The 72089-nt window shown below is 42.5% G+C and overlaps 1 protein-coding gene across 2 annotated transcripts; it reads left to right on the forward strand.

Annotated features, from left to right (window-relative positions):
• Positions 1-1330: 1330 nt before the first annotated feature.
• On the forward strand, positions 1331-32853 carry BPGM (bisphosphoglycerate mutase). Of its 2 annotated transcripts, XM_052638487.1 has the most exons (4): positions 1334-1426; positions 1604-1747; positions 13074-13735; positions 30635-32853. In XM_052638487.1, the coding sequence occupies exons 3-4, from the start codon at positions 13135-13137 to the stop codon at positions 30811-30813; spliced, it is 780 nt and encodes a 259-aa protein (XP_052494447.1). In that variant the 5' UTR covers positions 1334-1426; positions 1604-1747; positions 13074-13134; the 3' UTR covers positions 30814-32853. The 2 variants fall into 2 exon arrangements, with proteins under 2 accessions (XP_052494448.1, XP_052494447.1); XM_052638488.1 differs by lacking the exon at positions 1604-1747 and having other exon boundaries at positions 1331-1426.
• The last annotated feature ends 39236 nt before the right edge of the window (positions 32854-72089 follow it).

The raw sequence follows: 72089 nt of genomic DNA on the forward strand, positions 1-72089 counted from the left end.
TGTTCTTTGAGATCCTAGGAGAAACTGTTATGCTCTAAGGATAAATGAGATAATAGAACTAACTACAAATGCTTAGGTCTTAATTCAACAGTGGGTCACAGAGTTTAAAATGTGGAAATTACCTTTGCAAATGTATGTTTAATTATTCTGAGGATCTGGTTGCCTGTTAGGTATCTACTGGACTTGTTATGAGGATGAAACAGGAAAAACTCAAAAAGAAGACACTAAACACTAGGAAGGACAGCTTTCAGAAATATAGGAAGGGAAATTTCCCATGTGGTCAGGCAAACACACCAATCCTTACTCTTTCTTGCCCACCAGAGCTTTTAAGCTCTGACAGTTATGCTTCAAAGACTTGTGTGGTGGTTCAAGCCTGCTTAGAAGTGTACAGGGCCCTGTGCTAAGCTTCGGGTATTTTCATAGGTTCCTCTTGTTCGGTAATTGTGGCCTCCAAATTTATAATTCTCATTTCACTCCATGCTCCCTTCATCTGTCCTCTAGGCTCTCAAGTGCCTTCCACGAAACATTTTCTACCTCCAACCAAAACAGTGTAAGAGGACTGCCTAAGTGAAAGTGATAGTCGCTCAGTCGTGTCCGACTCTTTGCGACCCCATGGACTGTCCATGGAATTCTCCAGGCAGAATACTGGAGTGTGTTGCCATTCCCGTCTCCAGGGTATTGTCCCAGCGCAGGGATGGAACCCAGGTCTCCCGCATTGCAGGCGGATTCTTTACCAGCTGAGCCACAAGGGAAGCCCCTGAATGCCTACGGGGAACCTACAAAAGTATTAGCAGAGAGTGAGGGCCAGTTACTGCTCATAAGTCGGGCACTTTAAAGGCTTTTACTTTAATCACCGTTTAAAACACCAGGAAAGAAGGAGCCTTTCTCCGAGGGGAGTGCCCACCTTCATCCCCAAGCTGCAGTTTCCCATGAGTAAAGGGAGGCATCACCTCATCACTTCAGGATTCCGTCGACACTTCTCTACGTTGGCAGATAGTTCCTTTTCGACGCGTAAGCGCTTTCAAGCACCTCAACCTCCTAAGAGCTCCTGAGGTTTAGCTATTGCCCAGGAGACGCTCGGGGTTTTGTTTTTCTACTTCCCCGCCGGAACAAGCCCGCCCACTAGCGTCAGAACTAGCTTCTCACTGGTCCGAAAGTGTGCTCGTCTCCTCAAACAGCCAATCAGAGCCTCACTTTCTACTCAAGGGATTTGAAAAACGGAAAAGACCTTGACCTGTTCCTGGGAATAGGGCGGGGGTGTGAATGATTGACAACTCGACTCTCCAATAGTCAGAGCCCTAGGACCTGCCCCTTCTGGCTGCAGGGCTAGAAAAGAGAGTCGATGCCGGCCGCAGTGATGAGCCCTGGGAGACGCCGGCTGTTCGGGTTTTCCGAGGAGCGGCTGCTACTGGTGGCCTTTTTGCAGGTGAGTGGTGGCTGTTGTTAATAGTGCTGTTGCCAAGGTTTTCTATTTGTCAGTGATGTGGTGGTTCATTTCAGCGCGCTGGAGGGCCAGTTTCTTTCCTCCCCAGGTTCAGTCTGTGGTGGGAGTCTGGCACTCGCACGCCCACCCCTCAAGCTCCGACCCTCACTTATCCCCCAGGTCCCGCTCAGCTGTCCCTTTCTCAGAATAAGCCTGTCTAGTCTGCCAACGGAAAGGAGGACCCCGCGTTGGTAGTGGTGTCTTGACGGCAAGAATAAACAAGGAGTCGATGGGAGTGATACTCTACACCCCTGGACGTCTCAGGTACCGGGTGTGTCAGTCAGAGCCCCGTCCATCGTAGGACTCCCCCTGAAAGAGCGCTTCCGTATGTTTTCAGGGCCTTGGCGCTATATTGAGGGCGATGGCAGACTTGGCCCTTGAAGGCTCAGTAGATAGAAAAAACCTGAACGTCATGAAAGGAGAAAGGTAAATATCTGCAGTGGTTTCATGGAGGGTTCAAATCTGGAACTAAATCACAGGTTCTTTGAACCACTACACATGAAAAAATAAGTGTATTTCTTCTTCTTTCCAAGGGATGAGGGCCATGTTACTGGAGAAAGAGAGTAGAAATGCCAAATGGAAGTGAAATTCACAGTTGAGTTTTGAGGAATAATTGGTTGTTGGCTAACTTACTATAACTCTCATTACCTTACTGCCTCCCAAATTATGGAGGCGTAATGGCTTGTAAGTGGTATCAGAATGTTAACTGCCTACTTTGGGGGGGAAAAATCAGATGCAATCTTTCACCAGTAGTTTCTAGGGTTTTCTATAATGAAAGCAGAACACATGTCATTTTGTCTTTTAAAACTGCCTCCTCTGAGGCCAGGGGACTAGGTTTGTTCCATCCTTGTATTCCTATGCACCTCACATACCACAGATGCTACTCAATTGTGGTGGGGTTTAGAGAAGCATAATTCAATCAAATGGTGTTGTGGAAGGAGCTCTGAGTTGGCAGTCAAGACACCTGGGTTTAGTCTTGAAGTTGTGTGATCTTAGTGAAGTGAAAGTCACTCAGTCATGTCCGACTCTTGCAACCCCATGGACTATACAGTCTGTGGAATTCTCCACACCAGAATACTGGATTGGGAAGCCTTTCCCTTCTCCAGGGAATCTTCCCAACCCAAGGATTGAACCCAGGTCTCCCACATTGCAGGCGGATTCTTTACCGGCTGAGCCACAAGGGAAGCCCAAGAATACTGGAGTGGGTAGCCTATCCCTTCTCCAGGGAATCTTCCTGACCCAGGAATCAAACCAGATTCTCCTGCATTGCAGGCAGATTCTTTACCAACTGAGCTACAAGGTGTAATCTTTCAATTATCTGACTCTTAACTTCTGCCTCTTTAAAAAGTGGGTGTTGCATTAGATTATTTCTGAAGTCCATGCCTGTGTTCAAAGTCTGTTTTAAACTAAAGATTCTTAAACATTTTCCACCACAAGTACATCAGCAAAATCTCATTACAGTAAATTCCTAACCTGTCTGTTAGCAAACTAAAGCTCCCAGCTACAAGGGTTGTACCTGGTTCTTTTGTGTCCATATTTAAACCAAACCAAGTGGGTCATTGTAGAAAGTTTGGTCGTTGTCCAGAATGAACATTGTATAGAAGTAAAACAGAAAATGTCATTGTTTACTCCACTACTCAGAGACAGCTGCTGTTGGTGTCTGGGTAGATCTTTAATCTCTCTTCCTCTTTTGCCTTCTATGGTTGGTTGAAATTAGGTGGCACATTTCATTTTAAATTTATATTAAGTAATGACATCTAAATTCAGCCACACCTTCATCTTTGTCTTGTGCCTAGAGCACAGAGGCCTTGGAATGAAATCTGGTGTGAAGGGATATTTGTATGGGGAAATAGGACTAAAAGTATCACTGAATAACAAAACTCTTTAACTGAAATGTGGCCACAAATATGAAAAAAACATAGTTTATAAAATGTAAAATAAATGTTAGCCACTTTACCAAAGCATGTGAATTATAGAATATCACTTAGTATTTGGTATGCTTCTAGAACTGTATCTTACCATCAACACCCCTGCCCTGAAACACATACAACATTTGATTGCATTCCTCCTTCCCCTATCTAATTTAACCTTTTCTCCTTACCCCCACCCTCATATTATTTTATCCCCAGCTTTTGTTTCTGCTCATACCATCAGCAAGGTAGGATCACTTTCAAGGGCCTGAGGTCTGTATCAGTCTTCATGTGTTAGTCAAAGTCTGTGCCATTCAACCAGAATACCTTGCATTCTTTGGTAGGGCGCTTCACCATCATCTCATTTAGTATTCCTCATAGCCCCTTGAGAAACAGTAATTTCATTACCCTCATCTTTATGGACCAGGAACCTGAGGTGCAGCAGATAACTTAAATAGTCAAGATGACACTGTCATTAAGTAGCAGAACTGGGACTTAAGTCTAGGTTTCTTGACTTCACACTTTTGGGATTTGGTGGAAATAGTTTGTTTTGACACAGATGCTACTATTGTAGGGGAATAAGTAACCAGAGATAGGAAGGAGATGTCTTGAATGGGTATTCCTCACATGAGTGATGCCATGCCAGCTGGAACAGGCCACATGCCCCACGCACACACATCTCATTGCTGGACACTTCCCTGTAAATAAGGGTCAGCCTGCTATGGTTTGTTAACCTCTGTAACATGGGGTCAGTCAGGGCTGTTAGAAGGTATAAAGTTGGAGAATGACAGGGTAATAGTGTCTGGAAAACACCTATAAGTAATAGAGTTTGCTCCTGGTAAAATAGTTGTTCTTATAATGCAAATGCAAATGGAAAAATTACCATTCAAGCTTTTGGAAAAGTGATAGATGAGGAACAGGAGGTACTTTTGGATATAGGCATGTTTGAACTTTTCATATTGAGCTGGGCCCTGAGAATCTTAGGAACTGAGCTCCAGATTTCATTTCCCTTAAGAACTGTTCCGTGTTAATTTATCAGAAACTTGATTAACTGCTCTTTTTTCTGTCCTCAAGTCTAGCCAGTCTGTCTTCTGTAGAGCTAGATCCCTAATGCAGTGGGGGTTGAGAGTCATTCAAAGCTGCATAGTGAGGATTTAGACCTCCAAGTGGTGCAAACATGCAAACACCCAAATGGTCTAGGGTAGCATTTGAATATTTATTATTGAAGAGAAAGCTTTGGATCAAAGCAACTCTGGCTCTGTATCCCTTATTTTATATTGCTTCAACATTCTATCATTAATCACATTTCTTACTCAGTTTTTGGAAACAAAACAAGCTGAGACTGGACTTTATCCTATAATTTTCCCCACCTGTTCATGAGTTGCCAGGTATGTATTCACTTGAAGTGTGAAGCACTGTGACAATTTATAAAGATGTCTAATAAAAGTAAAGCATGTCAAAATGACATTATGTTTTCGAAGTTGGTTAACAAGATGAATTTTTTTTTCCTTATTGTTCTATCTTGAACCCATTATTAAGTAATTTGATGAAGCAAAATAAACTACTCAGACTGATTTAAATGTGCTCAGTATTGTCTTATGTGAAGGATTAAAAACAGTTATGAATGGGATTCCATTATTCAAAGTACTTGCAGTGCTGGCCAAGAATAAAATAAGGTGATTTTAATAATGTTGGGATTATCCTATGACAGGATGCTTAAATGTTCAAAATACTGATGTGATTAGTAGATCTGAGTAATCTCAGCTAGACCAGGGTTTAGGAAGCTAAGACCTTCTGGCCTACTATCTTTCCAGCCCACAAGCTGTGAATGGCTTTTGCATTTTTTTAATGGTTGAAATAAATCAAAGAATAACTATTTCATGTGCATAGAAATTATATGAAATTCTCATTTCCTTATCCATATGTAAAAGACAAAAAGTTCCAATATGTTTATTGGAACATAGCCTTATTTGTTTGTATACGCATTGTTTATGACTGCTTTCAACTACAGTGGCAGAATTGAGTGATTTTAAGAGAGACCATATCGCCCACAAAGCCTAAAAAATTTACTCTTGGACCTTTTACAGAAAAAGTGCCCCCCCCCCAGCTTTTTTTTTTTGCCTCCAGCTAAGCTGGAGTGTCTCTCACATCATTGCCTTCATCCCATTTCAACAGCAATTATGCTGCCCCAGGTCTTCCTTAAATGTTACCTTCAGAATAGTTGCAAAAGATTCATAAGTATTCACATACATTTCCCTTACTTGTAAATGCTGCCTGATCCTCCTAAAATACACATTATTAAAGCTTTAATGACGTCCCAGTACTTGTAGAATAACCTATATTCTTTGGCACAATGTTCTTTCTGGGCCACTATTCAGCCTTATCTTTCTAGACTAGTGTCCTCCTACTTCCTTATTATACCCTATACTTAGTATAGGGTGATCATGTAATTTTCCAGATGGGACCTTCAAGTGTGAAAGGGGCCCTGTAATCATTATGTTGGGGAAACAGGTCTAAAGCAAGACTGTTCTAGGCAAACCAGTTTGAATGGTTCTCCATAAATACCCATTCCCTTACCTCTACTCACTGTTTCCTTAGACCAGAATTCCTTAACATAAATCTTAAACATCTTTTCAAATCCAGCTTAAATAGTGCCATGTCCACGAAGTATTATTCAAACAAAAACAACAATAACTCCTTTTCCGTCTCCCTTATACATCAAGTGCTTTCTCGTGCTCTGGATTACTTTCTGCTGTTGAGATACACACACGTCACTTTTCCCCCATTAGTCCCTTGGAGGCATCATTCATGTTCGATTCTCTGTTCCCCCCAGGCCTAGCTTTATGCCATGTTCAAATGAGATTTGCAGCACATGTTTGAAGAATGAGTTGTTTGACCAGACAGGGCGGACCAATGAATATCTGGGGCTGTCAATGGAGATATATCATCCATTTTTAATGTAATTAAAGTCATGAGAAAAGTTGGGTTTCCAGGGTTGGAAGACAGAGCCTGGGGTGCCCATATGGTAGTAAAGCACAGTGGGTCAGGGCATGTGTACAGGCATTGGGGTCCAGGCTGGCCTGATATTGAACTCCTGCTCTGCCACTTACAGTCTTTGTCCTCTTGGGCAAGTTAGCCTCTCCTGAGTGTCTGCATCTATAAAATAGGAGTAATTGCAGTAACCTGTCCATAGAATGGTGGTTGAGAATTGAAATCGTCCCAAGCACACGATGAGCACTCCAAGAAAGGTAGCGGCCGTGGCGTCATACAGGCTTCCCTGGTGGCTCAGATGGTAAAGAATCTGCCTGCAGTGCAGGAGACCCAGGTTCAATCCCTGGGTAGGGAAGGTATGCTATGATACATGCTTCACCATCCCAGTACTGTTGCCAACAGGTGGGCAGCACCAGGACGTAACAATAGAAGAGGTGGGAGAAATGCAGCCCTGAAGTCTTAGAAGAATTTTTCTTCCCTTGATGGAAGTGCTTAGCTTCAGAGGGGTCAAAGCAGTGGGAGTTCTGAGTGAAGATGGTCTCCACTTACTAAGAAGTGACTAATCAGCAGTCTTTTGAGACACTGTTTCAGTAGAGTGGGCAAGGTACAAGGTAGGTGTCAGACAACTAAAAATAATGGCCAGAAGGAAGGGAATAACAGCCAAGAGGAAGGGGCAGGAAGAGGAGATGCAGAGTCATGTAAAAGATATGTTTGCTTAGTATTTTTTTTCCTTTGAGCCACATCATATTTTGAAAAGGACGGCACCCTGAAGTGTGGTCACTCAGTGACCTGTGTGGCCCCTTGGGAGTATGAAGTAAATCATTGACTAAAATCAGTGCTTAATTCAAGTGCCAATAACCCTTGCTGAGAGGATAAATGAGGACCTTTAAAAAGAATAGTTTTTAGTTCTTAGCATGGCCCCTCTTTCTAAGTTGGGGGTGTCTGTTGCCTGATTCGGCATTGTGCCTTGAGGTTCTCACGAGCAGTCACACGCCGAGCCCTCCTTTATACTCACCTTGTTTGTGAGCATCTCATGAAATGTCTGCCTGGGTTGGAAAGACAAGCTGTGACTGGAGATGCTCCTGTGAAGTGAAGCCAAGTGAGCCTAGATGCTCACACCCAGACTCGCAAGTCTTCCATGATGAGGTAGAAAGAGCATGGGTGTCAGAGGCACAGGGCCTGGATGACAGCTCAGTTTCATCTAGTGCTTCTGTGTTTTTTAACAAATGAATCTGTTTTCTCTGTGCATATTGTTAAGGCCATTTAAGAACATACTAAACTGTAACAGATACAAAAATATGATGGATGAATGTTCTTGGCTCTGCCCTTGCCATCAAATACATTGGAATTCTTGAGTTAAATCTTGCCTGGAAAATCCCATGGACAGAGGAACCTGGTAGGCTACAGTCCATGGGGTTGCAAAGAGTTGGACACGACTGAGCAACTTTACTTACTTAACGTTTTGGACCTGCCCACTGACTGTTGATTTGTTTTTCTGGCCATACCGTGTGACATGTGAGATCTTAGTTCCAACCAGAGATGGAACCCACACTGCCTGCGGTAGAAGGGTGGAGTCTTAACCACTGGATTGCCAGAGATGTCCCCAGCTGTCCTATGCTTTGGCAGTTACCACAAAAACTACTGGACTTCCCAGCTGGCATAGTGATAAAGAATCTGCCTGCCAGTGCAGGAGATGTCAGAGATGTGGGTTCAATCCCTGGGCTGGGAAGATCCCCTGGACTAGGAAATGGCAACCCCCTCCAATATTCTTACCAGGAAAATTACATGGGCAGAGGAGCCTGGCAGCCAACAGTCCATGGGGTCGCAAAGAATTGGACATGACTCTGAATACTCATTGCACCACGCTTAGCCTTATTAGCACAGTCTAATCATTTTTGCTTGTCTTTGATTCAGTCAACACACTAAGTACCTAGTGTGTGTCAAGAGTCATGTTGGGTTCCAGAGATAGGCAGTGAGTCATCAGCTCTAATGCAGGTTACAGGGCACACAGACCGGGAACAAGTGATCTGTCACAGTGACCCATTGCAACTGTGCCCAGTGTCATAAAGCAGGGGGCTGTGGGAAGGCACTTCACCACTTTCAATAGGTGAGAAAGAAGGGCATACACAGAAGTCTGAAGGCATCATCCTCAAACCAGCAGCATCAGCATCACCTGGAATCTTGTTATACCCACCCCAGACCTACTCATTCAGGCTGTGGAAATGGGGCCCAGTAATCTGAAACAGTTCTCTTGGTGATTCCAATGCACATTAAAGTTTGAGAAACCACCAGCCTAGAGGAAATAACATTTAAACTAAGCTCTATAGTCACACCATTCAATATAGTAACCACTGGCTATGGAGCCCTTGAAACTTGGGTAGTTCAAAGTGAGTTGTGCTCTAAGTATAAAATGCAGATCAGGTTTCAAAGACTTACTAGGAAAAAACACCTCTAATTATTTTATATAGATCATATGTTAGAATGATAATCCTTTGAAACTAAAGGGTTAAATAAAATGAATTATTAAAATTTCACCTACTTTTTTCTGCTTAATATGACTTTTAGAAAGTTTAAAATTACCAATTTTAAAAAGCCGATTATATGTGGCTTGAATTACATTTTGATTGGACACAGCTGATGTCTGGTGGGTCCAAAAAGCAGAGTGGGATTGAAGTGGCAGTGGAGGGGAGGTGATGATGGGTGTAGTCTCTGTAGACTACAGAGTATGCAGAGTTCCTAAGGCCAGAAAGAACATGGTATGTTAAGGAAATAAAACCAAAGCCTTACTGGTCACATTAAGGATTTCGAGTTTTGTCCTAAGATCAACAGGAAGTAATCTGAGGGTTTTAAACAGGGTACTCAATTTTCAGGAAGTTTGTAGCTAATACATGAGGGTTAGATAACTACGGCTGAATATTGCACGACTCTCAGAATCAAAGCTCCCTGCTCCTGCCCAGAAGATGTGGGGGTAGAGGCATTTGGTCAGGCGGTACCGTCAGAGGGAGGGAGCAGGACCCTGACCATCAGCTGCCTCCACCCCAGGATACGAGGCACAAAACCCCTGCTAAAGGGAAAAGCAGACACCTGGGAATAGTTTTGTGCTCAGTTCATTTTCAGCTTGGTCAATGTTGAGAGCTGGAGGAAACATTCCAGAAGAGTCCAAAGTTGAGTAGGAGTTTGATTACAGAGCTGGGACTCTGCAAGGCACTGGCAGAGGTTTGGTGAAGGGAGGGTCAGGGACAAGGAAGCCTGGCACATGTGGGGATTAGCAGGTCTGTCCTTTGAAAAAGTGCACTGGACAACCACAAAGAAAGGGCCCGGATTAGAGCCTGGAGGCCTGGGCTCTGACCAGCTCCAGGAGTTGGGGTGGGGGTTCCCATTCACCTGTGATCTGGAGGAGCTTCGCCGTTAAGTCACAGGCCATACACTAGCAGACTCAAGCTACTCTCGGACAGGCCTTATTTAGCTCATGTTTTTTAAATGTATTCTTGTTAGTTGCCAGTATTTGTATTGGATATCACATGAAATTACATTTCCAATTCTTTTGAAAATTGGAAAATTGAGGACCTCAGTTCCTCAGTCTCACAGAGAAATGGGCTGGAGCTAAGTAGTAGCTACTGCTTTCATTTTTCCTATGAACTTTTAAGCTGAAATGATCATGTTACAAAAAAAAAAAATTATATACTCTTCAAAACAGAATCCACAAGTTCTTTCTGGTCTGAGTCTTGCATTCTCTCCAGTCTTCTGTTTCCAGCAGCCCTCAGCTTTTCTTTGTTCTCCAGAAAAGTTCTAGAATGGTACCCTTAGCTCAGTGAGACTAAATTATACAGATGCTAGGGCTTCCCTGGTGGCTCAGAGGTTAAAGCGTCTGCCTGCAGTGCAGGAGACCTGGGTTCAATCCCTGGGTCGGGAAGATCCCCTGGAGAAGGAAATGGCAACCCACTCCAGTATTCTTGCCTGGAGAATCCCATGGACTGAGGAGCCTGGTGGGCTACAGTCCACAGGGTCGCAAAGAGTCGGACACGACTGAGCGACTTCACTTTCACTTTCCATCCATGTGTCAATGTGCATGAGTTGCATCCATCAGGGAAGCGCATATGTTCTCTGCAGTTCAGCAGTGTTCCCACGACCCCTGCAGCCCCACACAGATCTGCAGCCCCTGCCTGAAACTTTAAATGAAACTGACAGCAGTGTTGTATTTGTTGGTAAACACTTGGCATACCAGCTCCCACAGAGACTGAATCATAGAGATTGCAAGCTGGAAACCTCAATAGCTCCTTTGTAAATATTCAGCCATTAATTAAATGGCAAAGGTCAGTTGATAGCAAGGAGGAGAGAGGGAAGGGGTTTTGTTGACCTGAAGTAGATGCCCCAGTTCAGTATCTCTGCCCTCTGTGCACCATAATAAGAGGCTGGTGTATTTGTAGTGACTGTAGCACTATTTCTCTGCTCCAGTGTATGTATTTTGAGAGGGAAGAAACAGAAATTGTCTTATTTCTTAAAGTAAACAAATAGAGCTGATTAAAATATTGTAAAGCTTCGTGATAGGTGCCTGAGTGTTTGATGTTATTGCTACACCTTTTTCCCCCTCAGGATAGTTCATCATCAAAAGATGATGAAGAGGTGCATCTGCCTACAATATTTGTACATCATACCTTCTTCGTTTGAATTGAAAAATAACTTCTTTGCTATAAGGAGCTTCTTGCTTGACAAGACACAGTAAGGGCTGAGGTAGAGAACCGTTGACAGCTTCTCTTTTCTCCATCCCTCTCCACCGCCACCACCAAAAACAGAGCAGTAAATAAAATGTTGCATGGGCATGAATCCAGTTTTTGATGGGTCTGAAGCTTCTAGCACTTAGTGGATTGGGGTGGGCTCTTCAAAAAAACAATACCCAGGTGTCTTTCTTTTGCTGATTAAACACACATACACATTCTCATCCATGTGAATTCGTTAATTGGTCTTTCCCAGAGCCTTAGAAGTAGTTTGTTCAAGTGAGGGGCCCTAAAGCTTGAGCTTCATTCGTTTCATGAATACTCCACTTCCAGGTACCAGTAATCACCTAGCCAAACACTGCCTAGCTGCCTTGCCTCCCATTTTCAGTTTTCTGCCCCTCGATGCCCATCTGGGTTGAGGGGAGAGGCATCGTTCTCCCTCTGGAAAGTCTCAGCTCTGCAAGGTACCTTCACCTGCGTCCTGAGCCCAGGCTCTTCCAGTAACCTGATGCTTCCCTGTTGCACATGCACTGAATAAAGGTCAGACTTCACTGATGTCTGATGAGAAGGGAAGATCGTAAACCTAATTGCTGTCCCCTTTCAACCACTTGCAGATCATCTCCATCTGCTTCTTCCCTCAGGTCTGCTCTTGGCCCTCTGAAATTGGAAGCTTTGTTGTAAAGACTTTCCCCCCACTTCAGAATCTCTCGGAATTAACTAAGGAAAGGAAGAAATGAGATCCAGATTCCAGTTAACTTCGTCACTGATTATTATATAACTGTGGGCGAATCACAGTCTAAGTGGGACAGAGTATCTCCAGTTCATGGAAGTTGTCAAGAATGGCAGAAGACCAGGCCCTGATGTTTGTATAATCTGTACCCCCTGGTGTGGAAGGTGCTGGGCACAAAAACCAAGTCGCATTTGTCAGTGTGGAAGTGTCTGTTGGAAGGCCAGCGAGGCAGGCTGGTGCAGCCAGGCTGGTGCAGATTTTCTCCAGGGGACAGAGTGGGCCCAGATTTCTGGGCTAGCAGCTTCAGTCAGGGGGTTCAGAAACACTCCAGGGTTGCCTGCCCCACCTTACTAGAGTCTTCCTCTGCGATGTGGCTGGCATGTATAGGACAGAGGGTTGAGAGGAGATGTGGCCTTATCTGTGTGCTTCCTCTCACTCCTACAGACCTGCTCCTGGTAATCTGTTTTCTACAGGCAGCATCTCTCAGCTGCTTGATTTGATAGCTTGTTTTATATCCAGATTTATTTTATTTATAAAAACCGTCATCTTGAGTCAGGTGAGAGATTATTTACGTGACTACCATATTGGATGCTAAAGTTGATTGAAATCATCTTAGTATTGTTTCAATGTTGAAACTTAGATTTTCTTGTCTGTGTGTGTGGTGTAGACTATGGCATTAAAGAGCCAGTTTTCTCCACTTGGTGATTTACATACCAGGTGAATGTGGTAGTTTATTGAATTAGCATGTTTAATAACTTCTATAATAAGATGAGACTGTAACTATTTCTTCACCAAAGGGAAAACAGAATGAGAAGGGTGTTCCTTCAATCTTGAGTCAGCTTCTCAAAGCTGGGAGTTCCCAGCTACAAGTCATCATTTTAGACCCGTACAACTCATTCTATTAAACCCTCTCTTCTGTAAGCAGGAGCTGCCTTTCTATCTGGTGGAAATGTAGCGTGCCATTAGAATGAAGTGTTCTGTTGTTTTACGTCATCCAATTAACATATACTATCTAACCATCAGAAAATTTAAGTCAGCTAACTAGGTTCCCTGTAATTATCCGTAGACTCTGCCCGTATGTGCCGTAGTGTGTATGAGTTGCTGGATGCCTGATGTCAAAACGGTTCAAGGAATCATTCCAGTGTATTTTAGAAACTGGCTGTTGGAAAGTTGTGCTTCCACTCCGAGGTAGTCATTTGAATGAAACATATGACTTTTATACTTCTTGTTTCTTCTCCATCTAGATGTATTGTTGTCACTGAACACTGGCCCTTTGGAAAGCCCTAGGGAAGCTCAGCCATCAATATGTCCAAGTACAAACTGATTATGTTAAGACATGGAGAGGGTGCCTGGAATAAAGAGAACCGTTTTTGTAGCTGGGTGGATCAGAAACTCAACAGTGACGGACTGGAGGAAGCGCGGAACTGTGGGAAGCAACTCAAAGCACTAAACTTTGAGTTTGATCTCGTGTTCACATCCATCCTGAACCGGTCCATCCACACAGCCTGGCTGATCCTGGAAGAGCTGGGGCAGGAGTGGGTTCCCGTGGAGAGCTCCTGGCGTCTCAACGAGCGTCACTACGGAGCCTTGATCAGTCTCAACAGGGAGCAGATGGCGTTGAATCACGGCGAGGAGCAAGTGAGGCTGTGGCGAAGGAGCTACAACGTGACCCCTCCTCCCATCGATGAGTCCCATCCTTACTACCACGAAATCTACAATGACCGGAAGTATAAAGTGTGTGATGTGCCTTTGGATCAGCTGCCACGATCCGAGAGCTTAAAGGATGTTCTGGAGAGACTCCTTCCCTATTGGAATGAGAGGATTGCTCCTGAAGTGTTACGTGGTAAAACCATTCTGATATCTGCTCATGGAAATAGCTGCCGGGCACTCCTGAAATATCTGGAAGGTACCATCTTCATGCTATTACTAACCAGGTCTTAGTCCAGAAAGAACATGGTTTCTAAACTAATAATGCACAGTTTCCATTATAGACTTTCCTTCCCTGTCACCTTTTGTCACTTCAGTCATTTAAGGATTGTTTTGTTCTATCAGAAATCCTGGGTTTTTTACGTTTGTATTATTTGCTCTAACTTCAGCAAGCCTCAGAATCACCTGAAGGGAGGGAGCACTGGGACCACCCCTGGTTTCTGGCCCCACTCTTGGAGCCTGTAGGCCCGAGGTGTGGCTCCATAATTTGCTTTTCCAAAGAATTTTCAGGTGATGCTGATACTGCTGCTCAGGCTTCTCCAAGCGCTTGAGAAGCACTGATTTAAAAGATTATGTGTCTTTTGTTGTAACCAGGTAAGAGGAGGCTGGGGAGGGAAGAGGTTTCTGTAGAAATGGTATGCAGGGTACATTTCTTTTGTTGTTGGTTTAGTGTTTCACGATAAGTAAAATTATATAGATTTTATGTTCTTCCAGCTTGAAACAACCATTGCTGTATTTTCAGACGTAGGCTTCCTGGATAATTGTTTTGTTCCAGTCTTCTCTTTCCAGACCAGATTTAGTCATTGACTGGGAGAAAGTTCAGGAGAAGGAAAAGAAAATGATGGCTTATTAGAGATAATCAGTAGCTTTAATTTTAATTCCTTGATGTTGTGTTCCAGAAAGTACTGTTGTTACCTATCTCTTAAGTAACATGAACTCTTCAGAGGACTCAAGCTCACCAGTTTGGGGCACCATGATTACACTGTGACATCTTCAGGGGTTTTCTCTCCTTTCTCCCTTCACTCAATAATCCCGGTTGTTGTTCAGTGGGGTCCGACTCTTTGTGACCCCATGGACTGCAGCACTCCAGGCTTCCCTGTCTTTCACCATCTTTTGGAGCTTGCTCAAACTCATGTCCATCGAGTTGGTGATGCCATCCAGCCATCTTCTTCTTTGTTGTCCCCTTCTCCTCCTGCCTTCAATCTTTCCCAGCATCAGGGTCTTTTCTAATGAGTTAGCTCTTCACATCAGGTGGACAATGAATTGGAGCTTCAGCATCAGTCCTTCCAACGAATATTCAGGATCTCCTTTAGGATTGGCTGGTTGGATCTCCTTGCTGTCCAAGGGACTCTCAAGAGTCTTTTCCAACACCACAGTTCAAAAGCATCAATTCTTTGGTGCTCAGCCTTCTGTATGGTCCAACTCTCACATCCATACATGACTGCTGAACAAACCATAGCTTTGACTGTATGAACCTTTGTCGGCAATGTCTCTGCTTTTTAATACACTGTCTAGGTTTGTCATAGCTTTTCTTCCAAGGAGCAAGCGTCTTTTAATTTCATGACTGTAGTCACCATCTGCAGTGATTTTGGAGCCCAAGAAAATAAAGTCTGTCACTGTTTCCATTGTTTCCCCATGTATTTGCCATGAAGTGATGGGACCAGATGCCATGATCTTAGTTGTTTGGATGTTGAGCTTTAAGCCAGCTTTTTCACTCTCTTCTTTCACCATCGTCAAGAGGCTCTTTAGTTCCTCTTCGCTTTCTGCCATAAGGGTGGTGTCCTCTGCATATCTGAGGTTATTAATATTTCTCCCTGCATTCTTGATTCCAGCTTGTGCTTCATGCAGCCCAGCATTTTTTGCACGATGTGCTCTGCATATAAGGTAAATAAGCAGGGTGACAACATACAGCCTTGATGCGCTCACTTCCCAAATAACCCTGGATGGTTGTGCCTTTTGTGTGATGGGCTCTGTCTGGTGTTCTCCTGTCTCTTGTCACTGTCAGCAGTTAGCTCACTGGCGTTAGAATGCATTTCTCCAACATTCCCTTTTCATTCTGCTTTGCTTTTCTATACGAGGCTGTGAAAATGAAAAGGTTGACATTGCACATGAAATAAATGAAGATAGGTTATTGTTAACAAAATGATCTTTATGAGATTTTAATGTAAACCTTTTAGCATGTGTTTTTTTCCCCCCTCTAATTTTTATAACATGGCCCAGAGCCAAGTCATTACTTGTATACCTGACATCCATTCCTTGTGCAGAGATCTGAAATCTGTAGACTTTATTAGCTGTTAAAACCTTTATTGGCCAGGCATGGTGCTTGATCTGTTTATGTGTGGGTATGTGTGTGTATCTTATTTACTCAACTGTATAAAGAGTTTTACTCTTCCTTGTTCAGAATAGTCAGATATTTGATTAAATCTGTATATATAACTTCATCATTACTGGGTTTATTATAGTACTTTATTGTTTGAAGAAGAGTTGAGGCGCCTTTCAGGAGAATAACAAACCGAAATTCGGAATTTCAAAGTTTCTGCCAGAAGATGTATTCTCTTCTCCCCAGACTGATTCCTTTTTTCCATAGATGGAATTTAGATCTTGCTGTGGCCAGATTCCCTTCCTTTGAGAAACTGCCATCATCTCCTTATGGATCCTCTTCTCTTCCCCATCTCAGAAATCCTCCTCTTAAAGACAATTTCCTGCTGTCTGGTACTATTTACTCTTTGCCTATCTTCACGTTTAGAGTGCTTAGGTTATTCTACAGCCCCGACCGTAGCTTACTCTAATAGCCCCTTCTATTAGTGCATTGGTAATTTAACCATTTGTTATTATTCTTTTTTGAAAAATATAGGAAGGCTTAATAAATTGTGGTTAGGAGGACTGCCATCTTGGTGGGGTTGGAGAGAGACTTACTCGTCAAGGGCAAGGTAATACATAGAAGAGCTGACTGTCTGTATTTGAGGGAGGTTTTGAAATCACTAATAATTTTTTTAAAACAACCAAATGATACAGCTTTTTGAGAAAACAATCTGGCAGTTCCTTTATGGTGAAACAATGATCCAACAGTTCTACCCCTAGATACAGTCCTAGGGTGACTGTAACAAAGGACCCCTAACTGGGTGGCTTAGAAAAACATAACTGTCTCTCAGTCCTGGGAGCTGAAGTCCTAAACGAGAGTATCGGCAGGGCCCTGCTCCCCCTAGTGGCTGCAGGAGCGAATCTCAGCTTGCCTCTTGTGGTTTCTGGTGTTTGCCAGACATCCGTCACATTCCTGGCTCGTGGAAGCATCAGTGCAGCCCTCCGTCTTCACTAGGGGTTCTCCCTGTGTGTCTCTGCATCTTGTCCAAATTTTCCTGTTTATAAGGACACCCAAAATACTGCACTGGAGCCTAATCCAGTGACCTCATTTTGACATGATTACCTCTATAAAAACTCATTTCTAAGTGAGATCACATTCCGAGGTGCTGGAGTTTACCTTCAACATATGTTTTTTGGGGGAAATACAGTTAAGTTCATAACAATACCTAAGAGAAATGAAAACGTATGTCCAAACAAAAACTTGTACACAAGCTTTCAAAGCAGCATTATTCATAAAAGACAAAATGTAGAAGCAACTCAAATGCCCATCAGTGGGTGATTGGACAGATGAAATATGTAGTATGTCCATACAATTAAATATTATTCAGCATTAAAAATAATTAGTGAACATGCTATAATGTGGATGAGCTTCGATATCATTATTACATGAAAGAACTTAATCACAAGGATCACATATTGTAGGACTGTACTGGTATAAAATCTCCAGGATAAGCAAAGCTGTATAGACATAAAATAGGTTGTTTGTCTCCTGGGACTGAGTTGGAGGGGAAGAGGGTGGAGTGAAGAGTGACTGCTGATACATGCAGGGTTTCTTTTTGGAGTGGTGAAAATATTCTAAACCTGTGGTGATGTTTGCACAACTCTGAATATGCTAAAAGCCATTGTATACGTTAAATGGGTCAGTTGTATGTGGTACGGTGTGTGAATTACTAAAGCTACAAAATAATTTAATCAATGAGATTTAAAAATGAGAGGATTTGAAATAGCCCTGGAAAGCAGTAGTTTGGGGCAAATACATGGAAGTGACAGGTAACAAAGGAGATATGCATGGATGTGGAGTATAGAATAAATTAAAAAATTAAAACACAGCTTTGACCACTGGGGCAGAAATGGATTTATAGGCATTGCTGAGGCTTCCCTGGTGTCTCAGATGGTAAAGAATCCGCCTGCAATGCAAGAGACCTGGGTTCGATCCCTGGGTTGGGAAGATCCCCTGGAGAAGGGAATGGCCACCCATTCCAGTATTCTTACCTGGAGAATCCCAATGGATAGAGGAGCCTGCTGGGTGACAGTCCATGGGGTCACAAAGAGACACTATTGAGTGAGAAATTAGTGGGCATTTGTTCTTAGGCTTCATTTAACTTTTCTTGTGAAGGTCTTTCTTCCTTTAATTTGGATTGTATGGAACTAACTTACCTTTCAGAGATTAATGAAGTAGTCCCTTAAATTATAACTCCTGTCTTATCACTGTAAACAGGCTGTATAGAAAATGTTTTCATTGGGGGAATAACTGATTTAAAACAGCAGCATTCATGCTCGAAGAGGTCAGTTATACACAGAATAGAAGGTACGTGTAGAGAAAGGTATAAGGCTGGCAGGTGTCTGCAGGAGAAGAGAAGGGAGGTATATGGGAGGAAGATAGGGAAGGTAGAAATGGTAGGGTTGGTAACCAGGAAGTATGCCAGACATTCAAGGGGGTAAAAATTGGCAGAAAAACCAGAATATACCATTAGGTACAAGCCAATAGCTGGGGAAGCGAATGAGTGAAGATTGCAGTTTGTCCATAGGAAGTCTTTTTTTTTTAATTATTTATTTTAATTGGAGTCTAATTACGTTACATTGTTGTGGTGGTTTTTGCCATACATTGACATGAATCAGGGGAAGTCTTAAGAGTGGTTTGTGATCTTGGCTCCCCCATCCGTGGGAGGAGAACAACTTAGTTCCCTTTTGGTCTGTAGTACCCCCTGGTGGTACTGTTGTTAAGATTCATCAAGGTTCTTAGCTGTTGCTAAGATTCCCTGTAGTAACTTCCATGCCTAACATGGAAGAAAATGACTTAATGTGCTGGAAATAGACTGGACTAGATTTTAGGATCACATCATAAATTATTTGTTATGTCTTGTTTTAGGAATCCTCTAAATGCTAATTCCCTCTACTAAAATTTCTCTTACAGTGTATGTTGAAAAATAAGATCCAAGTATTCTATGCCACAGCTCCAAAAATTAAGCATAAGTCACTTTTTAAAGATCAGAAGAAAGTGTTTATTTCTTCCATGTCATTTCTGATAATTTAGTGAGATCACAGCCCTTTAAAAAATTTATTGTAGATGTATATGCTCACTGGAATAGGAGTACCAACATTAGTTATCTTATATGTCATTAACCTTTGAGAGTTCATGGGTGAAGGCGACATGTGTTAGTCGCTTCAGTCATGTCCAACTCTTTGTGGCCCCATGGACTATAGTTTGCCAGGCTCCTCTGTCCATGGAATTCTCCAGGCAAGAATACTGGAGTGGGTAGACGTTCTTTTCTCCAAGGGTTCTTCCCAACCCAGAGATCTAACCAGGTCTGCTTTGCTGGTGGATCTTCTTGGAAGGTTAGGAGACCTAATTTTCACGTGGTACTTGATAATTCTCAATCTAAAAAAAAAAAAGTTCTATTGAATTTGGGAAATATCTTGATTCTGGGAAAGAGAGAAGGCAGGAGAAGGGGATGACAGAGGACGAGGTGGTTTGATGGCATCACTGACTCAGTGGACATGAGTTTGAGCAAGCTCCAGGAGGTGGTGCAGGACAGGGAGGCCTGGCGTGCTGCAGCCTTTGGGGTCACAGAGGTGGACACAACTGAGCCCCTGAGCAACAACAAATTGAATTCAGATACTGAATTCCAAGATTTCCAAGATTCCAAAAACTAAGTGAATCTCGCTTACTTTAAGGGCTTCCCAAGGGGCACAATGGTAAAGAATTTGCCTGCCAATGCAGGAGATATAGGAGACGAGGGTTCAATCTGTGAGTCAGGAAGATGCCCTAGAGTAGAAAGTGGCAACCCACTCCAGTATTCTTGCCTGGAAAACTCCATAGGCAGAGGAGTCTGGTGGTCTACAGTCCATGGGATTGCAGAGAGTCGGACATGACTGAGCAAGAGGCACACACACCCTTACTTTAAGGGGGAAAATACAAGATTTTCCTAATAGAAAAAGATGACTGGCCAATTTATTTGTGTGTATACGTGCTTATTGTGTTAAAGAAGTGTAAAGGACTTCCCTGGTGGTCCAGTGGTTAAGAATCTGCCTGCCAGTGGAGGGGACATGGGTTCAATCCCTGGCCCAGGAAGATTCCGCGTGTGGTGGAGCCAACTAAGCCCATGCATCACAACTGCTGAGCCCATGTGCCGGGAGGCTGTGCTCTGCGACAAGAGAAGCTGCCACAGTGAGAAGCGTGTGCCCCAGACTAGAGAGTTGGTCCCACTTGCTGCAACCAGAGAAAGCCCTCACGCAACAGTGAAGATATTTTTTTGAAAAGCCATAAAATTTACCATCTTAATTGCTAATTTATTTTTACTGTAAATTTATATTACTGTACATTCCCCTGTTTTTGATTAATGTCTGTTACCCTGGTACAGTTATTCACAGCATCTCCTTTCACTTTCTGAAGTGCTCCAGCTTGGATGATAAATTTTATGGTCATCTTATTATAAAGGTTATTCATCTGTATTAAGAATGAATCTTTGAAATGGGTGTGACCAGATTCCATATTCCCTATAAGTACAAAAGTTGCTAAATTCTTTGCATTGGTCACAAAGGTAAACATGAATGTTGTTGTAGACTGCTCTGAATCCTAGTCCTGTTTTCTAGATATGTTTATGTAAAATTCTACCCTTCAAACACGATCTTTCAAGGAAGTGGGCAATTTCCCCCCATACTGTTCTTAAATTGTGTGACACACTTAAAGCATCTTACCTTCTGTTGGGCAGAGTACGGTAACTGATAGAATCAATGACAGCATACTGTCTTATAGAAATACCTTATTGTAACTTTGGATTGGAAAGAATGATAAGCCAGTCATGGAACAAATTGGGAAACTGGTCTGCCCTGAAGTCTCCAAGGGCCTTAAGATCGTTTGGCTAAGAGTATACACGTGTTACTTATCTACTCTAGATTGTGTATACCCCGATAATGGAGAAAGTTCCTAAGATGTTATTTTGTTTCTCAAATATTTGGTGCTATGATTTTACCCTGCTGCTGCTGCTGCTGCTAAGCCACTTCAGTCGTGTCCGACTCTGTGCAGCCCCGTAGACGGCAGCCCACCAGGCTCCTTGGTCCCTGGGATTCTCCAGGCAAGAACGCTGGAGTAGGTTGCCATCTCCTTCTCCAATGCTTGAAACTGAAAAGTGAAAGGGAAGTCGCTCAGTCGTGTCCGACTCCGTCATGTCCGACTCTATGCGACCCCATGGACAGCAGCCCACTAGGCTCCTCTGTCCACAGGATTCTGTAGGCAAGAACACTAGAGTGGGTTGCCGTTTCCTTCTCCTGATTCTTTCCTACAGTCAGTCAAATCTGCCTGTGGGAAAGAAGGCAGGTGCTGTTGAATTAAAGTAAAACCCAGACAGATCTCACGGCTTAGCCATGACCATGGTAAGTAGGTGGGGTTGTGAACGAAGCCCAAACCCAGTTCACTAAGTCTCCCCTTACCACATGCTGCTGCTGCTGCTCCTGCTAAGTCGCTTCAGTCGTGTCCGACTCTGCGCAACCCCCGTAGATGGCAGCCCACCAGGCTCCTCTGTCCACAGGATACTTACCACCTGAGCTGTTTTGGTTTTTTTCCTGAAAAGTAGCCCTTCCCTTGATCTATTCTGTTTGGAATACTGTTATGAGAAGCTGACTCGAGTATCTTTGGCAAGTAAAGTATAAAAAGGTAATTTCATGCAACTAATTGAGTCTTATATTACTATGGTTTTACATTGTGGGTTGTGAATGACACTCCCTGGTACAGCTATACAGGACGGCCCTTTTTTGAGTGCATGCTGTGCGCTAAACACAGTTCTAGGCATTCTGCATACATGTTTCTGGTAGGAATTAGAACAAGTGTTTGAACTTACTGGAACTTACTTGCTTTGTTTCTGTGTCTTACTCTGCTATTTAGTGTAGCCAAGTCATGTTTTTTCATTTTTAAAATTCATTTCTGGCTGTGCTGGGTCTTTGCTGCTATGTGGGCTCTTCTTAAGCTGTGGTGAGAGGGGGCTGCTCCCTGGTTGCAACGTGTGGGTTTCTCATTGCTGGCTTCTCTTGTTGCAGAACACAGGCTTGAGGGTGCATGGCCTCCAGTAGTTGCAGCGCGTGGGCTCAGTTGTTGTTGATGCGTGGGGTTAGTTTTTCCACTACATGTGGGATCTTCCCGGACCAGGGATTGAACCCATGTCTCCTGTATTGGCAGGTGGACTCTTTACCACTGAGCCACCAGGGAAGCCTGTAAGTCATGTTTTTAAATTTTCATTGGAACAGTCATTAATTGTTTTCATTTTGTTTTGTCTGGTTGGATTTTTAGATTTCTCATGTGAAATCACATGGTATTTGTCTTTCTCTGCCTGATTTCACTTAGCGTAATACCCTCTAGATCCATCCATATTGTCACAAATGGCAAGCTATCTTTTTTATTACTGAGTAATGTTTCATTGTGTATATGCACCACGTCTTGTTTATCCATTGTGTTATCAATGAATAGTTAGGTGGCTTCCATTTCTTGACTATTATAAATAATGTTCCAGTGAACATTGGTTTGCCTGTTTTTTTTTTTTGAATTAGTGTTTTTGTTTTCTTTGGATAAATACCCAGAAGTGAAATTGCTAGATCATATAGTGGCTCTATTTTTAATGTTTTGAAAAACCTGTGTATTGCTTTCCATAATGGCTGCACCAATTTACAATCCTGCCAGCAGTGCACAGGGTCCCCTTTTCTCCACATCTTTGCCAGCAGTGGTTATTTGTTGTCTTTCTGAAGATAGCCACTCAGGTATGAGGTGGTATCTCACTGTGGTTCTAATTTGCATTTCCCTGATGTTTAATACAGCTGAGCGTCTATTTATGTGTCTGTTGGCCATCTGCATTTCTCCTTTCGGAAACATCTATTCAGGTCCTCTGCCCATTTTTTAATCGGGTTGCTTGTGTGTGTGTGTGTGTGTGTGTGTGTGATGTTGAATTGTTTGAATTCCTTGTCTACTTTGGCTGTGAACCCCTTATCGGATGTATCACTTTGCAGAAATCTTTCCCCATTCAGAATGCTGCCCTTTGGTTTGTTGATAGTTTCCTTCTTTCTGCAAAGGCTTTCAGTTTGGTATAGTGACATGGACGGCTTTACTTTTAACTTTATAGTAGTTCTTAATTCCTTCAGAAGAAAGAAGACTTAAATATGTGAAATACTATATAGTAAGAAAACCTCTACGTGAAGGACTGCTTTATTGATTTTTAACAGCATAAACAACTACCCATGCTGTACTAAGAAGTCAAGATTACAGCAGGGCCCACCTCTCACCAGCTGCTACCACGATGACTCCTAGCCCAGGCTTAGTATCTAATAGCTCCCTGTTCCTTCGCATTCCAGACGGGTGTGTGTTTCTTTCTCTGTGGTTGGCAGAGCCACTTCCTGTTTGTTTCCTGCCGGCCCACATTGGAGGAGAAGCGAGGTACTGAACTGAAGCATTGGATATAGTCTGCATGTTGCCAGCGGAAGTGGATTGTTTAGTCTGGGTTCAAGAAAGGACTAGGCAGTTTCAAGTTCGGAGTAAAAGTGGCATGCAAGATAGGCTCGCCCCACTGAAGAACTGTGTGCAGCTGCACACGTAACAAGGCAAAGAAGTGATGAAGTGAAATTAGAGACTGAAGGAAGGAAGGTCAGCTGGGACTTGCTGTGGGGACGGGGACTGACTGACCAGTCACCTTTGGCATTTTGTGGGATATTTTCAGAAGTAGCAAAGTCAGGCCTCTCTTCTGTGAAGCAAATGCTTATCTCGTGGTATGGTTAAGCTTTCTCGTATTATAATTGATTTATAGAAACCTAAACCATTTAACTATAAAATTAGATGTAGGATGGATTCTACTCTCTGCCTTATTCTAAATCAGAGGCTGTTATGTTATCTTCATGTTACACTACTCAAATAACCAATTTCTAATTGTCCCCTGGCCAGTCTTTTAAGTTGTACATGGATAGCATTCAAACCTAAAAGAAATAAAAGTAGGTGGACCATATATGAAATTCAGAATCTTGTGTCAGCTCTTATTTTGGCAATAGAAGAATACAGAACTCTCATCACAAGTCACCATCAGTGGGGTTTTAATTGTGACTGATGTGACTGGGAAAAGGAAGGGGGTCACGGGTGGCACCTCACATTTGTATAATTTGATCAGAGTTTTGCCCTCTTTCTCTAATTCCCAAAAATATGCATCATGGAATTGGGGTTTCCCAGGGCTTCCCAGGAAGCACTAATGGTAAAGAACCCACTTGCCAATGCAGGAGACACAAGAGACATGGGTTCGCTCTCTGGGTCAGGAAGATCTCCTAGAGGGGGACATGGCAACTCACTTCAGTACTCTTGCCTGGAAAATCTCATGGACAGAGGAGCCTGGCAGGCTACAGTCCATGGGGTCACGAAGAGTCGGACACGACTGAAGCAACTGAGCACACACGGGCATGTTGTCCTGTATAGATCTGTCTCCCCAAACATCTTTTCTCTTGTTTCCTGATATTCAAAGATTTGGGGCAAACACTTTGGAGAAAACCAAAGAAAATGTATAGAAGACAAATTTCATTTTGGTTGTTTGCTGTTTGTGCACTAAATACAAATGACTTTTTCTTCAACCTTTTTGACCGTCTCTCTTTTTTTTCCTTAAAAAGGTAATAAAGGAATCACAATCTTTAGTCAGAGCTTCTGCAGTAAGGGACTAGATTTAATTTGAAAGCTTAGAGAGTTCAGGTCCATTCATTTCAGCCATGTGTCAAGGGTCCGTTAAGTCTGGTGCCGTATATCCTTGGTACCAGGATGCAGCGCCTGGACTTGGACATGCAAAGTCTGTACTTGCGAGGCACACCGTGAGTCTACGTTTCGATCTCCTGAAATTTGGCCAGTACTGTACCTCCTGAAATTAAAAGACGCTTACTCCTTGGAAGAAAAGTTATGACCAACTTAGATAGCATATTCAAAAGCAGAGACATTACTTTGCCAACAAAGGTCCGTCTAGTCAAGGCTATGGTTTTTCCAATGGTCATGTATGGATGTGAGAGTTGGACTGTGAAGAAAGCTGAGCACCGAAGAATTGATGATGCTTTTGAACTGTGGTGTTGGAGAAGACTCTTGAGAGTCCCTTGGACTGCAAGGAGATCCAACCAGTCCATTCTGAAGGAGATCAGCCCTGGGAATTCTTTGGAAGGAATGATGCTAAAGCTGAAACTCCAGTACTTTGGCCAGCTCATGCGAAGAGTTGAGTCATTGGAAAAGACTCTGATGCTTGGAGGGATTGGGGGCAGGAGGAGAAGGGGACGACAGAGGATGAGATGGCTGGATGGCATCACTGACTCGATGGACGTGAGTCTGAGTGAACTCCGGGAGTTGGTGATGGACAGGGAGGCCTGGCGTGCTGTGATTCATGGGGTCGCAAAGAGTCGGACACAACTGAGCGACTGAGCAACTGAACTGTACCTCCGACATAGTCCTCTGAGTGCTTTCATGTACACACTATATGTCTTAGAGTTTTTGTTAACATTCTATTCCTAACAGCCTTTACTTAATTCATATAGTTGTAATATCAGATCATTAAGCTAAAAAAATTCCAGATTCTAGCAGCCCACACATGATAAAATTCCTTACAGTTGAACAAACATTACTAAATTCTTGCATAAGGCCCCGTTCAAAAGCATGAACATCACAAGAGTGGCTAAAACATTGTCTTACAATCCTGGTGGGAGAAGTGGGTATTTGCTCATCCACCGCTGATAGAAGGCAGAGGGGTAGTGCTGTATATCTGTGTGGGGATCTTCATGACTGTCCATGGTTCCTGTTCCAGCTCAGTGGTCAGGGGAATCATTGTAGATACAGTCTTGATTTTTTGAAGTCAGTCCTGTGTGCAGAGAATTAAGTTGTTTAGATTTCTTCCCATATTGGCTTTGAGTTACTCCTTTGACTTACCATCAAACTTTCATTATTTCTTAGTTGAAATATCCCAGTCACTACAATGGATTGCAGTTAACTTTCAGATGCTCCTACATGGAAGATTCAAGAATTAAAGACAACAGTCGGGAGTTGGTGAAGGGGTTGATGCGGGATTAGATATTTCCCTTCAGAACATTCTTAGATGCCTTTTAAAACAATCTAAACCCATTATCAGATGGAGCATGTGATATCTGGTCACTCATTATAACTTTCATATGATGTTCTGGTTAATACATTTGTAATATGATATTGCATAATATAGTATTGATTCAGTTTGATTTAATCCAACGCAGATGCATTTTTTAGCCTTAGGAGTTCTGCTTGCTTAACTCTCTTAGGACAAAGAATGTGGCTTATGCCAAAATTGAGCAATGAGTAATGGCTTCATTGTGGTTTTTCCTAATTTGCTTTTTTAAAGTGTCAGTCACTAAGTCTGTTGACTGATTATTAAGCGGTCTAAGTATTTTAAATATTTGTAAGTAATTAGTCTGCTCTGTGAATGGCTTGAGTAGCCATTAAAGTGGAATGTCAGCTTTATTTATTGGAAATATTTCTGTTTTTGTTGAACTCTCCTTTCTTTATAGGTGAAATATTGTCGTTCTTGTGGCCTTTTGTTTAGTTTGCTCTTTCATTTGGTCCCACGCAAAGCCGGGTTGTTATCTAAGCCGTAAGCATGAGCTTGAGAGTAACGCTCTTGAAAATAACACTTGTTACACCTGGTTAGATCTGAGGCCATAGTCAGATGAGTTCCACATGTGCCCCTTGACCCTTGCCAAAGACCTAGCACTTTTCTCTGAGGTCACATCATAACCCCTAACCCTGGCCCATGATAATCCCTGTGTGTTAGCTGTTTCAAGGGGATCAGACAAGTCAGTTCATCCCTGTTACTGTTGTTTAGTCACCAAGTTATGTCCTACTCTTTTGCGACCCCATGGACTGTAGTGTGCCAGGCTCCTCTGTCCATGGGATTTCCCAGGCAAGAATACTAGAGTGATTGCCATTTCCTTCTCCAGGGGATCTTCCCAACCCAGGGATCGAGCCCTGGTCTACTGCACTGCAGGTGGATGCTTTACTGCTGAGCCACAGGCGAAGCCCATTCATCCCTGTACTAGTCTTGAAAACGTGAGACCACTAGGTTCTGGCGTCCAGTTATCACCCAGCCCTTCACAAGGGCAGAACATGGACATAAACATTCTCCTCTCTCCTAGTACTGAGGTGGAAATAGCCATCGACGAGTCAGATGACCAGAGCTGAAGTCCTGGAATTTGGAAACTTTTTAAAAAGTCCAGTTTTACTATCTTGTGATTTGAACCGTAAACTTCTGTGGATCTGTTCAGTAGTTTTTCAGACATCTTTCTAGAGATATAATTCACATGCCATACAGTTCACCCATTTAAAGTATATAATTCAGTGGCTTTTCACAGAGTTGTTTATTCGCAGAGCTGTCCATCTATCAGCACAGTCAGTTTCAGAACATTTTCATTACCCTCAAAAAAAGACAAACACCCCATACCTGGCTGTCACTGCGCAGTCCTCCCATCCCCTCTGGCCCTAAGCAACCACACATCTGTTTATGTCACCGTTAGATTTGCCAGTTCTGGCCCTCCTGTGTGCTTCGTTGCTCAGCCATGTCTGACTCTTTGTGATCGTTTGGATTGTAGCCTACCAGGCTTCTCTGCCTATGGGATTCTCCAGGCAAGGATACTGGAGTGGGTTGCCATGGCCTCTTCCAGAGGATCTTCTTGGCCCAGGAATCAAACCCATGTCTTCTGTGTCTCCTGCATTGGAAGGCGGATTCTTTACCTGCTGAACCATCTTGGGAAGGCACCATTTGGTATAAATGGAATCATGCAGTATATACTCCTTTGTGACTGGCTTCTTTTACTTAGCATACTGTTTCCAGGGGTCATCAATGCTTAGCATGTATCAGCACTTCATTCCGGAGAAGGCAATGGCACCCAACTCCAGTACTCTTGCCTGGAAAATCCCATGGATGGAGGAGCCTGGTGGGCTACAGTCCATGGGGTTGCTACGAGTCGGACATGACTGAGTGACTTCACTTTCACTTTTCAGTTTCATGCACTGGAGAAGCAAATGGCAACCCACTCCAGTGTTCTTGCCTGGAGAATCCCAGGGATGGGGGAGCCTGGTGTGCTGCCATCTGTGAGTTCGCACAGAGTCGGACACGACTGGAGCGGCTTAGCAGCAGCAGCAGCACTTCATTCCTTTTTATTGCCAAATAATAATCCATTGTTTGGATCTACCCCATTTAATTCATCCGTTCCTCAGTTGGTGGGCTTTTAGGCTGTTTCCATCTTTTATCTCTTATGAATGGTGCTGCTCTGAGGGTTCGGGTATGGGTTTTTGTGTGGACATACGTTTGCATTTCTCTTGGGTGTGTACCTAGGAGTAAAATTGCTGGGTCCCATGGTAATTCTGTGTTTACCTGTTTGAAGAATTGCCAGACTGTTTTCCAAAGATTCCACAGGATCTTATACTCTTAATTTACAATGTATTAGGATTTCAGTTTCTCTATATCCTTAGCGGTCACCTGGCTCTAAACCACGTGCTGTTGCATTCTGCTCTGACTGTCTCCAGGGGTTGCGTGTGGCAGCTGCTGTGCGTCCAGCTGACAGATCTGACCTGACGGAGCCCGAGGGCTCCTAAAATCCAAGGCAGTCATCTCCCAGCTACACAGCTGGCTGTCTGGTCTGAATTTGTTCGTTCTTGCCAGCTTTGGTTTGGAGTGGTAATCTTAGGTAGGGTTGCAGTGTGAGGGTGGGGGCTCCGCAGGGCAAAGTAGTGTGTTAGCAGCCTACTCTTTACATCTTCAGCCTAGAAGAGAACTCCTAGTGGAGAAAGAAGAAATACTTTTTGTGCTGTCCTTCATGTATGTTCTCTTTTTAAGTCCGTTCCTTCTACCTCACAGCCTTTGTCATGGTGGTAGAGAAGAGTGTGTGTTTCTTTTTTTAGTTAGACAGGGGCAGTGGAGGCCCAGAGAGGGCCTCCAAGTTGTGACCATTGGTTAATAAAAACGCCAGAGTGCATTGATAACTAACTGCCACTAACTTATTCTGCCATTCTCACCTTCCAAGTAAAGGAGGACCCTTGAACTTGCCTCAGAACTTGCTCTACCTAGATCCTTTCTGTTAATATAGCACAGAAGCATATGGTTAGAGTTTAGAAGTCTATATAATAAATGTCTATTTTTAAAGCAGATAATTTGAACACTTTCGTTACCTTTTAATTAGCTTAACTCCATCTGTTCAGGTCTTCTCTCTTCTCTTTGTCCATTTGGAATCAGAGAAACTTGAAAAACATTGTGTACTACTTACAGACACCTAGGCTCAGTTCAGTTCAGTCGCTCAGTTATGTCCAACTCTTTGCGACCCAATGAACCGCAGGACGCCAGGCCTCCCTGTCCATCACCAACTCCCGGAGTTCACCCAAACCCATGTCCATCGAGTCAGTGATGCCATCCAACCATCTCATCCTCTGTCGTCCCCTTCTCCTCCTGCCCCCAATCCCTCCTAGCATCCAGGTCTTTTCAAATGAGTCAGCTCTTCACATCAGGTGGCCAAAGGATTGGAGTTTCAGCTTCAACATCGGTCCTTCCAATGAACACCCAGGACTGATCTCCTTTAGGATGGACTGGTTGGATCTCCTTGCAGTCCAAGGGACTCTCAAGAGTCTTATCCAGCACCACAGTTCAAAAGTATCAATTTTTTTGGTGCTCAGCATTCTTCACAGTCCAACTCTCACATCCATACATGACCACTGGAAAAACCATAGCCTTGACTAGATGGACCTTTTTTGACAAAGTAATGTCTCTGCTCTTCAATATGCTGTCTGGGTTGGTTATAACTTTCCTTCCAAGGAGTAAGTGTCTTTTAATTTCATGGCTGCAGTCACCATCTGCAGTGATTTTGGAGCTCAGAAAAATGAAGTCAGCCACTGTTTCCACTGTTTTCCCCTCTGTTTGCCATGAAGTGATGGGACCGGATGTCATGATCTTATTTTTCTGAATGTTGAGCTTTAAGCCAACTTTTTCACTCTCCTCACCTAGGTTTAAATGCAGGCTTTGCTGTTTACAGCCTGTGTGATCTTGAATTGTTTGTTGAACCTCTCTGTGTCAAAATTGTTACATGGAAAAATAATAGTGCATATCTGATTAAACAAGTTAACACACATAAAGTACTTCGAAAAGCACCTGGCATGTGGAATGTACATTAGCTATTTATCGTTTAAAGCACTCATAAAAAAAACCCAAGCAAACCTATAACCACCACGGCTGCTACTACCCTTCCTACAACTCCAGCTCTCCTGGTCAAAGTTGAACAACCTATGATTCAGGTTACTTAAAAAAGATCTGATGGAATTCCCTGGTGGTCCAGTGGCTAAGGACTCCACGCTTTCATTGCCAAGGCTGTGGGTTTAATCCCTGGTCTGGGAACTCAGATCCCAACCTTGCTCTCCCAGCAGTTGGAATGTTAAAGGGCAAGAGGACGAGAACTGTCAATCATTTAGTTAGGAAACGACCAGGAACAGGTTGCCCCAAAACATATTTTCCTAAGATTTGATGTAATGTAAATTTCTGTCTCATCTTTCTTTCTTTCTTTCTTTCTTAATCTTCTGGGATGTCCTTGGCTTCCAGTGACCATAGCTGGAATCCTTCAGTATCTGGCATGGTTCCAAACACACAGTTAATGTGGGACTAAGTAAATGTGCACTTAAACACGTAACCAGAGCTTCCTCCTGGGTTGTCTTTAACGCCTTGTTTCTCCCCTTCTTGATCTCCAGGTATCTCGGATGAAGAAATTATCAACATTACTCTTCCTACTGGGGTCCCCATTCTCCTGGAACTGGACGAGAACCTGCATACTGTTGGGCCTCACCAGTTCCTGGGCGACCAAGAGGCTATCCAAGCAGCCATTAAGAAAGTTGACGATCAAGGAAAAGTGAAACGAGCTGACAAATAAAGTCTTTCCCACGTGCTGGCTAGGAATAGCTGCAGGAGTGGCATGCGGTGTGTTACGGGTGCTCATCTCGCTTTCTTTTTTTTTTTTTTTGCCTCCCCACCTGATTTTTCCAGATCTAGGCTGTGGGGTAGAGTTTGTAGAGGTAATTAGGTAACTTAACGTTGGCCCAGTTAAAGGCTTTAGGATGCCCAAGTGCTTATGGCATAGCCTTATGCGCTAACCCCTGCTGGCCTCCTTTTAATTAATCACTAAGTTAGTCACCAGTGGGGCTTAATCAATGTCCTAAGTTTCTGAGATGGGAAAGCAACAAGTGAAGGTTAAGTTCAAGGTCATCCTCATTCGTAAATCAATATTGAGTCACTATCGACAAACCTTCACTTCAATAAGACGATTGTATTTATAGAAAATTTCTGGGATGATAATAAAAGATATTAGATAATATACTCTACTTAAGTATTTATTACTAGTCTTTTCCTCAAGGAAAAGGGGTACTCTGATAGGTAAGACCAGAGGCCCATTAAATGGGAGAGTCACATATGGATTCTTACAAACCAGCCAGCTACAAACAGCAAGGCCCTTTGCCTCTTCTCTAGTCCAGAGACATTCTGTTTGACGTCTGGTGGAATTCCTCTCTAGCTGCTGGAATTAGCAGCATATAGACAGCCATAGTTGTTCATGTTCTCTTTTGTTTTTAAACATTAATCTTGGGCTCCTTAAAATTGATTTAAAAATAAGTTCCATGTCTGAAAATGGTACCCCCAAAGTATTTCCATATGATTCATAAGTATTAAGTACAGGCTTCTGAATTAGTCTCTGCTTTCATCTTCCTGTAACACAAAGAGCTGTACTTGTTTCAACACAGACATGCTTAATTCTCTACAAATTGAAGTTTGGGTCAGGGTGAAGTTAGAATATAGTGGGTGTAATTTCCTTTGTTTGAATATGGGAAATGGTATACTGGCGCTCGTCAACGTACATTTGTTCTTTATCTGCTGAGGGCAAAACATTATGGTGCATAGTCTACAGTACTCAGGGTGGGCCACAGACCGATTGATTGATCGACTGCTCATCAATCTTAACGATACAGGATGTCTTTAGATGCCGCAGACAGGTACGTCATCATTTCTTTAAGCTAATGACATATCAAAGCAAGTGACATACGTTTCCACGACAGAGTCATCTTAACAGTTTACAACTGTAATAGCTATTACAGGTATCACCAGTTTTTCACGGTTTTCCATTGGTGGATTATTTTATTTGTATCCATTTTATAATAAAATTGGCATTAGAAGGAAACTAATTATAAAACCCTTGCCACTGCTTGGTCTCCACTGATCCTTAAATCAAGATTTAGAGGGACTTTCCTGGCAGTCCACTGGTTATGACTCTGAACTTCCAATGTAGGGGACACACGTTTCATCCCTGGTCAGGGAACTAAGACCCCACGTGCTGTGCAGTGTAGCCAAAAGATAAAAAATAAAGAAGACTTGGAGCATCAGCTGATGAAGATGGCTGAAAAGAACATGGTTTGCTCACAGCTGTCCGCATCTGCCATGCGTAAGGACGTGAAATGTGGCTACTTGACATTCCTGACCAATTACTATATTTTCTGCTGCCATCCTTCTTTTCACAGTCCTGTTGCCCAACCAAATAGCACACTTTATGATAATTCAGAGATCAGGGTTGCAAACACAACTACCGTCTCTTCCTAGAATTCCAAACCTATGGCTAAACTTCAACTCAGACCATTTTTGAACAGCTTTATCTCTGGAACTGGCATCTGAATTTTCCAGCCCAAGTGGTGACCATGTCTTAAAGCAGCTCAAGATCCCAGATTTGGATTCTTCCCTCATCCCACCTCTAGACATCCACCTCCAGAGGACCCCCAGCAGCATGATTGCTCCCGTACACAAAGCTGTGCTCACACTCAGTCACTTTGGAATCTCACAGACTTCCTCAGAGAGGGATAATTGTTGCTGACACATTCTGGTACAATTTTGGTTTTATTGTTTTTGAGATCTTGGCTGAAATAAAGAGATATTTATGAAAACTTGATGTACAATTATCTTTAACAACTTTAGCACGTCAACCTTGAGACCACCTAGCGAACTTGTTTACTTTGCATGGTTTACAAAGTATTCAGGATTTTTAATGTAGGTACCTTGAAGTATGCCTAACCTGAATCCTTGGTATCCTCTGTACTATGTCAAGCTGGGACCATAAAAAGGGGGAATTTTTTAAATGTAAAAAATGATAGCTCATCTAGAAATTTGGTCCTTGGCAGGCCAGGTTTGGCTTGCCTTGGAATCACCTAGACAAGTTTCTTCTACCCAGGCTGTAATGCTTGTTATATGCAGGTCCAGTGTGGTAAGATAATAGCCATAGCAAGATGCTATGAATTTTCATTTTTAAATATCTCAAATGAATCCTGTATCCCAGTACATTGAGACTTTGTTTTTCTGGAAGAAAAAAAAAATTCTGCCTCAGGAAAAATGTTCTTAAAAATCATCCAGTTCAAATTTGAGCACTGAATTAACAAGGCATCCTCAGTTAGGATACGTTACATCATGTATATTTCCTTGATAAAGATGTGCAAGGAAAATTTCTTAACACAATCTGGCTATTTCCATGCTTAACCAGATTCTTTTGCCCCAAATTTGCAGACTATTTCTCATCTTGGGTCATGACCACTTTTATTAAAATGCAGCCCTTTGTGTGCACACTAATGGCAGTGGTTATTTGTCTTCTAGCCTGGGAAGCCTCCCCAGAGGCTCTGCAGCTTTGTTGCCAAAATGCTTTTTTTGGTTAAAGCCAATCCCTATTGGGCTGCATTTGGCCAACTTGGTGGCCAGAAGCAGAAATCCTTCCAGGAAAGAGAAGTCAGAGATCACATATGTTTCCCCCCTTCCTAGCATGTAGTTATAATTTTTTATTTTCCAAGCCCTCTCTGTTTATGACAGAATGAAGTAGGGGAACCGGCTTTACTGGACAGAAAGTTCATCATCCCCAGCATCGTTTTTAATTTATTTTTTATGCTCTTACAAGTGGCAAGTCTCTTCAAAGTTCAGGTTCCCTCTCACCTGGAAAGTCTTTCATATGTTTCTCTTCCCTCAGAAAAACGAAATTGCCTCAACATTTCAGACTCTGATCACTTTTCCTGCTTTTGTCTTCTGCGTGGTTGGATTTTGCAAGTTTGGGGCTCACTTCTATAGCACTACTCATCTTATAAATCATGGCTTGCCTCTCAGCAGATCTGACTGTGGCAGATGCTATATTATGCTGTATCCTGAGGGTTTCCACATTGGACTGTGAGGGAAATTTTGTCCCAAGGGAAATATGAAATGGCCATACTATAAGAACATTTTAATCATGTAATCTCCCTGTAGTGCCAAAGCTATTTAGCAAAATGATAGGCAGAATTAAAGTCACTCTTGCCCACAATAGGCGAAATTTTATTCATTGGAGGATAATCTCACTGTACAGACTAGCTTTTAGGACGTGGAATTTAAGTCCAAAAAATGTAAGTTCCTTAGACAAAATCGTAAGCATGAGCCAGATTGTCATCATCACGTTTGACTTTCACATAATAAAGCCACATTTTATTTGCCTTTTATTTAGTTAGGGCTAGCCATTTAAACATGCTTACTCTGATTTAGCAGGAATATATTTTTAATACCTTTTTATTATAAAACATTTTAAACATCCACAAAAGCTGAGACTAGCACCAGCAATACTCACTTACCAATCACCCACTAGCACTTCATTAACTTTGTTGTTTAGTTACTAAGTCACGTCTGACTCTCTGCAGCTCCATGAACCGTAGCCCACCAGGCTCCTCTTCTTCCCAGGCAAGAATGCTGGAGTGTGTTGCCCTTTTCTTCAGGGGATCTTCCCAACCCAGAGATCGAACCGGTGTCTCCTACTTGGCAGGCAGATGCTATGCCGCTGAGCCACCCGGGAAACCTTCATTGACTTGTGACCACCGTTATGTGTGTCTTCTCACTCTGCCCACTGGATTGCTTTGAAACAAATGCTGAATGTCAAATAGGATAGATTTTGAGAAGGAAAACTCCTTTAATAGTCTTCAACCAGTTAAAATGGAAGCCCCAGTAATTTCTTCTGATATTTGTCCATTTTGGTACTCTCAAGAAACAGCCATTGCTAAGTTGTCCAATTCGGGTCCTAAATACAGTTGCATTATCTGTCCTTGCCCTTTAGAGAGCTGTTAGTCTGTTCTGTGTGACTTCTGTGGGATAATTTGGGATGATTTGGTAACACTGATGTTAAATTCCAAGTATTTAAAGATGAAAATGTTCCTGAGACTTTTAAAGAAGTAATTCTGAATTTCATAGGTTTAAAAATTGAGCATATTTGTTGATATTATTGTAAATTAGGTTACTCACAAAGGGAGAAGAGAGAGAGAAGGTGGAGGAAGATAAAGAAGACCACCATGTTACTAGTTTGAACTGCAGATAATTGTGTGAATGTGTATGTAATTTCCTCTCCCTTTCCCCGACCCCAAGCTCTGGCTGTGTGCTCTGAAAGGGCCTGGAAGCCATAACCTAGTAAAAATGAACACACCTAGTTACCTTGATCTTGTTTTCTAAATACTGTTTCACAGATCCAGCGATGTTTGGGAAAACACCGTTGATTCCAGGTTGGAAGCAGATAAAGTGAGCTTAGAACACCTTGAGTCAGAAAAGAAGAAAATGCCCAGACTGGTGGGACATAAACATTGGCTTCAGGTGCCAAATTTGGGGCAGTTTGAGATTAAAGAATAACAAGGGATGGATTATAAAACATTTGTCTTAGTCTGTTCAGGCTGTTGTAACAAAGCACCACAGATGACTTAAATAAACACCTCTCACGGTTCAGAAGGCTGGGAAGTCCAAGATCAAGGCACTGGCAGATTCAGTGGCTGATGAGAACTGTCTCCTGGTTTTCAGACTGACGTCTTCTTGCTTGTCCTCACACGGTAGAGAGGGAGGGGGCTCTGGTCTCTTCCTTTTAGAACACTATTCTTACCATGGGGGATCCACCCTCATAACCTCATCTAAACCTGCTCACCTCCCAAAGGCCCCACCTCCGAACACCATCACCCCGGGGAGTAGGGTTTTACCAATTAGGTTTGAACCTTAATTGGATATTTTGATTAAAAGTTACAAAAGACATTTTAGGGGCTGAAAAATTTAAGGGTGGGGTGTCATGATGCCTGCAATTCACCTTCAAATGGTTCAGCCAACACAGTGTTCATTAAAGAGACACAGAAAGCAAATTAATAAATGATAAATTGAGGAAAATTTATAATGCTGTACTATTCTTCCAGCTTTCCTGTAGGTTTGATATTTTTCAAAATAGAACCAAATAAAAAGTAATGGGAAACATTGATAAGCAACTGAAACAGCCTCATATTTAAAATGAAAACATGTTTTTGCTACATGCAATGACTGGATAAATGTGCCTGGTTTCTGTACTTTTTATTTCTTTTCAAAATTTCAGCCTTTGTTAGTAAAGGAACACCTTCTTAAGTCTATATTGCAAGAAACAAATAGTTGTATGCTTATTTTACTTCTGCTAGGTTTAGTGCTACAGTTACATACCAGACCAACAATTATTAATACCTTCTCTGCTAATACCAGTCAGAAACAGGATTATGATTGCCATCACCTTGTAGCTGAACAAACAGAATTTCTTTCTCCTGATGCAAAACCTTAGGCTTTAATCTCTTCCTGCCTGAGCCTGACATCCCTTCTTAATGACACCTGTTTGACTCCTAAATTCCACTTAATCTCTGGGCCTCCATTTCCTTGGAATTTAGCTCCCCAAAGCAATCATCTCCCATGTCCCTTGTTTCACTCAGCTGAGTGTCGTACCTCAGCTTGAATACGTGTGACCTCGAAGCAGCTATGGTTTCTACTGCTGCTCCACGCTTCCTTCTACTAAGACTGCTGGGGGTCAATAGCCTGTAATGAATGCTTCTCATTGGCACTAAAAACCAGCCTTTTATTTATATTGTGGTTGGCCACTTAAGCCTTAAGTCTATTCTTACTTTAAATACAAGGTTCATGAAAATAATCCCTGTTTTCATGAAGGAAGCTCTACCTTTCCAAGACGGCTTCATTTAATTCTCTGCAATGCCAGGTTCTGAAAAACTTCAGCCTAGACCAGAATGCAACATAAGCTTGTGTCCAAAGAGCCAGTGCATCACTTCTAGTCTGTAGAAAACAGATGCCATCTGATAGCAGCTGCAGCAACCATAGACTGAGATGTTAGGCGGTGCCTTTCTTTCCCTGAAGCACTTGCACCTGAAGGAACTCTCTTGCTTCAGAGCTTTTACTCAAGAATTTCTCATGAATTCACTCTAGCCACACAGATACTGAAAAGGGCACATTAGCCAACCACATTGCCTTGCATCCACTTGATAGGAAACTTCATTTGATGTAATGTTGACCTAATGTTAGTCGCTCAGTTGTGTCTGACTCTTTGTGACCCTATGGGCTGTAATTCACCAGGCTCCCCTCCAGTCAAGAATACTGGAGTGGGTTGCCATTCCCTTCTCCAGGGGATCTTCCCAACCCGGGGCTGGAACCCAGATCTCCTGCATTGCAGGCAGATTCTTCACCATCTGAGCCATGAGGAAAGGTCAATGTTGACCTAGGTGGAGAATAAAACACAGCTGGAATTTGTATCAGTCAAATTAATTGTGTAAAAATCTCCTCTCTTACAGAGAAGACTTTAGAGTATTTAAACCTGAACCTTGGAGCAGAGAGGGTCAAGACCATTATATAGTTGTACACTCATGATTGAGGTCATTTAATCCATTCTGACACTTTTTTCTATAGAACATTCACTGGAGTTCTCCAGGCAGCTACTAGCCGTCGGTATAGTAAAATACTAGTCAGTATTTTTATTTCTGAAGCACCCCAGGATTCTGAATTGGATTGTCAGAAACATTATTTGTAGCTGGAATTCTAGGTACTCTCCCGAGAGTATTGATATTTTAGAATCTTTATTTAATCTTTATTTCTGCACCTAGACACTGGGGGTCAGTATTTATTCATAAGTGCCTCTCAATTTGACTGTAAGCCTAGCTCTGGCTACTTACAAAAGGTGATATCTAGAGTCCTGGAGTTGATTGTGGGATTTCTTTCTCTGATTATGTAACTACAGAGCCCAGCCTAGGTAAACATAAAATGTAAATATAAATATTGTGGATCCCTGTAGGACTGTAACGTGAGAAGGAGGCAGACAGTATTCAATCTGAAATATAAACTAACACCAGATCCTTTTCATTGCTGGAGACTTGTCTGGCAACATTGGTCCTATGGGTGCACTCAAATGCTCAGGCAGAATTTGGCCATCACCCTTGACTTTCCTTCTGATTAACTTATTTTTTTGTTGATTATCTCTCCTCCTAGCTGTCAAATTCATCTCTAACCCCACCACTCACACCTTGAGTCACATCCCCACCTTTTCTGCCGTTATGAGCCCCAGATGCTGCCTGCTGCACTAAGGCGCTTTTCTCTCTCTAGACGTTTAAGCAGTCTTCTAGATGATTTGCTTTTGTTCTTCTTCAGTCCTCTCCTGGGTGACCTTTCAAAAGGTCTACCACACAGTACTTCACACAAACTTGCAGGGACACCAACATTTTTTAAGCCTCTGCCTTAGTACTCATTTCTCCTCCATCACCACCCCATCTTTTTATCTCCTGCCTAATATCTGCTTAACTCTCAGGGCTCTTAGGCTCTCAAGGATCCCTGTGATTTACCGGTGCTGAATCTCATCTGTTCCTTTGTCTTTTCCCTCGTAGGAGAGTGGAATGAATTTCAGTTCAGTTCAGTTCAACTTAGTCATTCAGTCGTGTCCGACTCTTTGTGACCCCATGAGTCACAGCATGCCAGGCCTCCCTGTCCATCACCAACACCCAGAGTTCACTCAAACTCATGTCCATCGACTCGGTGATGCCATCCAGCCATCTCATCCTCTGTTATCTCCTTCTCCTCCTGCCCCCAATCCCTCCCAGCATCAGGGTCTTTTCCAATGAGTCAACTCTTTACATGAGGTGGCCAAAGTACTGGAGTTTCAGCTTCAGGATCAGTCCTTCCAATGAACAGCCAGGACTGATCTCCTTTAGGATGGACTGGTTGGATCTCCTTGCAGTCCAAGGGACTCTCTCAAGAGTCTTCTCCAGCACCAAAAGCATCAATTCTTTGGCGCTCAGCTTTCTTCACAGTCCAACTCTCACATCCATACATGACCACTGGAAAAACCGTAGCCTTGATTAGATGGACCTTAGTCAGCAAAGTAATGTCTCTGCTTTTGAATATACTATCTAGGTTGGTCGTAACTTTCCTTCCAGGAAGTAAGCGTCTTTTAATTTCATGGCAATCACCATCTGCAGTGATTTTGGAGCCCTCAAAAATAAAGTCTGACACTGTTTCCACTGTTTCCCCGTCTATTTCCCATGAAGTGATGGGACCAGATGCTATGATCTTCGTTTTCTGATTGTTGAGCTTTAAGCCAACTTTTTCGCTCTCCTCTTTCACTTTCATCAAGAGGCTTTTTAGTTCCTCTTCACTTTCTGCCATAAGGGTGGTGTCATCTGCATATCTGAGGTTATTGATATTTCTCCCGGCAATCTTGATTCCAGCTTGTGTTTCTTCCAGCCCAGCGTTTCTCATGATGTACTCTGCATAGAAGTTAAACAAGCCGAGTGACAATATACAGCCTTGCCGTACTCTTTCCTATTTGGAACCAGTCTGTTGTTCCATGTCCAGTTCTAACTGTTGCTTCCTGACCTGCATATAGGTTTCTCAAGAGGCAGGTCAGGTGGTCTGGTATTCCCATCACTTTCAGAGTTTTCCACAGTTTATTGTGATCCACACAATCAAAGGCTTTGGCATAGTCAAGAAAGCAGAAATAGATGTTTTTCTGGAACTCTCTTGCTTTTTCCATGATCCAGCGGATGTTGGCAATTTGATCTCTGGTTCCTCTGCCTTTTCTAAATCCAGCTTGAACATCTGGAAGTTCTCGGTTCACGTATTGCTGAAGCCTGGCTTGGAGAATTTTGAGCATTACTTTACTACCGTGTGAGATGAGTGCAATTGTGCAGTAGTTTGAGCATTCTTTGGCATTGCCTTTCTTTGGGATTGGAATGAAAACTGACCTTTTCTAGTCCTGTGCCACTGCTGAGTTTTCCAAATTTGCTGGCATATTGAGTGCAGCACTTTCACAGCATCATCTTTCAGGATTTGAAACAGCTCCACTGGAATTCATCACCTCCACTAGCTTTGTTCATAGTGATGCTTTCTAAGGCCCACTTGACTTCACATTCCAGGATGTCTGGCTCTAGGTGAGTGATCACACCATCGTGATTATCTGGGTCGTGAAGCTCTTTTTTGTACAGTTCTTCTGTGTATCCTTGCCACCTCTTCTTAATATCTCTGCTTCTGTTAGGTCTACATACCATTTCTGTCCTTTATCGAGCCCATCTTTGCATGAAATGTTCTCTTGGTATCTCTAATTTTTTTGAAGAGATCTCTAGTCTTTCCCCATTCTATTGTTTTCCTCTATTTCTTTGCATTGATCTCTGAGGAAGGCTTTTTTATCTCTCCTTGCTATTCTTTGGAACTCTGCATTCAGATGCTTATATCTCTTTTTTTCTCCTTTGCTTTTCGCCTCTCTTCTTTTCACAGCTATTTGTAAGGCCTCCTCAGACAGCCATTTTGCTTTTTTGCATTTCTTTTCCATGGGGATGGTCTTGATCCCTGTCTCCTGTACAATGTCACGAACCTCCGTCCATAGCTCATCAGGCACTCTGTCTATCAGATCTAATCCCTTAAATCTATTTCTCACTTCCAGTGTATAATCATAAGGGATTTGATTTAGGTCATACCTGAATGGTCTAGCGGTTTTCCCTACTTTCTTCAATTTGAGTCTGAATTTGGCAATAAGGAGTTCATCATCTGAGCCACAGTCAGCTCCCAGTCTTGTTTTTGTTGACTGTATAGAGCTTCTCCATCTTTGGCTGCAAAGAATATAATTAATCTGATTTCGTTGTTGACCATCTGGTGATGTCCATGTGTAGAGTCTTCTCTTGGGTTGTTGGAAGGGAGTGTTTGCTATGACCAGTGTGTTCTCTTGGCAAAACTCTATTTGCCCTGCTTCATTCTGCATTCCAAGGTCAAATGTGCCTGTTACTCCAGGTGTTTCTTGACTTCCTACTTTTGCATTCCAGTCCCCTATAATGAAAAGGACATCTTTTTGGGGTGTTAGTTCTAAAAGGTCTTGTAGGTCTTCATAGACCGGTTCAACTTCAGCTTCTTCAGTGTTACTGGTTGGGGCATAGGCTTGGATTACTGTGATATTGGATGGTTTGCCTTGGAGACGAACAGAGATCATTCTGTTGTCTTTGAGACTGCATCCAAGTACTACATTTCGGACTCTTTTATTGACCATGGTGGCTACTCCATTTCTTCAAAGTGATTCCTGCCCACAGTAGTAGATATAATGGCCATCTGAGTTATATCCACCCATTCCAGTCCATTTTAGCTCGCTGATTCCTAGAATGTCGACGTTCACTCTTGCCATCTCCTGTTTGACCACCTCCAATTTGCCTTGATTCGTGGACCTGACATTCCAGGTTCCTATGCAATATTGCTCTTTACAGCATCGGACCTTGGTTCTATCACCAGTCCCATCCACAACTGTTCTCTGCCTCACAAAGCTGGGTGCCAGGCAAGGTCATGCAAACTTACTCTCCAGAATCCCCCAAATTTATCTCCCATGAGCATTAAACTGTCCAGTTTTTGTAGATATATTCTTTAAGATAGTTCTTGTCTAGAGAGATTTGATCTTAAGCTGTACTATGCTTTGTGGCTGTCTTCCCACTGTGTGAATTCATGGAAGCAGAAGTGGAAACCCTGCTGCTGGTGGAGTGGAAGGCAAGTGAGGCTGAGTAGCCCTTCAACTCCGAGCATTTCTCCATAGGCAGCTGCTATAATGGTGAAAAAACAGGTTAATGAGTTGTGTTCTTGCTTTTTATTCAAATTATAGAGTTAAATAGATCAGTCTAAATATGTTAAAAATAAGTAAACTCCTTAATCCTACAATCCAGAGAGCTATTTTTTTTCTTGTATGAATTTTCACATAGATATATTCTTAATTTGTATTCAATTTTGTATTCTTTTCTTCATCATAAGCATTTCTCTATGCATCATAGACTGCAAACAATTGTGTTATATGGATAAATACCATTCCGTTATTTGGATAAAATTTAAATGTCCCAAAAAGGAGGCCATTAGATGCTTTCAACATTCTGCTATAATAACCAATTCTGTCCCTATAACTTCTCTCCCAGACTCTTTTTGAATGTTTATGAGGTCCAATACAAGAGCACAGTGGAGGCCCATAAGCTTTTTGTCCAAATATTTTAAAATATCAATCAAGCTAACAGACATTTTATGTACCTTGACAAATATACCTTCATAACAAAAATATTTTAAAATATGTAAAGGTATTTTTTTTAAATAACTGAAAGCCACCACCCATCAGGAATGGTTATGGAAGTCTTCTCTGAAAAGAAGAGTGGTCCAATGGCCCAAGACCTTATTGCCACTGAAGAGCTTCAGCTACATGACACACAGTCTCCCCAAAGCAACATTTACATTCTACTACCAAGAAATACAATCCCTGTAAGAATCATAAATCCTATATTATTTTAAGAGAGATTAAGGCTCCCAAATATATGAATCATTGACGGAACCAAAGGGAGAAATGAACAGCAACACTGTAATAGTGGGAGACTTTAATTCCTCCTTTCAGCTATGGATAGAAGAACTAGACAGAAGATCAATAAGGAAACAGAGGACTTTAACAGCACAGTTAGACCAGTTAGACTTAATGGACATATACAGAACATTTCCCTCCAAGCAGCAGAATACATTCTTCTCAAGTACACATAAAATATTCTTCCCACAGACCACATGTAATCTACAAGACAAGTCTTCACACATTTGAGAAGCTGAAATCATATAAAATATCTTCTTCAACCATATAGAATGGAACTAGAAACCAACAGCAGAAAGAAAACAGGAAAATCCACCAAAATGTGAAAATAATCAACTCTTCTACAACCAACAGGTAGAAAAAGAAATCACAAGGGAATTTAGGAGATATCTGAAGATAAAATGAAAATACAACACTCCAAAATATATGGCATACAGTGAAAGCAGTAATAAGAAGAACATTTATGGTGGCAAATGCTTACATTAAGAAGAAGAAAGCTCTCAGATCAACAACCTAATTTTACATCTCAAGGAATTAGGAAAAGAACAAACTAAAGGAAAAGTTAGGGAGAAGAAGGAAATAACAAAGATTAGAGCAGAGATAGAGAATAGAAATAGAAAAAATTAAAATCAAGAGCTGATTTTTCTAAAATTTTTATTGGAGTATAGTTGGTTTAAAATGTGCTAATTTATTCTGTACAGCAAAGTAAATCAGTTATATATATATACACATGTACCACTGTATTTTAGATTCTCTATTTTCCTGTTACAGTGTATTGAGAAGAGTACCCTGTGTTATACAGTAAGTCCTTACTATCTATTTTATATATAGTAGTGTGTGTATGTCAATCCCAATCTCCCAATTTATCCCTCCCCCACTGCCCCCTGGTAATAAGTTTGTTTTCTCTATCTGTGACTTTATTTCTGTTTTTGAAATGTTTATTTGTACCATTTTTTAAGATTTCACATATTAGCAATATCATATATTTGTCTTTCTCTATCTGACTTACTTCACTCGGTGTGACAAACTCTAGGTCAATCTATGTTGCTGCAAATGACATTATTTTATTCTTTTCTATGGCTGAGTAATATTCCATAGTATAGGTGTACTGTGTCTTCTTTATCTATTCCTCTGTCAGTGAATATTTCAGCTGTTCCATGCCCGGGCTATTATAAATAGTTCGGCAATGACTATTGTGGTGCATGTGTCTTTTTGAATTATGGTCTTCTCTGGATATATAAGCTAAAGACAAAGGAGAAAAGGAAAGATATACCCATCTGAATGCAGAGTTCCAAAGAATAGCAAGGAGAGATAAGAAAGCCTTCCTTAGTGACCAATGCAAAGAAATAGAGGGAAACAATAGAATGAGAAAGACTAGAGATCTCTTCAAGAAAATTAGAGATACCAAAGATAGGCACAATAAAGGACAGAAATGGTAGGGACCTAACAGAAGCAGAACATATTAAGAGGTGGCAACAAAACACAGAAAAATTATACAAAAAAATCTTCATGACCCAGATAACCATTATGGTGTGATCACTCTCCTAGAGCCAGACATCCTGGAATGCGAAGTCAAGTGGGACTTAAGAAGTATCACTACAAACAAAGCTAGTGGTAATGATAGAATTCCAGTTGAGCTATTTCAAATCTTAAAAGATGATGCTGTGAAAATGCTGCACTCAATACGTCAGCAAATTTGGAAAACTCAGCAGTGGCCACAGGACTGGAAAAGGTCAGTTTTCATTCCAATCTCAAAGAAAGGCAATGCCCAAAATGTTCAAACTACTGCACAACTGCACTCATCTCACACACTAGGAAAGTAATACTCAAATTCTCCTACAAAGGCTTGAACAGTACGTGAACTGAGAACTTTCATATGTTCAAGCTGGATTTAGAAAAGGCAGAGGAACAAGAGATCAAATTGCCAACATCCACTGGATCATCGAAAAAGCAAGAGTGTTCCAGAAAAACATCTCCTTCTGCTTCATTGACTATGCTAAAGCCTTTGACTGTGTGGATCACAGCAAACTGTGGAAAATTCTGAGAGAGATGGGAATACCAGACCACCTGACCTGCCTCCTAAGAAATCTGTATGCAGGTCAGGTAGCAACAGTTAGAACCAGACATGGAACAACATTTTCCCAAATTAGGAAAGGAGTACATCAAGGCTGTATATTGTCACCCTGCTTATTTAACTTATATGCAGAGTACATCATGTGAAATGCTGGGCTGGATGAAGCACAAGCTGGAATCAAGATTACTGGGAAAAATATCAATAACCTCAGTTATGCAAATGACACCACCCTTATGGCAGAAAGTGAAGAAGAACTAAAGAGCCTCTTGATCAAAGTGAAAGAGGAAAGTGAAAAAGCTGGCTTAAAACTCAACATTCAGACAACTAAGATCATGGCATCTGGTCCTATCACTTCATGGCAAATAGATGGGGAAACAATGGAAACAGTGACAGATTTTATTTTGTGGGGTTCCAAAATCACAGCAGATGGTGTCTGCAGCCATGAAATTAAAAAATGCTTGCTCCTTGGAAGAAAAGCTATGACCAAATTAGATAGCATATTAAAAAGCAGAGATATTACCAACAAAGGTTTGTCTAGTCAAAGCCATGGTTTTTCCAGTAGTTATGTATGGATTTGGGAGTTGGACCATAAAGAAAGCTGAGAGCCAAAGAATTGATGCTTTTGAACTGGTTGGAGAAGACACTTGAGAGTCCCTTGGACTGCAAGGAGATCAAACCAGTCAATCATAAAGGAAATCAGTTCTGAATATTCATTGGAAAAACTGATGCTGAAGCTGAATCTCCAATACTTTGGCCACCTGATGGAAAGAACTGACTGATTGGAAAAGACCCTGACGCTGGGGAAGAGGCAGGAGGAGAGGGGACGACCGAGGATGAGTCAGTTGGCTCAATGGACCTGAGTTTGAGCAAGCTCTGGGAGTTGGTGATGGACACGGAAGCCTGGCACGCTGTGGTCCGTGGGTCACAACGAGCTGGACATGACTGAGTGTCTGAACTATATAAGAGCTGTTTTGTTTTTTTAAAAGACCAGCAAAATTGGAAAACCCTTACATAGAATAACTAAGAAAAAATGAGACTCAGTTAACTTAACTTGGAAATAAAATAGGGGACATTGCAACTGATGTCTCAGAAATAAAAACGATTAAACAGACTACTCTGAACAATTATATACCAACAAATTGAATAACCTGGAAGAAAATTATATATTTCTACCAACTGACCAACATAAGAATCATAAGAAATTAAACAATCTGAAGAGACCTATAACTAGTAAGGAGATTAAAGCAATGATCAAAAGCCTCCCAACAAAGAAAAGTCCAGGGCCAGATGACTTCACAGCAGAATTCTACCAATCATTTAAAGAAGAATGAATATTAATCCTTCTTAAACTCTTCTAAAGAATTTAAAATAAGGGAATGCTCCAAACTCATTCTATGAGGTTAACATGACTCTGATATCAAAAGAAGATATAAAAGGCAGAAGTAAAATTGAAAAGGAAGAAGTAAAATTATCTCTGTTCACAGATAACGTAATCTTAAAGAAAACCCTAAAGATTTCACACAAAAAAAAAATGGTTAAAAGTAAGAAATTATTTTAACAAAGTTGCAGGGTAAAAAATCAACATATAAAAATCAATTGTGTTTCTATACACTAATACTGACCAAACTGAAAAGGAAATTAATGAAATAATCTCCATTTACTATAACATCGAAAAGAATAAGATACTTGGGAATAAATGTACCCAGGGAGATGAAAGACTTATATACTGAACACTACAAACTATTACTAAAAGAAACCGAAGATGATACAATTAAATGGAAAGGCATCTGGTGCTCATAGACTGGAAGATTTAATGTTATTAAAATGTTCAGACTACCAAACGTGGTCTGTAAATTCAGTGCAATCTCCCTCAAAATCCCAGTGGCATTCTTTGCAGAAGCAGACAAAAAAATCTTAAAACTGAATCTCATAGGACCTTTGGTAGCTAAAACAATCTTGAAAAAGAGGAGCAAATTCAGAGGTCTCACACTTCCTAATTTCAAACATACTACAAAGCAACAGAAATCAAGACCTTTGGGACTGGCAAAAAGACAGATGTAGAGACCAGTGGAACAGAATAGAGTCCAGAGTCCACCTGATCACATACGGCCAAATGATTTTTGACAATGGTGTCAAGACTGCACAATGAGGAAAGGACAGTCCCTCCTGAAACGGCATTGGGAAAACATTGTCCATCAGGACACTGAGTGGAGCTCGTGAGCTTTTTCAAACAAAATTGAAGTGTTTGCTTTCCAAGTTGGAGGAAATAGTTTTCTTTCCTTCTTTTCTTAAGCCATCTTTGATATTCAGGGAGTCCAGAGCTTGTATATGAAACTAATTGGATTATATGAATGCATACCGAGGAGTAGGTGAGCTAAACATTTTATTTGCAAAAAAATAAAAATGAAACATTGTGCCTTCTTCAGCACAGGGTATTTAAAGCCACAGACCCCCAGCCTTAGAAAATATCAGTGTCAGGACCCTTAGTCAGGAACAGTAGAAACCACTCTAGTCTAAACAGAAAAGGAATTTCTTAAAGGATATCAGATGCCTCACAGACTCTTTGGGAAGGCCAAAGAGTTAAGTTTGGAAGGCCAGTGAGTTGAGAATAACATCCAAAGTACTGTGTGAGAATAACTCCAGCAAGGAAATGGCAACCCACTCCAGTGTTCTTGCCTGGAGAATCCCAGGGATGCGGGAGCCTGGTGGGCTGCCATCTATGGGGTCGCACAGAGTCAGACACGACTGAAGCAACTTAGCAGCAGCAGCAGCAGCAGCAAGGACTCCCCACTACTGGGCTCAGTTACTGCAGCACCGATGCTGTTGAAAAGCAATATAGAGGTTCCTTTAAAACCTAAAAATAAAATTACCATGTCACAGTGCGAGAGCAGCCATATACTATATGAAAATGAATGGGTGTGGTAGTGTTCCAGTAAACTTGACTTACAAAAACAAAGGCAGTGGGCCTGATTTAATTCAGAGACTAGAGTTTGCCAATCTCCACTCTAGAGCAATGTCATTGGTGGTCTGATTAGACATTAACACCATTTTTTAAAGGTGAGAAACTTGGACGTCTTCACTGGGTGCTAGAAATACTAATGTTGCTGTTCTAATTGGCAGTGTTCTGGTAGATGGCAAAAATGGCCACACTCTCCTTTCATCCATGCTTCTTTACCTGGAACTTTGTATCCCCTCCCACCTGATTCTGGCCTCAGCCAATCGATTATCAGAAAAATGTGACACAAGCAGAGATTTGGAAACGTGCACAATGGGGCTTGTCTTTTCTTACAACCCCTCCTGGATGATGTAATACACGTGGCCCAGTCACTCCTGTTACCCAGACCTACAGCTTGACAAACACCAGCCCTGTGACGGAACTCATGCTAGACTGCCCATCCACTAGCCAGTTTGCCAATTCATCGTGAACGCATGAGTGAGCCTAGCAATGATCAACTAAGCTGGCCCAGATCACACAGTCCAGCCAGTTCACAAAGTCACAAGCTAAATAAATAGTTATTATTATAAGCCACTATGTTTTAAGGTATCAGCAGCAAAAGCTCCGAGCTATTAGTCTGCTAAAATTTTTTCACTTACCTTACCTCACCTTACTCCCACAATGCAGGAGGAGCAGATATGTAATCCCATGTTGCAAAGGGGAAGAAATTGAGCCCCATAAAAACTTAGTGACCTACCAAATATCAGTGAAAGTGAAAATCGCTCAGTTGAGTCCAACTCTTGGCGACCCCATGGACTATACAGTCCATGGGATTCTCCAGGCCAGAATACTGGAGTGGGTGGCCATTACCTTCTCCAGGGGATCTTTCCAACCCAGGTCTCCTGCATCTCAGGCAGATTCTTTATCAGCTAAGCCACAAGGGAAGCCTGCCAAATATCAAACTGGTAATAAATAAAAATCTGGGTCTAGAATGGAGTTTGCCTTGACCCCCTAGTCAAAATGTACACATTGACTGCATTGCTTTGTTTCTGGCAAAGTAATACAACAAATATTGCTTCAGCTCAGTCAATAGTTCTGCTAATATATTCTTATCTCCTCCAATTATCTTCTAAATTCTAACAATTCAAAGGATGGTCCCTTGTCAAAATTTATCCTATCGTTTACAAGAAATTATCAAGTATCCAGACTTGGCTAGAGAGACTTTCAGTTGATTGTAGGGAATAAGCAGCCAAACATCTCCTGTGAAAAACAATTTGGAGGAAATCAACATCTGTTAATCTCTGCAGATCTCTGCTATGGTTTCACACTTGCTGATAACTTACAGGTAAACGAGCTCAGCACATTATAGGCAAAGGTCTTGGGAACAGTTTCCTGGGAAGGGCTGGCTAATAAATATTGTCATCCTAACTCTCAAAACAAACTCTCAAACTACTCAATTCTGGGTCATACAAACTCTCAAAACTACTCAATTCTGCGGTCATCCATCATTTAAGAGCAGTCACGGACTATTTAAAAATGAAAAGGTGTGGCTATGTTCCAATAACTTTATTTACAAAAACAGGCAGGGGTCTGATTTGGTTCACTGGTCAGAGCTGACCAATCCCCACCTTAAAGCAATGTCTTGGGTGGCCTTATTAGGACGTGAATGTCCATAGATATTAACGCCGTTTTTAGAAGATGAAAGACTTGCATATTTAGTGCACTTTCGTTTAAGGGGACCAACTCATGCTCAGGTCCTGTGATTCAATCATTGCCCTGGCAAAGGACACCTTATTAGACCAGCCTGTTGAGCGCATGGGCTGCCTTGCTGTAGAGCATCATCTCCTCCCAGCACTGTGCCTGGCACATGACACAAGTGGCAGAGGCTGCTGGGTGCCCACTAAGACGCATTCTCTCCTTGGATAATAGACACTGCAAGTAGGGTCATAGCCAGCCGGCCAGGAACTGCTTTTCCCAGCCTCCCTTGCAGCTTGAGTGGCCCTATTTCTAAGTTCTCACTAATGGAATGTGAGCTCAAATGAAGTGCTCAGCTTCCCATCCCCACATCCTTAAAAGGAAATTGCTGCCGTGGATTTACTTTCTCTCTTCCCTTCCTTCAAGCTGGCACAAAAACATGCCAGAGTCCTGGCTCTGACTGTGTGAAGGAGGACAATGCTAGAGACGAGGGCTTCTCACACCTAAAGGCATTAGCATCATCTGGAAAGCTGCTGCTGCTGCTGCTAAGTCGCATCAGTCGTGTCCGACTCTGTGTGACCCCAGAGACGGCAGCCCACTGGGCTCCCCTGTCCATGGGATTCTCCTGGCAAGAACATTGGAGTGGGTTGCCATTTCCTTCTCCAATGCATGAAAGTGAAAAGTGAAAGTGAAGTCACCCAGTTGTGTCCAACTCTTAGCGACCCCATGGACTGCAGCCTACCAGGCTCCTCCACCCATGGGACTTTCCAGGCAAGAGTACTGGAGTGGGGTGCCATTGCCTTCTCCTACTTATTTGCAAAAAAACACGGTTAGACCTCTACCTAATACTATATATAAAAACTGGGGCTTCCCAGGTGGTGCTAGTGGTAAAGAACCCGCCTGCCCGTGCAGGAGACCTAAGAGACTTGGGTTCAACCCTGGGTTGGCAAGATCCCCTGGAGAAGGAAATGGCAACCCACTCCAATATTCTTGCCTGGAGAATCTGTGGACAGAGGAGCCTGGTGGGCTATGGTCCATAGGGTCTCAAAAGAGTCAGCGACTTAGCCCAACATAGCGTATATAAAAATTAATTCAAAATGGCTCAAAGACCTAAGCATAAGGCCTAAAACTGTAAAACTCTTAGAAGAAAGCTTCATGACATTGAATTTGGAAATTATTTCTTCATATTACACCAAAGGCACAGGCAACAACAACAAAAATAGACAAATTAGATCTCATGAGAATTAAAAATCTTGTGTATCAGAACACAGTATCAGCAGAGTAAAAAGACAACCCATAGAGTGTGAAATACTATTTGCATATCATATATCTGTTAAAGGATTCATATCCAGAATACATAGAGAACTCCTAAAACTTAACACAATAAACAACTAAATTCAAAAAAGGACAAAGGACTCGAATGGACATTTCTCCAAAGAAGATATACTAATGGCCATAAACACATGAAAAGATTCTCAGCATCGCTAATCGTTAAGGAAATGCAAACCAAATCTATAAGCATATGCCACCTCACCCTCTTTAGGATGGCTACTACCAAAAACAAAACAGAAACCTACAAGTGTTAGTGAGCATGTAAGAAAACTGGAACTTGTGCACTGTCGATGGGAATTTTACATTTAGCAGCTGCAGGAAAACGTTCAGTGATACAGCAGCTGTGGAGAACGGTACAGTGGTTTCTAAAAAATTAAAACTAGGGTCACCATATGATTCAGCACTTCTGCTTTTAAGAACATACCCTTAATAACTGAAAGTGAAGTCTCGAAAAGATATTTGTATACTCATGTTCACAGCAGAATTATTTAAAATAGCTAAAACAAGGAAGCAACCCAAGTGTCCAGAAGAATGGATAAACAAAATATGGTATGTACATACTCGGCAGTATTCAGCCTTAAAGAGGAAGGAAATCCTGATATATGCTACAATGTAGGTAAATTTTGACAATATTATGCTAAGTGACATAAGCTAGTCACAAAAAGACATGTGCTATATGATTCTACTTATATAAGATATTTAGAGTAGTCAGGATCATAGAGACAGAAAGTACAATGGTGCTTGCCAGGGGCTGGGAAAATGGAAAGTTACTGTTTAATAGGTTTCAATTTTGCAAGATAAAAAGAATTCTGGACATGGCTAGTGGTGATGGTAGTACAACATTGTGATTGTGTTTAAAAGCACTGAACTGTATGCTTAAAAATAGCTAGAATGATAAATTTATGTGTATTTTACCACAATTAAAAAAAAAAAAGAATTACCTGGAGAGTCTGGTAAAACACAGATTCCTGGGCCCCACCACCCAAAGTACTGGTTCAACAGCTCTGAACTGGGGCCTACGAATTCAACTTTCTTATAAGCTCTCAGGTGACGCTGATGTTGCCCATCCCTGGACCATACTTTGAACAGCACTGCCCTAGCGGAAAACAGGTTAACAATAGTTAAGGAATTTGGGTCATGGAATGATCTTATGTAACTGGGAAGAGAAAGAGAGAAACTTCCTTAAGCCAGTGTCAGCGTAGCGCATCCTCATTGTCACAGCCGCTTGGCTTCTGTCCTCCTTCAGCTGGTACTCAGTAGCCGTTTGCTGGATGATTAAGTAGGCGAACCATTGCATATATGGTGGTAAAAATTACTAACTGGTCTGGATGCTTGGCTCTTCTGGTCTGCTTTATGACAGAGGATGATTGGGTAACAGAGATGGTTGGATGGCATCACCGACTCAATGGACAATGAGTTTGAGCGAACTCCGGGAGATGGTGAAGGACAGGGAAGCCTGGTGTGCTGCAGTCCATGGGGCTGCGAAGAGTTGGACACAACTGAGTGACTGGACAACAACAGAAGAGTCCAATAACTGGGACGTGGGCAAGAGCAGCAGTGTTGCTCTGCAGGGAGACCTGCTGCTCCCCAGAGCCAGGCCCTCAGCTCGGAGAGCTGCTGCGACTTCACATGCAGGTCCTCTGTGCAGGCCCGGACGCCTCCAGCTCCCCTATGCCTCCAGCCCCAACTCAGTGTTTACCAGTCATTCTCATACAGAGTTAAAGAATGGACTATCTCGCAGGGAATGCTGGGCACACAGGCTTGCTGAGAGAGCTGGATTCCAAGTTCAGGAGATGAAGAGCCAGATGGGCAGGGTTAGACAAGGGAGGTGCTCTCATGGTGGGAAGGAATGCCGGTGGTGACCGCTTCCTTCTCTTTATCCTGCATTGGAGTTAAGTGCTGGCCTTGCGTGAATCTCATGCTGAGACCTGGACCTCAGTAACTTCGAAACACACACCCTTTTCAGAAATTTGTCATTTCATCATTTCTTAACCAAATGACTCCAACCGCAGAAAGCCACAAATTTTCCATTGGGACTTGTTCCACTGCTCCCTTTTGGTGGGTATATTCTTTCCTGCTTCCTTAAAAAACCCCATTAATTATATGAAGTATAGGTTTTTTGAAATGTTTTTAAAGTGAACTGGTTATTAAATATCCATATCTTGTCTTCCAGTCTTTCTCACTCCACGTTATAGATTTGAGAACTGAAACACAGAACAGTCTATGGCTTAGAAAAGCTAAGTTCCCTTTTTATTTGGCCCATGGACCATAATCTGAGCTTTGAAGTCTAAAGATCTAGGATTATCCACCCTCTTCCCTACCCTCAGTATAGCCAGACCCTGATGTAAAAAGCCAGGAACCTCACTCCACAAGTACGGGCAATCCAAGTCTTCCAGTTTCTGGTTGCAATTGAAGGCCAGGAAATTTGGAGAACAGGATGGAATTGTTTCTTGTACAGGCAAACAATTTGTAATCATTAAGAAGTACGAAGCTAATGAAAAGCAATTCATCCAATGGCAAGCATTGCCATAAATTTCATTCCTAAAGTGAACACATGATGCAGGCATGATTCTTGATTTCAGATAAAGAGAAGAATGTGGAGCTATTATTAAATACAAAGTAAAACAACATAAAAAAATATGCCAGAAGATAGAAGGAATGCAAGCAGGAGCCCCGGGGCCGAGGGAGGGGAGAGCTCAGTGAAGGTGGGATATGTGAAGGGAGAGAGGGCCCTGAGGTGGAGCTGTGCCAAGTGGAATCCATCTCCAGGCTGGCAAGGCCAAGGGGCAAGGACAGAGTCCATCCTCCCCCAGGAAGCCTGAGCGGGGCTTCTGCGGGCTCCAGCTGAGCCACTCACCCTCCCCACCCCGCCACCCTCTGCCACAGGGAGTCACGTGGGGCCCTCCCCGTATGAAGCAAGAAATAAAGAATGACTCCTCATTTCCTGGAACACTTGAGACCACAGGGGAGTTGGCAGAAGCAGGCAAAGTTTCAGATTTTTGGTAGCATAGGAGCAGAGGTGGGGGAAGAAGGCACCCAAGCTACTTAAGTCTCTCTCCCCAGGCAGACATCTGGCAAATATACCTGTGAGGGCTTTTGAGGCAGCCTACAGTTGAAAAAAAAATCAGCCAGGGATACTGCAAGTTCTACTCAGATCCAGAGGACCAGGTAGAGATTTCTGCCTTTGAAATATCAATACATCCTTTGCTCTTCGAAGTCCACTTAACGGTACCTTGAATGAATACCTAGTATGATGAGAAGATCTTCCCAACCACTAAGAAAAAGTATCTTTCCTTTTTGCCACCACAGATGCCTGAAATTCCTGTCATAAGGGACTAACAGCTCTATGAAATCATTAGAGATAAAAAAATTTAAAGCAAATACCACTAAGAAACAGAGCATACTGAAGACATTCATTCATAAGGAAAAGGTAAGCAGCAAATGGAACCACAGGCTTCCCAGATGACGCTAGTGGTGAAGAACCCAGCTGCCAGTGCAGGAGACATAGAGATGTAGGTTTGATCCCTGAGTTAGGGAGATCCCCTGGAGGACAGCAGCCCACTCCAGTATTTTTGCCTGGAGAATCCCATGGACAGAGGACCCTGGCAGGCTACAGTCCATGGGGGTCGCAAAGCGTCAAACACAACTGAAGCAATAGCACGCATGTATGGAACCACTGCTTTGACAGAGGAAAAGGGGTGCTAAAGCAAAGGAGGGCTTCCCTGGTAGCTCAGATGGTAAAGAATCCTCCTGCAATGCGGGAGACCTGGGTTCAATCCCTAGGTTGGGAAGATCCCCTGGAGGAGAGCATGGCAACCCACTCCAGTATTCTTACCTGGAGAATCCCTATGGACAGAGGAGCCTGGTGGGCTATGGTCCATGGGGTCACAAAGAGTCAGACACGACTGAGTGACTAAGCGCACACAAAGCAGAGGAGGGACTGAGGACTTCACTGGTGGTCCAGCGGTTAAGACTTCACCTTTAAGTGCAGGGGGTGTGACTTTGATATCTAGTCAGGGAGCTACATGTCCAGATGAAAGTGAAAGTTAGTCATGTCACTCTCGACCTCATGAATTATACAGTCCATGGCATTCTCCAGGCCAGAATACTGGAGTGGGTAGCCTTTCCCTTCTCCAGGGGATCTTCCCAACCCAGGGATCAAACCCAGGTCTCCCACATTGCAGGTGGATTCCTTACCAGCTGAGTGACCAGGGAAGCCCAAGAATACTAGAGTGGGTAGCCTATCTCTTCTCCAGGGGATCTTCCTGACCCAGGGATCGAACCTAGGTCTCTCGCGTTGCTGGTGGATTCTTTACCAGCTGAGCAACCAGGTAAGCCCTACAATCCCAAATGCCTCTCAGCCAAAAAACCCAGAACATAAACGATAGATGCAATATTGTAACAAATTCAATAATGACCTGAAAAATGGTCCACATCAAAAAAAAAAAAAACAAAAACAAACAGAGGAAGGACTTATTTTGAAGAAAGACCTGGAAAACAGTTACTGACTAGCTGATTACACTCAGCGCTGACTTTGTTTATCTTCAGCTCGTGGGGAGAGAACTGGGTGTGACGATATCTTTGTCTCATGGGTCTGTTGGCAATAGATAGTCTTGTGCGTGCTTTATGGAGATTTCGGTGCTTTCTTTCTTTCTTTTTTTTTTTTAATAATTTTTGGCTGTACTGGATCTTTGGTGCTCTGCGGACTTTTCTCTAGCTGTGGACAGTGGGGACTACTGTCTTGTTTCGGCGCTCAGGTTTCTCATTGTGGTGGCTTCTCTTGTTGCAGAGCACAGGCTCTAGGGCACGTGGACTTCAGTAGCTGTGACTTGTAGGCTCAGTAGTTGCGGCTCCCCGGCCTTAGAGCACAGGCTCAGCAGTTGCGGCACACGGGTGATCCGAGGCACGTGGGATCTTCCTGGATCAGGGATCGAGCCCAAGTCTCCTACACTGGCAGGTGGATTCTTCACCATCAAGCCACCAGGGAAGTTCTGGTACTTTCTTTCTTAGTGCTTCATTATTTGAGCATTCTATAGAATCATGGTTGGGGCTATCTGTATATGAGACAGTTGTTCATACAACCTAGTGAGATGCAAAGGACCTGGGCACTGGGACCCCAAGATTTGGGTTCTATCCCAGGCTCTGCCACCCACTAGCTGAGAGACCTGTGGCCACTTGCATCATCTTTGGTGCTTAATTGCCTTGGGCAGCACTTTCGATCGTGGTTCCCTTCTTTCTCAGTTGGGACACTTTGAAAGCAGAGCTGCCCCATTGGAAGTGCAGGAAGGGCCTCAGAACTCTGCCCACTCTCCCCCCTTCCTCCCATGGCTTGTGTGGCACCTCATCCAAACCTTGGGACAGTTTCAACTGCACTGACCCAAATGATGGCTAAACTCTCTTTGAGTTCATCCAAAGGTAGCTTCCACTAGAAGAACATCACAGACAGGCTTTGAGACTCAGCAGTCTGGATTTAGAGCAAGGCACATGCTTCATGAGCCTTGTTCTGCTAAGGAATTGTGCATGGGGGCCAGAGGATATATCTCTCTGTCATTGTCTCCGTATATAGATCTCAGGGCCCCAATGTCCCATTTGTTGGCAGTAAGCATTTCTTGAACACTTTAAGTTATTAACCAGTAGAGAGAATAAGAAGTCACATAAAAAATGAGAAACAATGAAACTGGTTCTTTACCTCTTCATGAAAATCAATGCCACATCACATACGGGAGAGAAGCTCTGCAGATCCTTAGACACTGGAGCACAGTGAGAAAAAATTGTATTTGAGCAAAACTATTCCTGCAAAGAGATGTAAAGGAGATCAGATCAGGGAAAACTCAAACAGGGAGACTCAGTACTTGAGGGCTGGGTATGATGAGGACCTGGGTGGGGAATGACTGCTCTCCCCTCTGAGAGCAGCTCCAGGCAATAGGAAGAACTTGCTCTGGGACCTGGAGACCTAGGGGCTGGCACTAGATTTGTTCTCAGCTTGTCAGTAAGAATCTCTAGAATGAGAGGTTAGGGCTTGAGCATCTGTGAGGCCCACGTTGATCCATAAAGTCTAGGATGCTCTCCTTCAGCAGCCTTTGTGACCGAGAGGGGCTGAAAATCACTAGGCATGTTTCCCTGTGTTCTCTGCATATATTTTAATGGGTCCCCAGGTTCTTCGAGACATTTCCATGTTGATGGTTGAGACATTAGAGCAATCTGCAATGGCCAAAAGCACTACCTTGTGTAATAGCAACTAGCACTTGTGTGGAACTTATTCTGCTCAGGCCCTTCTTAACTGCTTTATATATATTAGTGAATGAAGCAGGTGCTATCATCATTCTCATTTTATAAATAAGGAAACGCAGGCACAGAGTGGTTAAGCAAGTGGCTCAAGGTCACACAGCTACAAGTGGTAGAGCTGGGCTTCAAACCTAGGCAGTTTGGCTCTGGAGCCCACGTGTTAAACCACTATATCTTGGTTTTAAAACAAATAATAATAGCAGTGGCATATAATACCATATATGGGAACTTCTGGCCATTCTGAACATGGAGAGCTTTGAGGCCATATGTCAAGGAGGCAAGTGGGAGTGGGGTGTCAGGGTACCTCAGAGGGTGCTAAGGGCCTGTGGAGGATCACAGCTACTGTATACATGTATTGCTACCACTGTATCTGTTTCTCTCTAAAATTTAACAGCAACAACGAGACATGGTCTTTTGCAACTTTGGAAAGAAACTAGCAGCTGTAGGAATCTGGAAATAATATCTCCTTAATTCAAAGAACTGAAGCATTGGTTTAAAAGGGGTTGACTTTAAAGCTGGTATGTGAGTTAACTGGGGCCACTGGCAGGGATGTTAACAATTTATGGAATGCATTTTTGGAAAGGATTAGGGGATAAAACATGTTGTGTCTTACAAACCCAGAGTTAGGAATACAGCTCTAAGGGGTGAGCATTAAATATCAGGCTCTCAGTATGCATAGTTTTTAAGGGACTTGGTTTGCCTTCCCTCTTCTTTCTTCTCTTTTTCAGATCTTACCCAAAGGATCAAATTCAGGCCATACCGGATGTGTCCAAATCATTTCCATCTGACGCCCAGGACAGCCCAGGAGGCCTGGCCTTGAGAAGCAACCCCCAGTGAGTGCTATTTGTGTAGCGACCGAGATAGAACCCTATCAGTTGTTTCAGCTCAGCCTGGTCCCAGGCCCGCCAGCATTGGCTTGCTGGTATTCCTGTCAGCTGAGTTTTAGAAATAGGCTGCTGTTTACATTCTGGCCATGAATTGAAATAAGAAAAAGAAGCCCTTCTTTTTATTCTAATTCCCTCTCCCCTTCCCCCTCCCCACTGTGCAAATGACGTGCTTCCCACAGAGGAGAGTGGATGTATGACAGACGGGTAAACTGAGGCATGAAGAAGTTGACTGATGTGACCTGACTCTGCTTGGCTGCCGTAGAACAAAGAAAGGCACACAGATCTCTCAGCCCAGAGGAAAACCTCTGGCTGCAAAGAGAGTGTTCAGTCAAAAGGAAAACACTAGGCTTTTAAAAGAATCCCTTTGTTGCTATTTCTGGGAATGCTGCTTGGAGCCCACCTGCCGGCCCCAGATTTTCACAACTCCCCAAAACACAGAGAGCCTTTTAGTTCTGTTTTCACCTCCTCAATGACTAAAATGATCGGACAAAATACACCTGGCAGAAAGGATTTCCAGCTGCTCCTGAAGGCAGCAGTGATTGCGTCAAGGGTGGAGGTTGGACACACTAGTATTTACCAGGGAGGCGGTGTCTGAACTGAATGAGACAAGCAGACGGGGCAGGCAGACCCCAGCAAGGCCAGACGTGCACACGACCACTGCTTCTGCTGGGAGAGAATCTGATGGGGAAGCTTGTTCTATTGCAGACAGTGGTCCTAGCCCAGGAAGGGCCTGTAGATCCATGCTTCCAACCCCTACATCCAGCCTTCTAGGTTGCTTTTCTTCTTAAAGATTGTATTAAAAAAAAAAAAACCACTGTATTTATTTCTTTATTTTGGCTGCCCTGTGTCTCACTGCTGCATGCAGGCTTTCTCTAGTTGCGGTGAGCAGTGACTACTCTTCGATGTGGTGCACAGGCTTCTCACTGCAGAGGCTTCTCTCGTTGCAGAGCACAGGCTCTAGGCAAGAGCTTCAGTGGTTGCAGTGAGCAGGCTCAGCAGCTGTGGCACATGGGCTTGGTTTCTCTGTAGCATGGGAATCTCCCTGGACCAGGGATTGAACCCATGTCCCCTGCATTGGCAGGTGGATTCTTATCCACTACGTCACCAGGGAAGTCCTACTGTATTATTTAAGAGCAGTTTCAGGGTCACAGAAAAAATTGAAAGGAAGGTACAGAGCTTTTCCATCTATATACCCCTCCCCCTACACATGTATATCCTTCCCCAGGATCAATATTACTCACCGAAGTGATACATTTGTTATCAAGGATGACCCCACATGGACACATCATAATCACCAAAGTCCATAGTTTACCTTAGGGTTCACTCTTAGAGTTGTACACGTTCTATGGATTTGGTCAAATGTATAATGATATACATCCATCAGTAGTATATCCTATGGAGAAGGCAATGGCACCCCACTCCAGTACTCTTGCCTGGAAAATCCCATGGACGGAGGAGCCTGGTAGGCTGCAGTCCATGGGGTCGCTGAGGGTTGGACATGACTGAGTGACTTCACTTTCACTTTTCCCTTTCATGCAATGGAGAAGGAAATGGCAACCCACTCCAGTGTTCTTGCCTGGAGAATCCCAGGGATGGGGGAGCCTGGTGGGGTGCCGTCTATGGGGTCGCATAGAGTTGGACACGATTGAAGTGACTTAGTAGTAGTAGTAGTAGTAGTAGTAGTATATCCTAAGGAGTATTTTCATTGCCCTAAAAAGCCTCTGTGTTCTGTCTATTCGTCCTTCCTTACCCTCTGAGACCCCTGGCAACCACTGATCTTTTTACTATCTCCATAGTTTTGTCTTCTCCAGAATTTCATGGAGTATGTAGACTTTTGGAATCATAAAGACTTTGGAAAAATATGTGGCCTTTTCAGACTGGCTTCTTTCACAGTAATATGCATTTAACTTATCCACAGGCCCTTTCATGGCTTGACAGCTCATTTCTTTTCAGTGTTAAACAAATATTAAGGTGCCTAGATGTACCACAGTTCATTTATCCATTCACATGCTAAAGGATATCTTGGTTGTTTCTAAGCTTTGGCAATTATAAACAAAGCTGCTATAAATATCCCTGTGCAGGTTTTCGTGTGGACGTAAGTTTTCAGCTATTTTAAGTAAGCATCAAGGAGTGCAATTGCTGGATCATAAGGTAGGAGTATATTTAGTTTAGTAAAAAGCTGCTAAAACTGTTTTACATAGTTGCTGTACCCCACTGGTACGTTCCCACCAATAATACGTGAGAATTCTTATACAGGATGTGGAGCATGTTTTCACGTGTTTATTTTCCATCTATGTATCTTGGAGAAGGAAATAGCAACCCACTCCAGCATTCTTGCCTGGAAAATTCCATGGACTGAGGAGCCTGGTGGGCTATAGCCCATGGGGTCTCAAAGAGTCAGGCATGACTGAGCTCACACACACACACACACACACACATGTATCTTTGGTTAGGTGTCTGTGAAGATCTTTGGCCCATTTTTTAATCAGATTGGTTGCTTATTGTTGATTTTGAAGATTTCTTTGTATTTTTGTAGAAGAGTCATTTATCAGATATGTCTTTTTTAAATGTATTTATTTTCATTGGAGGCTAATTACTTCACAATATTGTATTGGTTTTGCCATACATCAACATGAATCCACCACAAGTATACATGTGTTCCCCATCCTGAACCCCCCCTCCCACCTCCCTCCCTGTACCATCCCTCTGGGTCATCCCAGTGTACCAGCCCCAAGCATCCTGTATTCTGCATTGAACCTGGACTGACAATTCATTTCTTATATGATATTATACATGTTTCAATGCCATTCTCTCAAATCATCCCACCCTCTCCCTCTCCCACAGAGTCCAAAAGCCTGTTCTATACATCTGTGTCTCTTTTGCTGTCTCACATACAGGGTTATCATTACCATCTTTCTAAATTCCATATATATGCGTTAGTATACTGTATTAGTGTTTTTCTTTCTGGCTTACTTCACTCTGTATAATAGGCTCCAGTTTCATCTACATCATTATCTTTTGAGAATATTTTCTCCCAATCTGTGGCTTGCCTTTTGTTTCTCTTGACATTGGATTTCACAGACCAGAACTTTTTAAATAAAGTCCAGCTTTATCAATTATTTTTTCATGAATTGTGTCTTTGATGTTGTGCCTATAAATGTATTACCATGCCCGGTTTTCTCCCATGTTATTTTCCAATAGTTTTACAGTTTTGTATTTTAAATCAGGTCTGTGATCCATTTTGAATTAATTTTGTAAAGGGATATAATGTATGTGTCTAGATGCTTTTTTTTTTTTTTTTGCATATAGATGTCTGATTTTTCCAGGACCACTTGTTGAAGAGACTGTCTTTGCTCCATTGTATTGCCTTTACTTCTTTGTCAGTGATCAGTTAACTATATTTAAAGGGATATATTTCTGGGCTTTCTATTCTATGCCATTGAGCTAAGTGTATATTCTTCCATCAATGCCATACTGTCTTGATTATTGTAACTTTAAAGTGTCTTAAAGTCAGGTAGCATCAGTCTTCCCGCTTCTTTCTTCTATCTCATATTGTGTTGGCTATTCTGGGTCATTTACTGCTCCATGTAAACTTTAAAATTTTGGTTGATATCCATAAAATAATTGCTGGAATTTTGATTGGCATTGCAGTGAGTCTATAGATTTAGTTGGAAGGAGCTGACATCTTGAGGATATTAAGTTTTCCTATCCATGAACATGGAGTTCATTTCCTTCATTTTTTAAGGATGTTTGAAAAGGACTGATGAGAGAAGACATCTTTGCCTTGTACCTGATTTTAGTGGGAAAGCTCCAATTTTCTCACCATTAAGTATTAATATAGTATAATGTTAGCTGTAAGAGTTTTGCAGATAGTTTCTAGCAAGTTGAGAAAGTTCCCTTCTATTCCCATTTTACTGAGAGGTCTTTTTGAATTGTGTTCAAAAATATTCAATGACTATATAAGAACATGGAAATATAAATGGTTAGCTGGGAAAATATTTACAATACATAAAACAGTCCAAGAATTAAAATACTAACAAGATAACCCAAAGAAGATTTTTAAAGTTTTTTTCACTAAAGTATAGTTGATTTACAATATTATATAAGTTTCAGGTGTACAATATAGTGATTCAAAATTTTTAAAGATTATACTCCATTTATAGTTATTATTAAATATTGACTATATTCTGTGTGTTGTACATTACTGAGAGTTTTTGTCATGGGTGAGTGTTAGGTTCTGCCAATTTCTTTTTCTGCATCTATTGATTTGATTGCATGGTTTTTTTTCTTTTTTAGTTTGTTGATGTGATGGATTTTTTAATATAAAATTTTAGTTACATGAAAAATGTTATCTTAAAGAATGATATGTTTCAACATCTAAATTACTGTTCTTGTTCCATAAATCAAGACTTTACAGAGAGACCTCTATATTTTGTATCACACACAGCATTCTGCTCCATGCTGGTTACATTCCGCTCTCTAGAAATCAAATCAATCACATCAGTATTTATGAGCACCATCTGTGTGCAAAACACAGTGCCTGACATCAAGAAAAATGCCAAGTTGCTTATCAGTAACGTGTAAACTTTCTACTTTGAAATCATTTTAGAAGTTCCAGAGGAGTTTCAAAATTCGTACTTAAGAAAAAAAAAATTAGGAGTGTTCAAAAAAAAAATTAGTACTTAAGGTTGCTGTGTATGCTTCATCCTGTTTTCCCCAGTGAGAACAGTATCAGTTCAGTTCAGTCACTCAGTTGTGTCCGACTCTTTGTGACCCCATGAGTCGCAGCACGCCAGGCCTCCCTGTCCATCACCAACTCCCGGAGTTCACTCAGACTCACGTCCATCGAGTCAGTGATGCCATCCAGCCATCTCATCCTCTGTTGTCCCCTTCTCCTCCTGCCCCCAATCCTTCCCAGCATCAGAATCTTTTTCATATACATAGCCATAATACATTGTCAAAACTGGGAAACAACCCTCTAGTTTTATGGATGAAAATATGGAAGCTTGGGAAGGCTGGACTTGCCGCAGAGGCACATGGTGAGGGAGGTAATCTGGTGTCCCCCACAGGCACACCTTACACCCCACTGGGGCAGGTATACAGTAGTCAGGAATATCAAGGTTTGCTTGAGTCCAGCTTCTGGCACTGATGAGCTGGGTGACTTTGGACAAGTTTAACAAGCTCTCTACGCATCAGTTTTCTCTAATAGTGCCTACCTTGAGAGATTATTCTGGAGACTAAGAGGAAGTATATACCAAATGTGACATACAACGTCTGACCTATAACAGGGATTTACTCTTTTGGGAGGCTTCCTCTGTTTCTGGCACTGTTGCAGGAGCTCTGTATGTTCAAGTGTGTGATTCTTAGAACACCTCTAGAACACTTCAGCATCATTTTACACCTGAGCAAAGTGAGGCACAAAGATGTCACAGACCTAGTGAGGGACAGCGCTGGGACTCAGAGTTAGGCATTCTGGGTTGAGGGCTGTTGCTTCAACATCCCGTGGCCAAGACTTAAGGAGCAGAACTGCCACAGTTGCTGTTCTAGCGCCTTGCCTCTCGTCTAGACCCACTGGCTAGCTGGGATGGGTTCTCTAGGCCATCTCACTGGTGCCACCTGTGTGTGAACTGGAGGACAGGCACTTAGCATTTGGCCACCATAAGCTAGTGGTTAATAAGCTACTGGGCTGACTTCACGAAGCTCTGGGGCCTTGAAGGAGCTCAGCAGCCATCCAGTCTGAGGATTCCTGCCTTTCCATCACCATTTTCTCCACCTCTTACATCCCCTATGTCTCAAAAGATTTTGCTATCGAAATCTTACATTTGTTAATTAGTTGAGCTATCTTTCCATTAAAAAAAAAATTAAACACAGATAATTACAATGAACAAATAGAGATATTGAGCAACAAAGGATAATCCATGTCATCACATTGGTTTAAGAGAATTCTGGGTAAAAGCAAACAAACTTTGATATTTTAATGGGCCTATGCAGGCTTAGCAGGCAGTGTGACTTCTAAAAATACTGAAAAATAACTTAAAGATTCCTAAGGGTTTAGGAATCCCAAAGACTTAATCCAGTCCCAAAAGACTCTAAAGATTCCAGAAAATCCCTTACAAAATATAAATATGCTTTGTTATATGTGCTTTATGTTGGCCTAAATCCCCATTTCCATATCTTAATCTCATTCTACCTTACAGTTTGATGTTTACATGGGAATCTCTGAAATTTAAAGATATCCAATTGCATTAAAATATTTCTATGCACATATGGTACCCAGGTGCATAATAAATGTAGAAATCATTATTTCAGAAATAGTGACATGTAGTTTCTTTTCTGGTCATGCAATCTGCCTACCTTTCCACACATTTTCAGCCATTTTCCCTTTCCTATTCAGCTTTTTGCCCACTTGCCATATTCCTTTTTTTGCAATGAAGTCTGAGGTCTAAACAAGGACTGTGTTACTAGGGTTCCCCAGAGAAACAGAACCAATATTTTATATATGTGTGTGTGTGTCGAAAAAGAGAGACACAGACAGAAGACAGGAGGAAAGATAGAGAGACAGAGAGCAAGAGAAACAGAGAGACAGATAGAGACAGAGACACAGAGGGAAATGGAGACAGAGAGAGGCATAGAGTTTTATTTTAAGAAATGAACTTACATGATTGTTGGGGCTGGCAAGTCCAAAATTTGCAGAACAGGCTGGCAGCCTGGAAATTCCAAGAGTTTGATGTAGCGACTCGAGTCTACAGGGAGTTTGGAGACTGAATTCCTTCCTCTTCCAGGGACTTAAGTCTTTTCTCTTAAGGCCTTCAGCTGATGGGATGAAGCCCACCCATACATGGAGAGTAGTCTGCTCTACTCTAACTTTACTGATTTAAAAGTAAACCACAAATTTAACATATCTTTACAGCAATATCTAGATAGGTTTTGACCAACAACTGTGCCCTGTAGCTAGCCACAACCTATTGTGCTTATTTGTACCCTACTCTCTGCAGCCCCATGGACTACAGCCCACCAGGCTCCTCTGTCCATGGAATTCTCCAGGCAAGAATACTGGAGTGGGTTGCCATTTCCTACCCCAGGGGATCTTCCCAACCCAGGAATTAAACCCATGTCTCCTGCATCTCCTGCACTGGCAGGCAGGTTCTTTACCACTAGCACCACCTGGGAAGCCATGCTGGCATAAATGTAACCATCATGTGTAAAAGTACTGTATTTAGCACTGGGGCTGAAAGATATATATACAACCTTGTCCCTGACCTTAAGGAGTTGATAATCGAGTAGAGAAGTGAAGAAGTGATTTTGATAAGTATCATGGTCAGGAGTGAACATGAAACTAAGACCAGTATGAGAAGGTTATGCTTTAACAGGTATGATTTGAGCTGAATTTTAAAGGCTGAGAAGAGGCTGACAGAGGAAGGGCGTCCATCCCAGTGATGGAGTAGTGAAAGGAAGTAGGAGACTGTGGATGCCTTGATGTGATGGGGGGTGGAGTGTGATGGTGGTCTCTAGGATGAGGATGGAAGGATGCTAAGGTGCAGACTGTGAGTGAGGGTTGCAGAGGGTTTTATGGAAGAGGTAGAAGCTCCCTGCCCATCTCTGGCTGTTTCTATCAGAAAATGGTGTCAAGGTCACCACACAGCAGTGGTGAGGCTTCCTGGAACTATTCCAGCTGGAAAGTCCCTCAGAAGTGACCTCTGAGGGTTTTCACCTAAGGAGATACCCCTGGCACCACTGCGGGGGTAACGGGTGGGCAGGACTCTGGGGGATCCCCACACCCTTTTCAAGTTAAGCACTCAAATGCTATACATTACCACATGGGGATTTTCGGCTTCCAGCCAGCAGCTGTTTTCAGACTGGCACCCTTTCCTTGTTAGCCTTCACACATGCAGAGGAGGGGTGGGGGGCACTGGGTTGTCTGAACATTTCAACCTCACTGCCTGTTTACACTTTCCCACTCTGTCCTCCTGTAGGTGAGACAAAATAAAAACAGTGCTGAAGAGGTTCACACCTTACCGTGATCAGATAGCACCTTAGCTGGGACCATTTGTTATCCAGCTGGTTCTGCCTGATGAGCCAAATGCCCTGCGTGGCTAGAGCCCCAGGCTAGGGGCAAGGTGGCAACTGCAGCTCTGTGGAGGGGTCTGAGCCAGGGGGTGGGGGTATAGGAAGAGCTCTCTCATGCAGGACATAACTTACCTGCCTCAGTGAGGATCTGGGGTGGAAAGAAGGTGAAGGATAATGTGCAGAAGACCCTTCATGCATCTGAATGTAGGTGTGAGGACCCTCTTCCCTCTGATGCATCCTGATGCAGTTACTATAGAAGGAGTTCTTCCAGAGGAAAAGCAAATATAAAAGCAAGCCAAACACTAAATCTTCTTTCCTCCATTCTTCTCCCAAAATTTTAGAAACAATCGTTCTTTCCTCATGAGCTAAATTTAGGTCCTTCACATTAAGGCCAAGTGGAAAGAAATAACATCAATTAACAGTCGACTACAGCAATGAACGTTTTCAATTCTGGATAGGGAAATTGACATTTTAAGTAATGTATATGGCAAACTGTGAAATAAAATATTTTTAAAAAATAATTTTTACTCTCTTGAAGTATCAGAAAAGCAGAAGAACAAAGACATCCTACACTAAAAGGTAAACTTTAAAAATAAGCAGGGAAGCAAAGGTACAGGATCAGTGAGCCTGGAAGACCTAAGAGATAATTCAGCCCATAGATCTCTGCTCAGAGAGGCTGTTTGCTTTACTAAGATCACACGGCTAACAAGTAAAGTTAGATAATTCAGCCCATAGACCTCTGCTCAGAGAGGCTGTTTGCTTTACTAAGATCACACAGCTAACAAGTAAAGTTAAGAGATCATTCAGCCCATAGACCACTGCTCAGAGAGGCTGTTTGCTTTACTAAGATCACATAGCTAACAGGTAAATTTAAGAGAAAACCACATTTATGTCTTGATAACACTTGTTCCTCTACATAATGCTGCCATCTAGATTTGTGACCATTGCTTCTCCATTTTGGAAGAGTGTGAGGGAAGTTTCTGGAATCCATACAGCAAAATAATGAGCAAATTTCATTCCTTTTTTTTTTTGGCTTGTTTTGGTGAAATGTATATAGAATTCACCACCAGACACTATTGGATAGTCTGAAAGAAGTAGGGAATGAAAAATTTTGTGCTCCATCTCTTGGTAAAAGAAAGCATGCCGGCATGCATCCCCAAGGGTATGACTGTGTTATTTGAGGTTTTAGGTGTATTAGTGGGGTGGCTTAGCTGGTAAAGAATTCACCTGCAATATGGAAGACCTGGGTTCAATCCTTGGGTTGGGAAGACCTCCTGGAGAAGGGTGAGGCTACCTACTCCAGTATTCTGCCCTAGAGAATTCCATGAACTATAGTCCATGGGGTCTCAAAGAGCCGGACTCCACTGAGCAACTTTCACTTCCACTTTCAGTGGGATTTGTAGTGTGAAAAGGGACCAAAGAGGAGTTAACAGGAATTGCTGCTTTCTGGAGATAAGAATGCCCTGAAGTCTGACATAACTACACTGAACCCTTATCTACTCTTCTTACAAAGGTAGATTCTATCAATTGGTTACTTTTGTGAGAAAGGGATGTATTTGATCTAAAAGGGAGATATAATTAGTTTGTTGGACTAAATGACTCTTGCTGCAGATTGAATGTTTATGTCTCCCTGCCCCAATTTATATGTTGAATTCTAATGCCCAATGTGATGGTATTTTGAGGTAGGGTCTTTGGAGGTGCTTACGTCATGAGAATGGCACCCTCATGAATATAGTTAGTACCCTGATAAAGGAGGCCCCAGAGAGATCCTCACTCTTCCTCCCATGTGGGGACACAGCAAAAAAAAAAAAAAAGAATGTTCATCTATGAACCACAAAGATGGCTTTCACCAGACACCAAACCTGCTAGCATGTTGGACTTAGACTTCCAAGAGCTTCCAAATAAATTTCTGTTGTTTATTAGCTGCCCAGTATATGGAATTTTTTGGTAGCAGCCTGAATTAACTCAAGACAATGCTTTGTGAAGGCATGTTGTACCAAGTCAACAGAGAAATATGAAAAAAAGCTGGACTATGCAAAAAAAAACCATACATGTTTACAATGATATTTATTGAAGTGAAATTTTACCTGGCCATAGCATAATGAAAACACAGAAGTTCTTTCCTCTGGAGCAAATAATTTATTGGGTTTTATGCAGCCTTAGCCTTTGACACAGGTCTTCATAACTCTTCCTTCATGAAACCAGGATGGAATTTGTCTCCCTACCCCAGGAGGTGGGAGAGATGGATACTGGAGAAGAGAAGCAATTGACTTAACTATTGGTGATGAAGGGACTGTAGGTGAAAGGAGGCAGGGACACGGGATACTTCAAAGATAGTGAATACTATCTGTTTCCTCAAAAATACCCCAAGGCACCCCAGACCACCCAAACAAGAAGCAAAATGAGTGATCCTTTGCCTCCAGCCAGATATCTGTACAGGTTGGGAGAGCAGCCTCACAAGAGTCAGGGAAATAGGCTGTCTGCCTGCCTAGTCACCATGAGGTGACAGGGTCAGAAGGTCACTCAGATCTGTTTGTTGAGTCTTTGAGCCCCCAAAACTCCAGAGTGACTTCTTCAAGAGGAGGAAAGCAGGCAGATTCTACAGAAGGCAGCCTCGTCAAGACTCTGGGAGTCCCCAGCTGGCTCTGGTCCTAGGCACAGCCTGTATTATTCAATGGTATTACTGAACACCTGTCACTGGCAATATTTTGAAGGGAGTTAAGAGGCCTGTGAAGGCTCACCTTTCCTAAGGGTATGAATTGACACAAACCAGTCAACAGAAATGCAAGTGACCAAGACATTTGCCCTCAACCTCAGCTGCCCAGAGATGACACACACACCCCTGCCAGCTCTTTGGCGGGACACACATTCAACTGTAGAACTGGAAGCAGCCTCAGCAATCACCTTGAACATCCTCTTTCCAAATTACAGATAAAAGAATAGTACCCAAAGAAGGGAAGTTCTGCACCCAGTAGAGTTAGGAACAGACAGACTTGAAGCAGCGCCTCAGGCTGCTGGAGCTGACCAGGCCTCTCTGTCCTGCCTATGGTACTTGCCTCTTCTTGTGAGTTATGGGGAAGAATGAAGTGATAGACGCCAAATAATCCAACAATTTGAGTTTTAATCTCCTCTCTGATGTAATCAGTGCTTCCAAATGGTCAAGACAGTGTGTAGCTTTGCCTCTTTTTCTAACTGACACCCTGCCAGACGAACAAAACGACGAGAATAGCAGGATGCCCTCCCTGAGCTCTGCCTGTGTCTTCCCAACACAGTTATGCCAGCCTACCTTCCACTCAGCTCAGCTCTCTCACTAAATCTTTGCGCTGAACAGGACTTCCCTGGTGGTCGAGTGGCCAAGACTCAAGACCCCACGTGCTGCAACTAAGACCTAAGTAAATAAATATATTTTTTTTAAAATATGGGAACTCCTTTAATTAAAAAAATGTATGCACCATAGAGCATGGAGGTTACAAGCATAAGTTCTGAAACCACACTGCCCGGATCTGAATCCCACCATTGGCCCTGCTGGCTCTGTGATTTTGGGCAAGTCCCTTAACCTCTCTCTCCTTTAGTTTCCTTACCTGGAAAGTAAGGAGGTGGGATCAGGTCCTTTCAAAGGTGCTGCTTACCCTGACATGACTGTGATTCTATTAATTTATTGAAAATACATAAGAAATGACCAGTGTACCAGTGAGAGGAGGGGGTGGGTCCAGAGAGCAAGCATTGGTAGAGAAAGATGGACCACAGAGTCCTTTCACTCCACTGGAAAACAGCTGCTTTTGCTCCTCTTTGCCTTGCATTGGGGTGGCCCTGACAACAGAAGGCGAAGAACACAGAAACCTTGAGCCGTTGTTATATAGAAGGACCGTGTGTTCAGGTATTGGACCATGTGTTCAGGTATTGGACCACATGTTCAGGTATTGGACCGCGTGTTCAGGTACACCAAATAGCAGTGAAGCAGTGACTGGCTAAGCGGATGATGAAGACTGGACATTTGGCCCCAAGCTGGGACTCAAAGAAGTCTAAAGTCTTGGGATATATCAGCTCAGGCGGACTAAGTGATCACCAGGGTTACCCTGTAACTAGTCTGGAAGTCATTGGCAGTGGGCTTGGAATTAATGAATCAGAATTGCTGGAAACGAGGCCCAGGAATCTGCATTTTAACCAGCACCTCAGATTGGCTTTTTAGGCTTATTTTATTTTTTTTTTATAATTTTTTTTAATTTTTTTGGCTGTATCATGGTATGTGTTGAGTTTTAAGTCAACTTTTTTCACTCTTTCACTTTTATCAAGAGGCTCTTTAGTTCTTCTTCACTTTCTACCATAAAGGTAGTGTCATCTGCATATCTGAGGTTATTGATATTTCTCCCAGTAATCTTGATTCCAGCTTGTGCTTCATCCAGTCTGGCATTTCACATGATGTACTCTGCATATAAGTTAAATAAGCAGGGTGACTATATATAGCCTTGACATACTCCTTTCCCGACTTGGAACCAGTCTATTGTTCCATGTCCAGTTCTAACTATTGCTTCTCGACCTGCATACAGATTTCTCAGGAGGCAGGTCAAGTGGTCTGGTATTCCTATCTCTTGAAGAATTTTCCAGTTTGTTGTGACGCACATAGTCAAAGGCTTTGGCGTAGTCAATAAAGCAGAAGTAAATGTTTTTCTGGAACTCTCTTGCTTTTTGATGATCCAGTGGATGTTGGCAATTTGATCTCTTGTTCCTCTGCCTTTTCTAAAATCAACTTGAACATCTGGAAGTTCACGGTTGAAGCTTGGCTTGGAGAATTTTGAGGATTACTTTGCTAGCATGTGAGATGAGTACAATTCTGCGATAGTTTGAACATTCTGAGGTTGAACAAGCTCTGGGAATTGGTGATGGACAGGGAAGCCTGGCGTGCTGCAGTCCATGGGGTTGCAAAAAGTCAGACATGACTGAGCAACTCAACTCAACATGGTATGTGGAACCTTAGTTCCCTGACCAGGGATAGAACCCATGGCCCCTGCAGTGGAAGCATGGTTTCCTAACCACTGGATTGCCAGGGAACTCCCTTTAGGCTTAATTTTTTAAACTGCTGATATAGTCCTTTGTCTCACTTTTAAACAACAATCAGCTAGTTATTTTTGCTCTGCTTCCTTCTACACAAGTAGCTAGAAAGTTGGCATAAGACTGTGGGTAAAAAATGGCCAGAAAATTCTCAGGTCCTCAGTCAAAGACAGATTTAATTCCCTTTAGCCTATTGCTCCCCAAGATGTGTTAATTCTGATGTGCAAGTGGTCTCAGGTGTTGTCAAGAGAGGAGAAAGGCTTCCTAAGAAAGGAGGCCCTTACTCTTCACAGGCCTCATGGTGCAGAGCAGAGGTGCCTTGGACAGTCTTATTCTGGAAAAAGCTACCCCCTCACCACTATCACCCCCACCCCTCCCTGTCCCCACCCAGCAGAGTCCTAACCTCTCATGAAAACAGTCTCTCTGAGGTCAAGGACTAAGAATAAACTGCAAATAAAAACATCAGTCTTCTTAGCAGCTGACTCACGGGACCAACCCCAGGGAGAAGCCAAACCTCTGTATAAGGCAGGAACAGCTTGATTTGGGGCATGTATAAATTAGGAAATGTGTAGTACTACATGGAAAAATAATAGGTAGTTTTATCTGCAGAGTTGATAGACAAATTTGGGATTCTGTGTGCTCAGGCTTTTAAATATTTATAACTGGGAACCTGCGGGGGTAATGTTCTTACAGAAACCTTTCTGACAGAATTTTGCAAACTATGAAGAGATCTTGGCTAAATCTTTCTGAAAACCCATTCAACACCTTTTTAAAAATAATGGTTAGATATTCCCGGGTCACCTTTACTCTAAATGTGGCCAGGGGTCCAGTGGCCTGGGATGCACCCAAAATACAGGGGTAACTCTCCAGCAAAAAGGTAGTTTACTGTAATTTAACATCGAGGAACCACAAAACTTCCTTCCCAACACATTGTGCTTGAGGTGAGCCTTGGAGACCCACTCTGGAAGTATTTCTGGATTCATGAAAATCTCACCTTATCTTAGAACTCAAGATGGTCTTAGGGAGTCCTGACCAAACCCCAACTCTGAGGAAGAGGTTTCTTAGGCATGTTGAGACTCTGGGGAGTTTGTGAACTTGTCCTTCTCAGAGTGTCCTGGAGATGGGGTAGCTGACCCAAAACTAGACACTTCATTATAGCACCTCC

This window comes from Budorcas taxicolor, chromosome 4 (assembly GCF_023091745.1).
Source record: "Budorcas taxicolor isolate Tak-1 chromosome 4, Takin1.1, whole genome shotgun sequence".
Taxonomy (NCBI): Eukaryota; Metazoa; Chordata; class Mammalia; order Artiodactyla; family Bovidae; genus Budorcas; species Budorcas taxicolor.

Coding starts and splice junctions, on each gene's coding strand:
- BPGM (XM_052638488.1), top strand. CDS start 13,135: ATGTCCAAGTACAAACTGATTATGTTAAGACATGGAGAGGGTGCCTGG. Junction 13,736..30,634: donor ACTCCTGAAATATCTGGAAG/GTACCATCTTCA, acceptor CTTGATCTCCAG/GTATCTCGGATGAAGAAATT.